The 72089-nt window shown below is 47.5% G+C and overlaps 1 protein-coding gene across 1 annotated transcript; it reads left to right on the forward strand.

Moving 5' to 3' along the window:
* The first annotated feature begins 7426 nt into the window (after positions 1–7426).
* Positions 7427–47132, forward strand: KY (kyphoscoliosis peptidase). The gene is made up of 11 exons (XM_080934579.1): positions 7427–7606; positions 10451–10513; positions 14112–14174; positions 23022–23096; positions 25258–25320; positions 27283–27365; positions 28618–28726; positions 29832–29949; positions 39010–39198; positions 40371–40561; positions 42828–47132. The coding sequence occupies exons 1-11, from the start codon at positions 7471–7473 to the stop codon at positions 43721–43723; spliced, it is 1986 nt and encodes a 661-aa protein (XP_080790705.1). The 5' UTR covers positions 7427–7470; the 3' UTR covers positions 43724–47132.
* Positions 47133–72089: the final 24957 nt, after the last annotated feature.

The following is a 72089-nucleotide window of genomic DNA, read 5'->3' on the forward strand; positions in this document are numbered from 1 at the left end:
CAGGGCTGAAGAGGTGATCTCTCTGCAGGCTTTCATGTGCTACTGGATATCTCTCTTGGCACAGTCCAAGCTATTTTGGAAATGGTGGTGAGAGATGAATTGATTTTCATCATCTCCATCCCCAGGAAAAGGCCCAGAGTGTCACAGAGCAGGACGCCTATAGTCAAAGTACTTGAGGGTTGGACCAGAATGCTTCCAACATTTGCCTGTGAATAATGTGTGCAACAAGACATAGCTTTAACAAGTTATGGACAGATCAAAAAATGCAGAAAGCTAATTAAGGGGTCACGGGAAATTAGGCTGAAATGGAAAATGTCGAATGGCAGCCTGGGGAGGCAAATGCCAGAAAGGCTGAGAATGGAGATTGTGGGGGAAAAAATGACTTATGCTTTGGCTCTTGGCAGCAGCTGGGGTGGGGGTGTGTGAACAGGACTAAGCAGCTCTCTGAATGGAGCTCTCCCCAAATCTGTGCTCCAGAATGTTCTGCCAGGAGCCAAAGAAGGTGTCTTTAGAGACACTTGTCCTCACTTAACCTTCCTCTCCTCTGGGCCCTGAAGGTCTGCAAGAACAGCGCAGAGGAAGGAGCAACTGCTCAGCGGGGCTCAGCAGTTTCTCCGGGCTAGAGCCAGACGTGCCAGCTTGCTGGAAGCCTTCATTCTGTCCAATTTGGCTCAAACATTTATTGAGCACCTCCTGTGTACAACAGCCATAGGCAACAAACAGCACACAGGGAAAGCAGAGGGCCGAGGCGCAAGGGAGACAAAAACCTGGTCCTCAAGGAGTTTAAAGGTATCAGAGGTTTAGAGAGGACTTGATCAGAGTTTACAGTAAGATACGGAAGTCTGTGTGTAGAAGGAAGAGTGTTCCGCCTTCCAGTTAGAGATTAGATGTCTGTACCATTGCAGTAGAAACCCAAAAGGAAGGCTATGAGCATTAGCACACACTTGTAAAAGTTAGGCAGGGTTGGGGTGGGGAGTGGCTCAGCTGATAACCTGCCAACCTTACAGTAGATGACCTAAGCTCAATCCTCAGGACCTTTGTAGAGAAGCTAAGCAAGGTGCTGGGGTGTGTAATCCCTGCGCTGAAGAGACAGTGCTGAGGGAAAGAAGGAAAGAAAGAAAAGAAAAAGATTGTCCTCTGACCTCCACATGCTTGCCCACAGACAAAGGTATACACACATGTACCTGCATATAAACACACACACACACACACACACATACACACACACACACACACACACACACAGAGAGAGAGAGAGAGAGAGAGAGAGAGAGAGAGAGAGAGAGAGAGATCTCAGAGATATTAAAAGTTCAACTAGAAATGTGTCCTGTGCATGAATTAATCTAATGCTAAGGGCTTATATAATGACAGCATTCGATCGGAGTGACAGGTGACCAGAGGTGGACATACAAGGCTAGTGAGTTTGTAAGTAGACACAATCTTTTTTGGAAAGTCATTTGACATTGTATATATCTCAAGCCTTAAAATAGTCATAACCTTTTGAGTCAGTGATCCCACTTCCAGGAATCTATTCTAAGGAAATAACCAGCTATGTGGCCAAAGGTGTAGGCACACAAACATCCACTGTGGCATTGCCCTGGGGAGAGATAATATGAAACAAGTTGAACTCCTAATGCTGGGCAAAGGGGAAGCAGGTGTCATCACTGATTGGCCTTTTAAATTAGTTTTGAGGAGGTACACTGCCTGGGTCCCCCAAAAAGGGAAAATCATGATACCAGATATCAACCTGTACACGATACCACCCTACTGTTATTTTTAAGGGGCTAATACTTAATTTATTATATGTAACTACAATCGCAGAGGAAATGCTAAATACAATAGCAGAACAATTAAAAGTGGCCATGCCCAAATGACAGGGTTTGGGTGATACAGTTTCTCTCTTGTCTGGTCTTCTGAATTTTCAGTACTGGTCATGAGTTTGGCAGAACTCACAGGCTTTTGTTTGCTGGAAGATCACCATAACCAACCATCCAGTTGGTTGAATTGCTCTGAAGACTTGGTCTGGTCACCTTCCCTGTATCCCCTTGCTCCCTATTGCCCTTCCCTAATGCATCCATGGAGAAAAGCATGCTACACCTGCAGGTTCCCTGCTAAAAGCTTTCTCTGTACCATCTGATGCCTGACATGTATTTCTGTGGGGAAGAGAGAACTTCACCTCTTGGAAACCCAAGGGAAGGGAAAGGGTTCAAACTAAAAGCCCCAGAGAGCTCCTTTTTCTAAGGACAAACAGCGTGTGAGGTAGGACATAGGGAAACACTCCTCTCAGGTGGGAATCTACAGCAAGGAGCAAGTTCCTCCCCACCCACCCCCTACCTCAGCTCCAAAACAGCAGCCCCAACTCAGGGCCTGGAACTCAGCAAACAACTGACAAGTCCACCTTCGAGGAAAGGCTGGGGAGAGCTGAGGCTGATGGCTGGACCATGCCTGTGCACCAGATTGGGAAGAGGACACTGACTACAAAGCAACAGTCATGCGCTATCTGTCTAGAGCACTGTGGTCTGAGAAACACACTACTAAGTGATTTCACCGTGGCATGAGCATCTCACACTGTATTCAAAAAGCCTAGCTGGAGCAGGCACAACGGGGCTTCAAAACACTTTCATTTTCTGACCTCTTTTCATCCCCCCAAAAAAGTTTTATTCAATCACAGGTATCTAGGTATATAAATAATACAAACTGATCATTTACATTCATTGCCACGTGTATAACTTTTGCCATTTGTTGAAGATGAGATCATGGCTTCACTTAAACAGGAAGGACCAAATGACAAAAGAACATTTAGGGTCACTGTGGAAATTGTTGGAAAATTTAACCTAACCCCAAACCAAAATTCATCGGATCATTTTTTTTTAAACACAATGCACATTAGCAACTTGAGAAGCAATTTTTAAAATAAAATATTCTGACAAAATACACTGGAAAGGTAAGTAATTTGATATTAATATCCTGGTGGATAATAGTATGAAAATATTTTTAAAGTTCTTATTTTCTATAAATAAACTGTTATGTTTCTATATGTGCTGAAAATTCTGTGTGACCAGTGAAATGCTGCAGTTCATAATGTACAGTTTTCTAATGCCATAACTATTGTCTTGAATCAGAGCCATGATATCTGGGGCAGCATTAGTTGGTGCCTTGTGAGCATGCACAGTGCATGTTGTGTGTTCAGAACCAAGGCTGCAGTGATGTCCCACAATGCATTGAGGGTGAGCACTATTAGAAATACTCAGACTGATTACACATTGATTTTGAGTTAATTTGGGGTCATTGTACATTTAGAAACTCGTGTTATTGCCAAGTAATTTTTTACAACTCACACATTTATGGGCTCCCAGCCCAGTGAAGAAGCTTTGGTGTAGCCTGCTACCCATTCCCTCTATGTGATATCAATAAGCAGACATGCAAATATTTGGTAAACTCCGAGGTAGAGGCAGATAAGTAGGTACATACATAAAGTAGCCTATAGTCTCTGGGTCACGATAAACAAACATGAGATTGAGTCAAACACAAGAGAAAGTGACACGATCAAAAAAATGCAATAATGGAGCAAGAATTCATGTTCTTTATAAAAGTGTTTACATTAGCGTATAAGAAATAAGACAGCATTATGGCATTTTCAAACAAAGTCAGATTTGCTTTATATCAAACTTTTTTTTATAAATATTAGTATACGCTAACAAGAAAAGTATAGCATCAATACATGAACAAGTAACACAGTCACTTACAATGATCAATTATGTACTTTGTATAAATATATTGCTATGGTTGCTGGCAGGTAACAGGTTTGCCTTCAACACATCGACAAAACCATGTGTGTGCTGTGTGGTGTCATGGTTGTAATGGTAACCATATCCCTGTGACAGAAGGAGTTTCCAGCTCCACCATAACCTTGTGAAACCTCCCTTGCACATGTGGGCCATCCTTCTAGGGAAACATTTCCTATACTGTGCATTTGGACTGTTCTTTGTCATTTAAATTCTGAAGTTTCCGGTTCACTGGAAATTAAATCATTGAGGATTTACCCCCAAATGGAAGTAGCCTCTGTGTTGCCTGACCTTAGACAAGAGTAGAGTACAGATTCATTAGTGAGGTCAGAATAAAACCTTTGAAGGCCATTATTCAACATAGTGTGAGGATGGAGGGGCTACCTCTTAGAAGAAAACCTAAAAGCAGAAAGGCCAGGGGCATTTGAACCTAAGAGATGGTGCGGGCTGCATAGGTGCATATGAGGCTGGTCCAAAGTATGAAGTGAAGGCTGTTGTTTGTTTGTTTGTTTTGTCTTGAAGGTCCAACTGGAGACAGACTTTGAACAGATGGAGTAGACCTCTGCCTAAAGGCTGTCTCAGTATCCTCAACCTTCTCTTCAGCTCCCTCCCTCCCCCTCCCTGACTGACCCATTCTAAAGTCCTCGGCCACCTCCACTTCTCTATGGGGTCCCTCTCTCTGTCCAGGACCAGGCCATCAGAAGAAGGAACACAACTGAGTCAACCCAGTCATGGGATGGGATTTGAGCAGGAAAAGAAAAGAAAGGACCATTTTAGTCTTTCCTCCAAGCTCTAGGCAGGGAGCAGCTTTGCAGGCCACAGGAGCTGGGTCTTGGCACTAAGGACCATGAGGAGAACAAGTCCAAGTGCCTGGCTGTAACAGAATTCAGAGTCAAGGTGACCCTAATTCAGGAGTTTGCTCCAAAGCAAGACTCTCAGTGCAGTTCGGAAACATTTGTTGACATCTAGATACATTCTAAGTCATTGGATCAGGAAGGAGGTACCCCCGGGGTTCTAGTAGGATACTGCTAAGTATCTTACGATACATAGAATGGCTTCCTACAGCAAAGACATCTCCAGCCCAAATTTCCAGTCACAAGAATGGGAAGCAAGCACTTCTGCAGAGACTTGGATTTCACCCACAGACAGCAGGACACACACACACACACACACACACACACACACACACACACACACACACCACTGTCTGCCTCTACCTCTGACTGACATACTTCAGCTAACCATGTTTCCCAGAAATAGCTCTGAGAAGGGGCATTAAGCTGAGTCCTTAAGAATGTCACTTTGTAGCACGACAGCAGGGTAGTCATGTTACCCTAAGGAAAAGGGAGGTAACCTCTCTGTGTGTTATACCACGGCCTTCTAGCAGCAAGGGGAGCTGTTAAGAGGGTCTGCTATCAGACGGCATGCCTATTAGTTATCTTTCTTGTCTCTGGTACAAAGTACCTGACAGAGGTAATCTGGAGAAAGGAGGATTGGTTTCACCTCCGTTTCATGGCCAGTTCCTGAACACAGAGAGGGGCCTCATACAGAAGTTGAGGTGGCTGAGGACAGTAGTATGGATCAGTCTGGAAGGGGGAGGGGTAGCCTCAAGAGAAGGTTAAGGATACTGAGCCTTTAGGCAGAGGATCCATCTGCCCAAAGCTTGTCTGCAGTTGAATACTCAAGCATAGCGAAGTCCAAAGGGGTAGACGTAGCTTCTGCCGGTGACTCTGAGGGTGTGGTAGCTTGCTTACGTCTCAGTGGCCAGCCAGGATACAGAGCTAGTTCCCACTAGGGACCCAACTAGACCCTTCTTCCTGAAGGTTCTACAACCTCCTCAGATAACACCAACTGGGGGCCAGGTCTCTTAACAACATTTCCCATCCAAACCATAACACTGTCTCTTGACGGACTTCGGCCAGTGGTCCTCAATCTTCCTATTGCTGTGACCCTTTAGTAACAATCCTCCTGTTAGAAACAATTCATTGTGTGGAGGTGAACCCCCAGCCATAAAATTACTTTTGTTGCTACTTGACAAAATGTAATTTTGCTACTGTTACGAACTGTTATGTAAACATCTGAAAAGCAGGATGTCTGATATGTGGTCCCTGTGAACCAGTCCTTTGACTCCCCACTCAAGGCGTCTTGAACCACAGGTTGAGAACCACTGACTTAGGACACACTGGGTATAGGGATGAGTACAGGTCCTCAGGGTTGCTTCAACCACCTCCAAGACCCAGAATGTTTGCATAATCCAGTCCTTTCTTTCCCAGCCAGTGTTTGTGGCGTGTGTATGTTGACACACATACAGTCAGGAAATAGGACTCACGTTAACAGAATGAAACCTGCCTTGTCTGCCATCTATCTCCCCTGTCCATCAAGAGACTCAGCTGGCCAGCAATACCAGAGCAACGTTATTAGAAGCCAATGACAGACACCCAGTTAGAGAAGACATTGTGGCCACCCGATGCTGAGAAAATGGAGGAAAATGGTCCAAGGTCAGATGGCCAGCAATCCGTGGCACCTGCAGCTGGAACATAGCTTGTATCATAGTGGCTGTTTCAGGGACAAGGTGGAGAGCTCTCAGGAGCCATGTACCTAAGTGGAATCACAGAGCCAGGCTTCCATGCAGAGGTGGAACCTGTTACCTGTGTAAATACAAATTATAGAATTGCCTCCCATCTGGTGGAACCATAGTGCCAAAGGCTCCAGGGCAGAAGCCATGTAAACACTCCTTAGACCTACAGCCAAATGCCCTGTCGCTGTTGGCTGGGTAGAACAGGCCTGGCTAAAAATAGAAGTGGCTCTAAGGTCCAGCTCTCTGACAGCAGCGGCAGCTCCCAGCTCCCCAGGCGCTCTCCCTCTCTCTCTCTCTCTCTCTCTCTCTCTCTCTCTCTCTCTCTCTCTCTCTCTCTCTCTCTCTCCCCCTCCCTCCATCCCTCCCTCCCTCCCCCCTCTCCCCCCATCCTTTCCCCCGCCCCCCCAGGTAAGAACTAGTCTTCCTGAAGTAATGGAGACCTCCACCTCAGGAAAAATAATATTTTAGTGTGAAGCCAGTAGATATGACCAAAGGTCTGAGACAGTCATCAATGGGAGTTGGGGGCCTTACCATAATGCCTCAATCTATGAGAAGAATTGTCAACTTTCATAACCCAACCAAGGGAACAAAGAAGTCAAGGCTAAAGATGTGGCCAACATCTGCACACCCTGCAATTCAACCTTCTCCTTGCCTTCCTTTTCCAAAACTAAACCAGCCCTGATTCAAGGTTTCAGGGTTGGCCCGGGACTTCTCTTAGGAGATAGACGGTGGCGATGAGGCAGCACCCAGCCCAGCAACAGGAAAACTTTTGCTGGAGCCTAATACCTGCACTTCCGTTGCACAGGGAGGAAGGGTCATAAACCCTGCAAAGTGCATCCTGGGTGCAGTTCAGGGCCGGGCCCGGGGCAGTTCCTTTCAAAGGTGACTTAGAGGCACTTCAAGAGGGTAGCGCCCTCCCGGGCGGGTCCTAAATAGTGATTTTGGCAGAGTCAGCGAAACTGCGCCCAGCGGACCTGGCGGCGGGGCAGCGCCCTCTCCCGCGCCCTCGCCCTCTCCCGCGCCAGGCAGCGGCACGCACGGGGCCATTTGCAGCCTAGTCAGCCTTGCGAGCAGCCGCTGCGCGTGGACCGGGAGGGAGGCGGCACCATGGAGCTGAAGAAGGACAGCAACGCTGTGGCCATCGACATGCTGCTCATCGTGCACTCGGAGAAGCGGCGCGCGGCGCAAGCCACGCACTTGGACTCCCAGGCGGACCCGGGCACGCTGCTGCAAAACCGAGGAGGTAACACCCGCCTGGTCCGGGTCCTCAGGATCCCTGGGCACCTCGGCCACCAAGCCCCGAGGTCTACCCGCCCGGGGGGCGCCTAAGCAGTACCCCAGTCCCCTACGAGGCCAACCCAACCCTCTCCCGGACCACTGCTTGTGCCCAGGCGCCACAGCACCTGCGTTCCTTGGCAACGCACAGCGCGCACTGGTTGCCCCAGGCCTGTTTTCTCCCGCTGTTCTCTGAAGGGTGCAAAAGGAGTAGAAAACTGCTCCCCAGAAAGAAGCCTGGGCCTTAGGCTGATCACTGGTAGCAGAGGCCTAGTCCCCAGGCAGTATGCAGCACACCATAAGGCACCAGGGATCCCAGAGGATCCTTGTATTGAGTCAGACTTTGAGATAACTTCGAGCCTCAGTTTCCCCCTTCTTAAGCCTCTCTTCCATCCTCCAGCAGATGTAAGGACTGAATGGTGAAGGGAACCTGGGCTGGGGTGTGGTAGAGTCGTGTTTGAAGACTCCTGACCGTGCTTGAATGTAGCTTCAATTTTACTTGTTCTTCAGACTTGGGAAAACAAAAACTGACAAGTGATTGCTTATAGGATGATTGTGGAAAGCAGGATCTGCCTCTATTCTACACACACACACACACACACACACACAAACATGTACACACGTGTGTGTGTGTGCGCGCACACACATACACCTTTATACAAGTTGTATAAAGGGTGCTGAACAGAGGTCAGAAAATTGCCACGGAAAAATGAAGGGGCCTCATGACGCTGCTCTTGGAGGAAGTCTCTGAGGCTGACTTAATGGTCTAACTCCCGCACCCCGTTTTTAGCAGAGATGCCTAACCGCATGCAGAGAAAGATGAGTGTTGCCTTTCGCCGTCTTTCCAGCTCCCATGTTTCTTTGGGACTCCCTCCTGCTGCTCTATCTGTCCCCCCAGAACCTCCGTGCACACGAGGCACCCACAAGGTTCTATAGACAACCTTGACCCACCGGCCACAGGCGCTGGAGCTGTGACACAGATCCTGGGGAGCTGGAAGAGAGGCGGTTACTCGGGGAGAAAGAACTGAGAGTATTCTCCGCAGTTAGAATTTGGGAGGGAGTGTGGGGATGAGAACTGTTGAGGTTAAGAGATTCTGTAGGTCTTCATGATGCTCCTGAGAGAAGGGATTAGACCCTCTCAGGGTCTTTGAAGGAGAAAGAAAATGTCCTCTGCTTCTTGATGGGAATGAGATGGCGCCTGTCGCATGTAACACAATCCAGAAGACCGCTCCCCTAGTGTAGTGGGTGAGGCCCAGTTCCAAGTCAGCCCAGTAGTCCCCACCAGTCAGAGTCCCTTTGCTTCTAACACCAGAGAGGATAAAGGGAGGAGCCCTGAAGTGTTGGGTATCAAAACTGCCCTCAAGGTCCCCAAAACCTACCCAAAATGTCCGTGACTCCACACGGACATGCATACTTCAGCCCTGACTTGGGGGTAAAGCACCCCTACTTGAAAGGCTTGATATTTTCCATAAACATTTTCCCAGTGAAGGTTTCTTGAAGATGCTGGGCAATTGGGAGAACTGTGTCCCCTATTCTGCACCGACGTGGAAAAGGAGGCCAGTGTAGCGTCTCCGAGATCTGTGGGCCACGGAAACCCCAGGCTGTACCGACCCACGTGTAGCCACACTTCAGGACACAGCTTGAAGGAAAAAACACTAAGTCCAACTACTTGTTCGAATATCTCACACAGATGCATCACAGCCAAAATCGCCCTGCAGACTTCCAAGTCTCTTCCTGTCACCTGCAAGCGAGTTCTCCCCCTAAGGAGCAGCTAGCAGAAGGCCTTAAATGACCCCCCCCCCATACCATCAGAGAAGACTAAAGCTCAATTGTTGTCATGATTCGGACACTGTGGCCTCACATAGGAAAGGAGTCAGAAGGACAGGTTACTAAGGCAAGGAGTGTCACCAGGGATGTAAGCTGCAGGGCTGGCCTAGTCTCTCTTCTTTGCTCTAAGAATCCAGCATTTTCCCAGCCATTTACATAGTCCAGCACTTCCCACAAAGCAGACCACGGAGAGCAACGGACTTTGCAGAAAAGATCGGGGAAGGGGGAGGCTGAGGAAGACTTGGGGGCTTCTGAGCAAGTGAAAGGCTAGAGAGCTGGACCTGAGACCGAGCTTCCTGGGAGCACTGCTATCAAGTATGCCACAGAGCTGGCCTTATGGTGACACCTCTGCAGCCACCAAGAAACTGCAGGCATGCATCAGTTCTGCGCTAGGAACTCGACCTCTCAACTATCACTTCCAGCCACTGCCAGGGAGGGAGCTTCCCTTCCCTTCTGCGTTTCGTCATTAGCAGAATGACACACAAGGTGCATCTGATGGGCCATGCTGAGACCTACCCAGGCCCATACTCACGCTGCAAGGGATGGTGGGAAAGTAGGCAACTGTCACTCTCTACTCCCATAGGAACAGGCAGTCTTGGCCCATGCTCCCTTTAAGGCTCCCCGAACACAGAAATGGACGGGCAAAGCAGATAGAAAACTCTCAGAAAATAATACTTTCATACTTACATGTTAGAGATGTAGAAATGGGGCATCTGGATAGCAAAGGTTCCCTCTGGAAAGTCCTGATAGCCAATCCCACCATCACTAAAATCTACCATTTTCAATATATATTATGTTTTTAGTTTAAGGGTTGCACTGTTTCCTCAAACATGTCTTGTTCAAAGGCAGCCTACCTCAGATCCTGAAGGAACCGGTTCCCACCAGCCTTGTTTGGCACACGTGGGTCTGTAAATGGAACAGTGGTGCATGGCAGTTGCCCTGGGGCTCTCTCCACAGTCTCACACCCAATCCTTCTTCCTCACAGGATTCCAAGGTGTCAGAAACGGAATCCGGAAGTGGCAGGAACTGGAGGAAAACGGCTTTCAGGGTAAATCTCTTTTTCTTTCTATTTTCTGTTCTGTCTCTGTGATTCAAAACCCTGGGGGGAAAATGACTGGAAGAGTTGGGTTGTGCTCATTGGGAAACTGGCCCTAACATCTAACCAGTGAGCAAACATGGCTGCCTGTGTCTCGGCCAGGCCTCTAAGGCCTCTGTGAGCTTAGGAAGCTTTCCCTGGTGTGGGGGCTCCTGCTTTTCTGGAAGCTGCAAATGAGAAATGATGCCGTGAACTTAGCACCGTTTGCTGGCTGGGCTACAGAAGAGGGTTTGGCTTCACTTGGGTTATTGAGGGTTGTGTGTGTTCCCACCAGAGGCAGGGATGCTGACATCACAAAGACGACACACCTTTAAAATGTTTTGGGGTTCTTGTTGTCGTTTTGGTTTTTTTCTGGTCAGACTAGAATAGTGGCGTGTCTTAAATCAGTATTACCTGAGGCCTGGGTAGAGCCAGTCAAAGGTTCTATAGTCCCTCTTACCCTGAGCTCCGAAATAGTTAGAAATTCATCTCCAAAGCCTCTTCTCTCTGGTTCCAGGCAGTGCTCTTTTCTGATGGCCCAGAACCTTTGTGGAACACAGGAGATGGGCCAAATGTAGTGGGTTTTGCTTTGTTTCATGTTCCTCATTGATTACCGCAGCTTCCGGGGGGGGGGGGATATTGCCACTAATACACACAGTGGGGGGGGAAATATCGCCACTAATACACACAGTGGGAACACGGAACTCTACTAGGAATCTGACCTACCAGAATGTTGTTAAGGAGTTCCATGAGACGACATCCGTGTAAACCATGGCATCAGAAGCCTGACCCTCCACAAGAGCACAACTGGGGCAGAGTGAAGAACTCTGGCTTCGCCGGCCTTCAGACAGTAGCAAAAAGGAAAAGCAAACTAGGAAATGCAAACTCCTCTGTGTGCCTATCCATCCAACAGCACTCTGTAGCGCTAGCTTGGTGCCAGGCAAAAGTTTAAGCGTTAGAGACTAAACAGTTAACAGACAAGTCAAGAACCATATCCTTGTAGGGCTATGTTCAAATGATTGCTATTTCCCTGTCCCTTACTTCATTCATGGCAAAGAGCCATCTTCAAGATGGGAACACACCCATTAAAGAAGTCATCCTTTTGTGTCCTGGATAGCGGACCCATGTAAAGTCTTTCTTACCTGGGGCTGAGCTATAGGGAAAATCTGACTCACTTGGGATGGCAAAGGTTGATTCATTGTGGCTAGCAAAGTGATACTCTGGGCCAATAAGAAGCCTAAGAATGTGACTCCAGAAAATCCAGCCATGGGAATGGCCACTCAGAGCATGCGTGCTGCGTGCTAAGTGTGTGAGCAGGTGAGTGAGTAGCGTGAGGCGTTGTGGATACAAAAAGAATATCATTTCTGTTGCTCTTCTCTCTTGCCTTGTGTGAACCATCTGTCAAGCATTGATGACCGCTCAGAAAACACTGGAGTATTTCCACTTTGAGCATCTTCAAGGTTGGATGGGAGATTAGTGAAAAACTTCACAAAACAGAAAGCAATACAGTAGCTCTCAAGATGACTATTAAAAAAAAAAAACAAAAAAAACAAAACAAAACAAACAAACAAAAAAAAAAACCTCTGAGGCTCTTAGTCTCTGTCCACAGAAGGTGATTTCAATGGCCCTTTTAAAAATCTAATGATTGAAGATTTGGTATAAGTCCGGCTACAGAGAATGTCTGTGGAAACCCTAAATCCAGGAAACATGGTGGTTCCGCCATCCTGCCAACACATGTAGTTTTAACGTAAGACTTTGTCTACTTTTTAAATGGCATACATGTATGAAGGAATATAATGACTTCTTTCTGAGTTTTTTGATGCCAAGATCCAGGACACTCACATCGCAGATGATTTCATCACATTTGTGCCTTGTTGGTGCCCAAGTCACCCAGTCCTGGTAACCAACAGGCTGTCCAGCCCGGACAGTTGGAGAAACTTCATCTCAGAAGGAAGTGGCCCGGTGGCATGTGCTGACAGAGTGTGCACAAATGGAATTGAGTGTGGTGTTGATCCAAAAGGGCACATTTGTCCTCTTGATGCAACTCGGTACACTCCTTGGGCTTGGGTGTTGGCAAGAGGGAGGGTGGGGAGCCTGAAACACTCCAAACTTTTGGAAGCAGCAGGTGTTTGGGCTGAACCACCCCTCTCCCATAGCTTGCCCAGCAACGGGCTTCCCCTGCTGTGATTGGCTGCTCTCCTCGGTCCTGGCTGAAGTCTGCCTAGCAGCACGATGTCTGGTGCCCTACAGCTAGAGAGAAACCACTTGTGCAGCCCTGGCTATAAATACCCCCCAGGAGCTCTGCCAGCCAATCATCCTCCTTGAGGATTCCCTTCCCAGCTCCTGTTTCCTCATGGAGGTACAGCCAGCTGTGCCCACAGAAGGCAGCCTCCCTGTCTTCGCCTGAGTGGCCTGGAGCTCCAGCCCAAGCATGCCACATCACCCCATGTTGGCACACAATGACAGTGGATCTGGCCTTGGCTAGCCAACTGTGTTCTGGAAGCCCTGGGGGGGGGGGGCTGACTCAGCCTGTTCATAGGAAAATACTAGAATGTGTGGGTTCCCCCAAGGCAAACCTCTGCTGGGTGGATCCCAAGTCTAGCCCAGCTGAGGGCCTCACCCACCAACCTTGACCAGCTTCTGCTAGGAGTAAGCATGGGAGACACAGAGTTACCTATGTGGTTGGCTCCACTGTTCCAGACAGCAACCCTAGGGATGTGCTGGTTCCCAGGCTAAACCACTGTTTCCCCTAAAGCAAAGCTCACTCTAGGTCATGGGGAGATGATGAATTGTACAGGGAAATGTGGTAAGGGAACTTCCATCTGACACAATCATAGCCCTTTCTCAGACTCTTCCTACATCCGTGAAGACAAGGTTCAGAGCCTGGTTCAGTAAAGATAATCCACAGTCACAGAGTAGCCATCAAGTAGGGTTGAATTCATGTCTAGGAAGGGCATGGAAGATAGTGATGCCCTGTAGCAAGAACTAGGCATCTATTTCCAGCATCCTGACTCCACTGGGCTATAAGGACATGTAAATATCACCAACAGGTACAGAGACGTCAAACTTGTGAAGTGCCCTGTAATGTTAGCAGAACTAAGCCAGACTGAGTATCTTCCCATCTCCAAGGCTAGACTCAGAGGCAGGTAGCTGACCCTGTGCTCCTCAGAGGAAGGAAAGAAAGCTGAGCTAAGAGTTTGGAAACCCAAGAGTTCAAGTACCTTGTTGGAACCTCCCAATCCAAGCCATCAGTCAGGCGTCTGTGTGTGAGAAAATATTGTGGAAATTGTAGCACAAAGTCCAGAGCAGTGGTTCTATAGACCACTAGAATGAATCCCTGCCTGTATAGGCTTCTGTTGGGAGGCAGAAGGGGTGGAGCGCGTGTGGACTCCCATGAGTAAGGTTATGCTGGTCTAGAGGTGTGCACGCCACGGCAATAGATGTGCTCAGCCCCTGCCAGCATACAGTTATCTCAGGTGCACCCAAGCTCCCTCCATCCCCCTCCCAGGGAACATTACACCATGGTCACAGTGGTTGGTCACTTGCCACCTTCTTCGTCTTTCTTAAACAGGAAACTTGCCAGAGAAGCAGTGCCTTCAGCAACCTCAGGTCATCACTTCCTATGACAACCAAGGTAAGAGACAAATCACTAATGGCCATCTCTCCTGGGGCTATGTGCCTGTCTCTGCTGCCCAAGCCAGTGAGCCCAGGATATGGAGATCACAGGCAGCAGGGAGTACCCCCACCCCCGCACTGTGGTCCATGAAGGCTGGAGCAGCCTTCTGTCTCCCAGCATCCCAGAGGAAGAACTGAGAAACTATATGGTCCAAGTCTGTCCTTTCCCTCCAGTCAAGAAATGAAGCCCTTGGATTACAGAGTCCCACTGAGTGCAAAACACGTGGCTGGAACTCTGCCAACCCCTATACACACTAAAGTATTAAAGTAACCGCAACTGGGTGACAGTCTCACTGCTTTGCAGATGAGGAGACCAAGGCTTGAGACCAGTTAAGCAGCAAGAGTCAGGGCCAGCTCTCTGGTACCTTACCTCAACCCGCAGCAAGGTCTCAGTTGCTAACCTTCACAAGGCTGGGCTTCTGCAGCTCCCTGGAAACTGATGTCCTGCTAGCTCATAGCATCCAAGTCCTCCCGCACCCCTAACTCATAAAGGTTCCTTGACCTCGCTTTTGAAGCTGAACCTGACAGAACATCCCACTTAGTGTTGAGTTTTCTGCAGCAAGGTGGAACAGCCTGGCCCTTTCTGGGGAGCCCTAATTTTCCCAGAAGTGCTTTGGGTACTTGGAAATGGAAGCCAAGGGCACTCTCTGGTGGCCAGGCTGATTCTGCAGTTGTCTAGATCTGAGACTACCACAAGGTAGAACTGAGGTTCCCACTAAGGCTGGGGGTGAACCTACTTAAAGGACTCCAGCATCTACCATGGCTCCTCATCAGATGCCCAGGGTTCTCAGACTCAACCTAGAGAGTTGGCTGCCATTGCTGATACCATACATGCAAGAGAACTATGCCACGGCACCCAAGGGGCACGGGTTTGCCCCTTCCTGAAGCACAAGCATCACTGTGGGCCAGGCTGCTTCTCTGCCACCGACTTGGCTATACAAGGCCCTCATCAGAGATAACCTCGCTGATGTAGAAAGATCAGGAATGGGCTGCCCTTCTCCCAACATGGCGAACAAAACAAAGACCCCTGCATGTGGAACTGAGTCCTATCAAGAGGAAAAGACTGAAGGGGAAATTAAGGCAGGGGTTTAAATTAGCTTCCTGTAGCTTTTTGGCTAGAAAGAGGAGGAAGATTTTGCCTTAAGCTTCTGGGACTGAGAAGTCCAAAGTCAGCTCCGCTGGGTAAAAGGCAGGTGTCAGCAGGCTGCAGCCTTCAGTGCCTTGGGAGGGAATCCATTTCTTGCCTCCTTCTGATTCTACAGGCTCCTTGGCTTTATGGCTGTGTCATTCCAGTGACTGCTTCTATTAGCACATTACCTCCTCCCCCTTTAGGTAGGCAGTTCTCTCTCTGTCTCCCTCTTAGAAAGTTATATGTGGTCACATTTAAGGCCCAACCAGATAGCCCAGAATAATCACTCTGAGATCTGTAGATAAGGCACCATCTGGGAAATCTCCCTCACAGTCAGAGATGCTGTATGGATAGCCTGAAAATGTATTATTCCGCTCACAACAAGGAGCCGTTGTAAACAGAATAGAGGAGGCTGAAGGCGTAGCTTAGTGGTTTGACTAGCGTGTGTGAGACTCTTTAATCTGATCTCTAGCCTCCCCCACCCCCAGACAAAAAGAACAGGTGAGCAGCAACTGAGACAGAATGTCTGTGTAAGAAAACAGGGGGTGGAAGAAACACAAGGGCATCTGGGGAGAGATTTCAACTGGGAGCCACGACAGGAAGGCAGGCATCTGGGGGGGTGTAGAAAGTCTGTGTCTGTGGCCATGGGCAGAGCAAAAAGTAGGAATCAAGGCAGAGAGGACTTGTGGCAGGACCCACAGTCCTGTGTATAGGCTGCCTTCAGGGTGCTGGCTTCTGGTCAGAGTATGGATAGGAGACATCAGATGGCTTTAGACACAATGCCTCTAATATAGGGGGAATAAACAGAACAGAGGGTGATCAGAAGCAAAGAGGACTCCCCTGGAGGAGGTATCATGATATCCAATGGCAAGAGGGTTTTCCATGTTGTGGATCTGGGCTAGAAGGAGAAAGGGGGTTGAGGAGACAAGACTGGAGGACAAACGGCGGGAAGCCAGAGGTAATACAACAGGTACTGACTGGGGAACGGGGGAAGGATTGGACATCTTTCTGTGGAGACCTGATGTTCGGGAAGCAGCAGGGACGTCACCATTGTGTGCTGATTTTCCTACTCATCAGCAAGCCTGGAACTCCTCAGGCTCTGTTCTGGGGACCCTGTCAGCTCCAGCATCACTTTCTTGGGAAGTAGAGTCATAGCATGGATCAGAGGCAGAACACAAGGTGTGTGCCAGACATCGAGCTAAGTACCTTTCATGGCTCCTCAACTCCCTCAGCTACATTCTATGAAAGGTTTCCTTTCTCTGTTTCTCTCTCTCTCTCTCTCTCTCTCTCTCTCTCTCTCTCTCTCTCTCTCTCTGCCTCTCTCTCTCTCTGCCTCTCTCTCTCTCTCTGCCTCTCTGTCTCTCTGTTTCTGTCTGTCTCTGTCTGTCTCTGTCTCTGTCTCTCTGTCTCTATCTCTCTCTGTTTCTCTCTCTGCCTCTCTGTCTCTCTGTCTCTGTCTGTCTCTGTCTCTCTGTCTCTATCTCTCTCTGTTTCTCTCTGTCTCTGTCTCTCTGTCTCTATCTCTCTCTGTTTCTCTCTGTCTCTGTCTCTCTGTCTCCATCTCTCTCTGTTTCTCTCTGTCTCTGTCTCTATATGTCTCTGTCTCTCTTTCTCTCTCTTTCCCATACACACACACACACACACACACACACACACACACACACACACACACTGAAATCTGCTTTATGGATGGAACAATGACACTGAGGCACAGGGGCATCTAAGCAGTTTGCTTGAAGTTATGCAACCAAACAGAACAAGTCAGACCCAAGAACTGAACACGTCTTTGTACCCGTCAGAGCCAAGTGGGCTTAATTTCTGTGCCACACTTCCCCACACAGGATAGGAAACCTATCTAACAAAGCTGCTTTGAGTACAACCTCCCTGCCCACCCCGGCAAAACGTCCAAGGCTCCAGGAGGAGCTTGTTCAGAATGGTTCAGCTTTCCCCATCTCCTCAGCAACTTGCTTGGTAGTAGACTTTATACAGCAGGTGATAAAAGCATCTTGTAATGCAAAGGGGCCTTGGAAGATGGATCTGCTGTGGACTTGTGATTTGGGTGTCAGGAGAAAGATCACTAGGAGGCAAGGTGACTTCTGACCCTCAGGGCTGTGGCTACGAAGTCAGTTCTGAAATCACAGCCATTACGCTTGTCCCCAGCTTTTGGAGCTGACTGCTTCCGGACTACTACATCCTGGAAGCATAGAGCACGCATCTTTTAAAATCTAGCCAGGCATAGTTCACTTGAGAGTACTTTTAAAACGACAAATGTTTAACTAAGATTTTTTTTCCGACTTTAAGCGTTACAGAAAAGGATGTCCAGGCTGTAAGTGGATTAGCATGTACAGAGACTTTTTAAGTCAATGGTGCTGAGTATCTTGCATAAATCCTGGGACTCCTCTGCATGCACACCTGTCTCCCCCTCCCCCATCCTCCATGCATGCATTCACACCCACGCGCTCATGCTTGCCTGGCAGTCTTTGTTAGTTGGTTAATGCTCCTGGCAGCCACTTCCAATCAGTCAGAGTTAATGAACAACACAAACCCCACTTGCTGTGCCCACATTAGGTATTCTGAGTAAATTGGGCTGTTAGACAAACACATATTGAAACCTGGAGCCATTAGGAGAGGTGTCATGTGGGAGGTGTCACTTGTCTGGATAAAAGTCCAGCCTAGGACAGTGCCCGAATAGACGGGGGACCCTGTATGCACCTCTGCTTTTGAGAGAGAAAGGAAGGAGAGTCATTGGGGTTTAGAAAAGGTCCAAACTGAAAGCCGCTTCATTGGGATAGCAAGAAACAATCCCTAAAATGCTTTTACTAAGTGGCCAAGGCTGCTGTTTCAGAAGTTTTATTCAGCAAATTAATTGAGGGAGTTGTATTATAAGGGAGGCCAGCCAGAAGACCTGGAGCCCCAAGGTCTCTTATCTTTGACTATCAAGGTCGGTGTGATTGGCAGCTGCTTGGGACTTAGCTCTGACTTTAATTTTGCCTGGGATGCTTCGCGATAAGAACTAGGTCAGGTTAATATTTTTATTTTTTAAAAAATCTCAGTTTTATTTGATCTAAAAGTGAGCTTGGTGCACTATCTGCCTCTCTCGTGAATGCTGTCCATCTTGACACAGGGTGATGGCCACGGGCCATTCCTGGGGGACAGAGAAGTCTCTCAGATGGTCTCTGAATTCAGTCTCTTGGAGGAACACAAAAGTCCAGAATCAGGGTGAGAGTTTGACTGTGTTCAGAATAAAACAGCAGCACAGCCTAAGGACAGCCCGGTCCTTAGATAGAGTGGAAGACTGAAAGGAGGAGAGGGGGTCCAAATGACATCAGGAGGAGCTGGTGGATGACAGCCCCCCCTAAACATGAGGCCACCTCCCTGTTAGCCCCAGAAGGACCACAACAGTGGTTTGTTTTTCAGTCCTACCGCTCTTCACAAGGAACATGGTTGGAGGCGGGCAGCTGATGTACCTAAGTAGGAGAAATGTGCGGGGGTGGGGAGCCCACGAGCTGTTCGCCTTCATGGCTCCTTTAAGGCTACAGTCGGTTCAGCCCAGCAGTCTCTAAACAACAACAACAGCTACACTGGGTCGTACAGACCCCTTTGATGTGGGTTATAACCCACAACAGAGAGAGCATGCAGGGGAACCTCTCACAGTTCATCTTTTGCAAAGCATCTTGTGGTTACACACCACTTCGGAAAACACCTCAGAAAGAGTTGCACAAGAAAGGGAAGATGCCAAGTTAACCAGGGCCACGGAGGGAATATGCTGTGGATGACGGTGGCGTCCGATCTTCTGACAAGAATGGACTCATGCCCCGAATTCTGAAATCCTCAGCATCTTCATCCCAGGATCACAAGGCTGGTGATGTCACTGGCAGTGAATGTGCTAGATTCTATACTTTCCAGGTAAATGATGGGCTAGACAGATGGCTCAGAGGTTAAAAGCATTTGCTGCACAATCTCAAGGACTAAAGTTCAGATCTCGGCACCCACATGACAAAGCAGGCATTCTCGCAAATGTCTTTAATCCAGCTCAGAGGCTGGCAGAGACTGAAGGCTTTTGAGACTTGCTGGCTTCCAGCCTAGCTAAACCACAGGCCTCAGATTCAGAGAGACACCCTGCCTCAAAGAAATAGGCAGAGGGTGGGTAATAGAGATCACCTTCTGCATGAACCCCACACACACAATACACGTACACCCTTAACTAATTGATTAGTTAATTAAATATCTAAAATGTATGTTAAGCCTTTTGGTCTGGAGACAACACATTCTATCTCTGGTCTCATTAACATGCAAGGCAAGTTTTAAAAGCATATAAGAAAATCAATAATATTTTTCTAAAAGAAAATAATTGTAGTATATTTTGACAAAGGATTAATAAAAAGGGACTCTTTCTTACAAAATCATCAAGGGAAACATAATAAATCAGTAAATAATAATAATAATAATAATAATAATCAACACACAAAACAATTTTAAATAGCAAATAAAATATTTTTTAAAACACACTAAAAACTTGTTTAAATACACAAAACAATAAGGCATCCTTCACTAAAAAAAAAAAAAAATGTAAAAGATTTATGAAAGCAGGTGCCAGTGAGCTTAGCAGGCATGTGTGTGTTATCCACCACCACAGGACTCAGCTGCTAGCGGCTTCCAAGCCTGCAGTTCTGCTGGACAATCGCTGTCCACGCCATACCCAGCTGATCTCGGCTCTTAGCTGGGCTAGTGCTGGCTGTCAGCTGCTGAGCTGGCTGGAGACCAGATGGTTTCAGATAGCCTCACCTGAGCAGCCCTGCTCTGCGTCCCGTGGTCTCTCACCCACAGGCTGGTGCACACGCAGCACAGTACTGTGGCAGGGAAGCCAAGAGTGTATGTAAGCAGCATGGCAAAGTCTCTCCAGGGCTGAACTCAGACCTTGAATAACAGCACAGCTTCTGCTCCATGCTAATCAGCCATACTAACTCGTGAGGTCTGCCCACGTTCAAGGGTGAAACAGAACACTTTTCACTAGGAAGAAGTGTGGGCAGTCAGCCAGGGCAAGAATGAGAGAAAAGGGTATTCTCCACCCCTGACCCCATTGGTGGAATTGTAAACCAATGGAAAAAAAGCCTAAGAAAGTTGCCCGGTATTACAAGAAAAAAAAAAAAAAAAAAAAGGCCTTACAAAATCCTCATTCCCTTCCGTAAGTGTTTAAGAATTCACTCACAGAACTGATTGGAAAGTGTTAAAGATGTCCCCTGTACTCTAATGCTTACCACACCGTCACTTACCTTAGCAAATGGGGACTGCAGAGTATCCAACGCACACAGCAAGTCACAGTGAGTACTCTGAACATGTGACATGAATGTGTGTTCCATTACCTCCCAGGACTGGGGAACGCTCTCCATAGCACCACAGAAGCCATGACAGCCGGCGGCGCACAGCTGCTGACTTTGTTTTTTATTAATCCCTCCAGTCGCTGAGAGCCGATATCTCTGACTAATACTGTATACTTGTCTATTCCTCTTTATAATTCTGAGAGCTTAATTTCAGATATCTTAAACCTCTGTGTTCAGGTCACACAAAGATTTGACATTGTCACATCTTCTTGATAAGCTGACTTTTCTTCACTATTATATTATATTATATTTCTCTATCTCTGGTATTTTCCTTTGCTGGGTGGGTATGTTACTGAGCAAATTGTCTTAGTCTCGCCGGACCTGAAAAATGTTTTTATTTCATTCTCATGTAGAATTTGTATTGAACAGAGACATTTGATTTCTTTCAGAGTCTTTTAAAGATTCCCCATCTTTCCCACCCAGTTTCTGATGAGAAATATGTAACAACCCAATACATAAAGCAGCTCTTATCCTGAGTGTTTTCAGGGACATTCTATCTCAGTGATGTGATTACATCATGTCTGGACTTGGGTCTTCTTTTATTTATTATGCATAATATAAATATAAATTATATATAATATAAATTTATATTTATAAAAACATATTATTATGTTTGGAACACACTAAACTTGAGTCCATACATGTATGCCTTTTCCCACATTTGAGTAGTTTGTTATTTCCTCAGCTACTTTTCTGCCCACATGATTTTTCTTCTTGCCAGAGACATGAACAGTGGGCTTCTAAATGTGGTTGTGTGATCCCCGAAGCATTGTTGGCTTTTCTCATTGTCCAGATTGAACCCGTTCTCAGACTCCTCCCTCTGTTGAGGAGAATGTTGCGGCCCATCTTCTGTTTCAGTGTTAAAACCTTCACTCGGTTCTTTCCATCTTCTGGTTCTTTGCTGACTTTTGTGTCTTTTGATTTATTTTGACATGATTGGCCTTTAGTTTTGGAGCATGGCTAATGTGCCATTTTATCATATCATCTTTGAGTTAAATGTGGGTTGTCATGGTTGGTATCTTTCTTCTCAAACTGAAATCTTCCCGGGCACTCTAGCTGAGTAATTCTGAGTAGTGACCTTTGTGGGGGCCCATCTGCTTGTGTGCACCATGAAGTGAACAGTTCAGACTGAGGACATTGTTCTTCCCCCAGAGTTTGGTCTTCAGATTGTAGTATATAGTGCATGGGGTGGGACCTGTAGTGTGCAGCTGAGAGGTGACCATGGGGAACTTATAGGTAACTTTAGGGAATTACACTTTGTCACACACTTCCTGTTACTCTGGCCAAAAAAAAAAAAAAAAAGCTGGAGTTCTAGTCTTTTCACTCTGTTGGATACTTTTTACACCTGTGTCTGGAGACAATCATCAGGAGAGATGAGGGAGGGAGGGAAGGAGGGAGGGAAGAAGAGAGGGAGGGAGGGAGGAAGGGAGGAAGGGAAGGATAAAAGAAGGGAGGGGGAAGGAAGGAGAGAAGGAGGGAGGGAAGGAGGGAAGGAGGGAGATAGAGGGAGAAAGGATGGAGAAAAGGAGGAGGGAAGTAGGGAGAGAGGAAGGGAGAGAGGGAGAGAGGGAAAAGGGAAGAAGGGAGGGAGGAAGGGAGAGAGAGAAGAGGGAAGGAGGGGGATGGAAGAAGGGAGAGAGGGAGGAGGGAAGGAGGGAGGGATGGAGGAAGGGAGAGAGGGAGGGAGAGAGATAGAGGGAGAAAGGATGGAGAGAGAGAGGAAGAAAGGAGAAGGGAGAGAATACATATACCACACATGCCTCACAGCTATCCACATACTTGCTTCTGGGCTGAATCATGGAAATATAGAATAAAGAAGAAACAGAGCAGAGGATGGCCTGACTCCCTGAGACAATTAGGGGTCCCCATTCTCACCCTTCAAGTAGAACTTGTCCTTTTTTGCTTGAGTACTCTTTTACATCCATTCTTTACCTCTGGGATGGGATGCCTTTGACCACAGTGTTGCCAGAGTAGGAAGGAGAAGGGTAGATTGGTGTGGTTGTAGCCTGGTCCTTGCCACCCCCAACGTCTGTTATTTTCTATCACTGACCTTACAGGATCTGCAAGGGGGGAGGGGTTCCTATGCATTCTATTCAGGCTGGTGGCTGGGCTGTACCAGATGGGGTAGAGAGAGTGCTAGTGTTTGTTGTTTGGGTTAGTCTGAAAAACATGAATTATCTACATATTCAACAGAAAGATCTAAATTGAAGCATGTTCTGCCATTTGAACATCTGTCACGAGATAGAGTGACCTTCCTGACAGCATTTGGCTAAGAACGTCACCTCCCCCTTTGCAGGTACTCAGCTGACTGTGGAAATCCACCCCCAAGACACCATGCCCCAGCTGCTCAAGAAGTTCTCTTTGGCTAAACGTACGTACATTCGCAGGGCTGTTCAGATAGAGGGCAGGCAAGGGCAGGTGGGTGAGCCAGATTCCAGCCTGGACATCTTCTGAGACCATCAGAGAAGGGCTTGAGCCTCCAACCTGGGAAAAGGCAGATACACTACTGTTCTACACATGCCCGTTGTATACACCGGCCCATCGTTTTCATTCCCATTCTGGTTGCTGTGACCCCCCTGATGAAAATCAACCTGAGAGAGGAAAGATTTAGTTTGGCTCATGGTTTGGGGAGATGCAGTATACTGTGACAGAGAATGTTTGGCAGCAGGAGGTTCCATGATGGCAGGAGTGTGCAGCCGGGCTCATCACTTCCCCCATGGGGATGATCAAACAGGAATCAGAAAACAAACAGGAAGTAGAATTGGGCTTTAGAGACACAAGACCTGCCCACCCAGTTACCCACTTCCTCCAGAGAGGCATCACCTCCTAAAGGTTGTACATCCCTCCAAAACAGCATTAATATCCAGGGTCTGACACACATAAGTCTATGGGAGCATTTCACAGTCAAGTATGACACCCGGATGCCGGTTCTTGTGTCTCTGTGATGAGGTCCAGGTGATAGTACATATAACTTAGTAGTTCATTTGCTCACTCACCAGACTGTCACTACCAGCGTTTTAAGATGCCATCTGTGGGCTGCCAAAATCTGTGGCACACACAGTGCTAAGTACTTCCCGTGCCTGAACTTTGTGACTTTTATGCATATGCTGGTGTTTACCCCATATTTTCTCAAGTCAGCAAAGTGAGGCTCAGAAAAGGAGAAATGGCTATTCAAGAAAGGTACTCAGCCAAAAGATAAAACCAGGTCCAACCCTGAAGCCTCCAGTTTTAGCTATAATATGTGGTGGCTGTCAGTATATGTAGGCAGGCAAGATCCTAACTGCAATGACTCTCTGTCCCTGCTCTACCTTCACCCTGGCCTGCCTCTTGGCTGATGAGGATCTCATAAGAGGCAAAAGAGGCTCAAGTCCCTCCCACTATGTTCTCTCAATGATGCAAAACCATCCAAGGCGATCCTTGCAGCCCTCAGCAGCCGGAGCCCCAGGAAGGCAGTGTTGTGTGGCTCTGCGCTCCACAGTGAGGTTTCACTTAACCTTCTTTTAGATTTTTTTTTATCATAGAGGAAAATAAATAAGACACCACTGTAGGATTGTTATAAACTCCCAGTAAACACTAGCTACTCAGAGCCCTGTCATTCCATCTGAAGATGTAGGCGGAAGAAAAATAAGTTCCAAGGGAAAACAGAACCTATTTCTGGGAATGGAAAACACCTTCTCAGCTTTCAGTTCCTATATTTACAGCCCAAAGTGGCTCAAGGGGCATAAGCCACCTGCTTGGTGAGCCCACCCTCAGTTCCGAATGGTTTCATTAGACACCACGTCTTCCTGACCTGGCTTGGGGCCAACAGCAAAAGCTCCTTTGCTTCTTTCCCAGGGACTCCCCTGTTGGTCACCATTCACAGCATAGGGCCAGCCACCTACTCCAAGAGCTACATGACCTTCTGGGTCCCAAGGTCCGTACACATTACCTTTTGTGCCTCTATTTTTGTTCTTAGTCGGTTCTTGTCCTGGGAAGACATAGAGCTGCCTACACATACTGACAACTGTCCCATATCATAGCTAGAACCAGAGGCTTTGGAGTTGGACCTGGGTCTTTATCTCTTGGCCAGATAACTTTCTTGGACAGTCATTTCTCCTTTCTGACCCTCACTTTGCTGACTTGGAAAACACAGGGCGAATACAGGTCAAAAGGCTGAGGCACAGGAAGTATTAAAAGAAACTGGTTTGTACCTGTAGCATCTGAAGCTATGTTCTGAGATGGTAGAAGACAGAGGAGGGTTGACCGACAGCTCCATTGGGGTCTGCTGCAGGGTATCAAGCCTTGAGATCACAGCATGTTCTGACACAGGCTCAAGACCATAGGAAAGACCATCTCTTTCCCGTCATTTGTTCCCTGTTTCCAGATCTCCTCATGGAAGGTCTAGTCACGGTGCATGGTGGGTGGGGCTGGGAACAAGGAGTCTTGTAGGGCAAGCATGAACAGGAAGAGCAACTAGAACTGCTACCTATAGACTTGTCAGTGCTTGCTTTGCTGTTCCTTCTGAGGTATCTCTGACCTTTGGGATATTACAGGTTTACAAGGTGATAAAAATGGAAACATGAGACCCAGGCAGCCCGGAGGGAAAGATGCCCATGGTAAGTCCCAGGCCTTCTCTGAGGCCTCTTGAGAAAGCAGTGAGTTGGACTCATGGTCCAGTGTCCAGCCAATTGGTACTGGCTGGCTGGGACATCAGGAGTCTGAGACTATCTGTGGATCTGGGAGACGGAGTGTCATGATTGACTAGTAGTGTCTGCCACAAACATGGGTAATGAGGGAAAATTCTTATGCTATCCCAGTGCTGAAGATTAACCCTTCTGGTTACAAAGCAGTCTACTGCAGGAGACTATAGTGGACTTGGGATGCAGGACATTGATGCTCACTTAGAGCTGGGAATGTATCTCAGTTAGTTGTGTGCCTATCTAGTTTGCATGAAGCTTTGGGTTCAGTCCTCAGAACCAGATCAACTGGGTATCCTGACATACTCCTATAATCCTGGCATGCAGGAGATGGAGGCAGGAGGATCAAAATTACAAGGTCACCCTCTGAGATATATATGCCTGAACTGGAGACCCTATCTTAAATTTAAAAAAAAAAAAAAAAAAAAGAGTAAAACTTAGATGGGGGACTTGGAATATAGCTCAGTGACAGAACACTTACCCACCAGGTGCAAGGCTCAATCCCCACTGTGACAAATTAATTAATTAATTAATTAATTAATTAATTAATTAATTAATTAAATGGAGTGTCAAATGTTTATAAGGTAGGGAGCATGTGGGTAGCAGGTTAAGGCAGAAAAAGAAACACTAAATGAGATGATATGAGGTGATCGATGGTCTAGATTGGAATCCTGCCTTGTCTTCTCTAAGTCTCAATTTCCCCCTTGGTAGGCCACATGCTACCTATGGCTCCATGCACACCTGCCTGTTTTATTTGGCCTTAAAATCAGAATAAGTTAATTAATGCTCCTGGTGTTTTAAGTATCTTCATATAAAAATCACACTCTCCTATTTGATTCTTATATAATCTGTACGGAAGGTAGATTTAATGAGGCATAAATCATCATGAGTATTTTGAATATAAAATATCAAATATTATAAAAATGGAACCAGGAAAGGGGGAACTAATAAAATAGAAATTTTAACACCATTTTAGAAATGAAGGCAAGGAAGAGCTAAGCTAAGTGGAAGCCTATGTGGTGTGAAAACCCACCTGATACCCACTTGTCACTCTGGTACTCTTATCGGACAGTGATGGGAGGCAGGCTGAGGGAGCTATGAGATGTGAGGCACTCAACAGGAACTGGCCAGTTATCCTCCTTCTGGTGAGGGTAGCTGATGTATAGCTGCCTTTGGACCACACTAGATGGTTACATCTGTATTAAGATATCCCAGTTCCAACTCTGTGGATAAATGAGAGCCAGGATGATGTCACCAGATCTGCCTCCCATCACTGACTGGGGCACTCCTGTATCCAGTGGGAAAACCTAGACAGACACTGGCCATAAACCAGTATCAGCCTCCTGTTTTCTCTCTTCCTTTCTATCCCTGTGGCTGACTCAAAGTCTGGGTCTTCTACTCAGAGCCTCCTATGGGAGCCAGATGGCCAACTCTGCCAGGCTTTCTTTTACCCAGCATGCCTTGAGGTATCTTATACCAAGCACTTGGCCATGGGCCTCCCCCTGATTGAGAATACCAGGGGCCAGCAACACTGCTTAGATACTTCTTATAGAAAGTTTAAAAAAAAAAAAAAAAACTAAAACGAATTATCAGGGGTGGAGAAGTGGATTATATCATTCCTTTAGTAATTGTCTGGGCATAATTGTGTTTTTAGTGCTGAATCTCCAGAGTCTTCAAAATAATCTCAAGTTCTTCCCTGTGGATCTTCAAGATGACCAAAGGGGTAGTCCCAGTTCCCAGACCACTTTGTCCAAAGAAAGGTTTTTAGGAGGTACAGCTCTTGGAAGGAGTGTGTCGGTGTAAGAGGGGTTAAAGGAGCCACGGACCCTCCAAGTGACTTTTAGGGATCCCCATACTGACCTGGTTTCCCTGTGCTAACAGCCTACCCCTGGGACAGATCCAGTTTGAAATCCATGCCCCTGGACCTCCGGCACTTTGAGAAACTGGATGCATCTGCCTCACAGGTATTTGAACTGACCCCCTGGCTAAGGTCCTCAAAGGTAACTTGGAATTTCCCCAAGTCAGGATTAAAAAAGCCGACCTCCAGCCCTCCCTTGAACATACCTGAGTAAACCAGATGGATAGTGTATGACCCTCTGTTCACAGTGTACCTTTGTTACTTTGTTAATTTGTTACGGCTGTGATCAAATAACTGACGGGAAGGCGAGTGATGGAGGGAGAGTTTGTTTTGGCTTACAGTTTGAGGAGGGACTGTGCCTAGTGGCAGAGAAAGTATTGGCAGGGGGAGCGGGCAGTGGCTAGACAAACTGCAACCCTAGGCAGGAAGAGAACAGACAGGAAATGGAACTGGCTATAAAACCTCAAGGCTTGACCTCCAGTGACCTACTCCTTCCAGCAAGGCTCTGCCTCCTGAAGGCGCCACAACCTTCTAAAAGAATACCATCATCTGGGGACCAAGGGTTTAGACACACATGCCTGTGGGGGACATCACATTTAAACACCACCAGTGTGGGTGAGAAACAGAAGGCCCAAGGGTTGCGTTCAACCCATAGGTGGTACTTTTCTCTTGCGATGATAAAACACAGTGACCCAAAGCACGTTGGAGGAAATAGGGTTTATTTCATCCTGTAACTTGTAGTCTCTCTTCCAGGGATGTGGAGGCAGGAACTCAAAGCAGGAAGCCTAGGATGGAAAGTGATGCAAAGGCCATGGAAACATTGCTTACTGGCTTGCTCCTCAGGGCTTGCTCAGCTTTCTTTCCTGTAGTACTCAGGGCCACCAGCCCAGAGGTGACACTGCCCACAGAAAGCTGGGTCCTCCCACACCACCCATCAATTAAGTTAATGCACCAAAAGCTTCTCCATAGGCCAATCTGGTGTGGTGGTATTTTCTTCAATCGAGGTTTCTTCTTCCCAAATGACCCTAGCTTCTGGCAAGTTGACATAAAACTAGCCCACATAGATCAGGTTTAGCAAATCTTAACCATGGCCAAAGGCTGCTGTAACTATTCAGATGCCCGCCTGGCTGGCCCCAGATGGAAAGAGCCAAGCTGAGACAGCTCTAGGGCCTGGGATTTAAACTGGCCAGCACACATGCCCTGTCCAACTCCCCTACCCCCACACTATTTACCCGCAGAAAGCCTCTGCCCTCCTGGGCCCTGCTCCAGCTGTGGGGAAGAATAGCTGGCCATGGTTCGTAGGTGTTACACTCCCATCCTCCCCAATGCCCAATAGAGTCTGATCTTTCTGCTCCCAGGTGACAGTCAAGAGTGGTCTGAATGAGCTGGTGAGTGACTTGCTCCAGGAAGCCCACAGTGATCTGGAAAGGGTCAGAGCCATCTGGATCTGGATCTGCCACCATATAGGTATGCCACTAGGGGGTGGCTCTTGGGAACCCTGGATGCCCCTTCTCCAGATCTCTGCTTCTGTTACCTCATCAGAGTGAGGAGTTAGGTCAGAGAGAAGTGCCTGAAGTAACCAAAGTCTAACCAAGGAAAGTAAAAATACCACCCTCCTAACCTGGGCCTTCACCAAGAAGCTGCCCTCCCTGGGTCCAGGATTCCTAGCAATCTCACTCTACCAAGATGAGAACCTGGGATAGGCCAAGAGGGGTGGCCACAGGCTGAGGAGGGCACAGCTGTATGAAAAACAGTAGCAACGCCAGAAGGTCCTAAGACAAGTGCCAGCAAGGGCAGGCGTTCATCTCCCTGTCTCCTCCTGTGCCACCGATGTCCTCACTCACTGGTTACCTCCTACTCCCAGGGTTCTCAGAGCCATCTCGGGGACCTGGGCATGAGCAGTTGCCCACCACTCTCCGCGAGACAGTTTTGGGAATCTCACCAGGGTCCTGACAAGCCACAGAGCGGGCTTGCCAAAGGCCTGCTGCCCCTTGCTGAAGCCTGCAAATGGGGGAGACAGTGGCCCACTGAGTAGTGGGGTGGACCCTCAGTCCTTTGATGTGAAGAAGAGTCAGTGTCCCACCTGGATTCTCCCAAGGATCATCTGTGCTCCAGGTGCAACTTAGAAAATGTACTCACCCACGGTCTGAAGCTGAGGGAGGCTGCCTCTTCCACTACACCACCAGCAGCTTCTTCTCCCTCTTAGATAAGGTTTCATTAGGTAGCCCTGGCTGGCCTGGAACTCTCTATGTAGAGCAAGCTGGCCTCGAACTCACAGAAAGCCGTCTGCCAACCTCTGCCTTCTGAGTGGCCGGAGTAAAGGCCAGCACCATAGGGGCCAGGTGGTCCTCTCCACATGGCCTCCGTGTCCCTTTGGCAGCCTATACAAAAGGTGACCGCAGATGTCTAGGTTGGGGTCCTGTTTCTGTTCATGCCACCATTTCCTCCTGAGCACAGCTGGGGGGAGGGGTGAAAGCCATGATATTGGTTCTGTGGCTTTCCCTTCCTCTCCGGGCCATCCTCTTTCACCTGGGAGTCCCGTGTGCTCACAGCCACCTCCTCTGTCCTCCAGAGTACGACGTTGAGGCTGCCCAGGAGAAGGACCGCCAGGCCTTCAAACCCACTGACATCCTGAGGACCCAGAAGACTAACTGTGATGGTTATGCTGGCCTCTTTGAAAGGATGTGCAGGTATGAAAGACAGCCTGTGATAAGCTAGAGTCCCCAGGCTGTCACCGACTGTGACCTTCCTTCTCTTCCCATCCCTCTGTGCCCCTGCCCCCACGCCAGGTCTGAGCTCCGAGTTTGCAAACTCTGCTTGGGAATCCAAGTGAGTCCTGAAAAGGTCAATTTCTCCCTTTTTAACACCAGCGTAATTGACTTTGGACCATCTGCTGGGCTTCGCCATGCATTAACATAATGGCAGATGAATGCGCAAAGATAATTTGGTTATAAAAGGCCCCTTTTCTGCCTTCTCCCTTCACTGTGCAGCTGAAGGTTAAAAGAATGGCAGGCCTGGAAGCAACAGTGGCTGCTGAGGCCAAGGGGACTGTGAAAGGCTGTCCTTTGAGGAGGGGGAGGAGCCATGGCTGGAAAGATCCATTGGTAGGAAAGCTCAGTAACCAACCAGGTGACGGTTCTCTGTGTCTTTGAGCCCCATTCTCAGAGCTATGGCCCAGATGCAGGCCTACGTGGAAATAACATCTAGACGGTCTCAAGTCAGGAGGAGCCATACTGATCTCTAGAGCTCCCCTTTCTGAGGTCTCCTGGGTTCTCCTAGGGAACAACCAGGAAGCCCTGGGGGAATCACCAGAAAGGGAGTGATTGGTTATGTCTCTGAAAAGCTGTGAGTGGGTCTTAGATACCCCGTGTCTATATATCAAGACTGCAGGTGGCAGTTGTCAAACCAAATCTAGTAATAGATGATCCACAGGCAAGCAGTTGTCATGGCTTAGTGTTATGCTGCTGGCCCCCTGTGGCCTTGTGTGCACTTATGTGCACCTTGTCTTGAGATGCACACAGCCCACTCTTAGCCTGAGACCCAGAGCCTCCCTACTCTATATTACCACTTCCAGGGATGGGCAAATACTTGGTTCTGGGTTCCTCTAGCCTTCCTGCCCAGCTCCCTGTTCCATTTCCCATCTCTGGGACTCTAACCTCAGAGATAACCTAGACAGGATCTATTCTGGCTGGCCCATTCTTCTCCTCCATGTTCCCAGTGGAATTCTCAGCCCCAGAGTCAGATGCCCTGTTGCCTTGGGGCCTCCCTGTCCCTTTGGTTCCTGATGTCTTCTAAAGTCCTCCAAAGCCTGACCTCAGCCACCTGTTGACTCTGCACCTTGAAGCAACACCCAGGCTTCTGCTTCCCGTGTGTGCACAGCCCTTCCTGGGACTTCTCTAGGCCCCACCCCAGAACCTCTTTTCCATCCTTTCAACGTCCAACCTTGTCTAGTAACTTGTGTGTTATAGTAGGTTTTCATCCCATAGCTCTTTATTGCAGGTGATGCTGAGGAATCCAACCCAGAGCCTTTCCCAGGAAAAACAAATAATCTCTCAGAGTGTAGCTATGTAGCTCAGGTTGGCTTTGAATTCACTGTGTGGTCAAGGCTGGCCTATGTGCTGGGATTATAGGTGTGCAGCAACTGTTCTGCTAATAATTTTTTAACTCTATTACATTCAGTTAGTTAGTAGTGAGTTAGTTATGCCTCTGTCTCTCTGGGGGTGAGGAGACATATACATGTCATAGCATCCATGTGACGGTCAGAGGTCAACTTTCAAAAGTCAGCTCTCTCTTTGTAACATGAGGGAACTGAACTCAGGTCACCGGGCTCAGTGGCAAGTGCTTTTACCCTCTGAGCTATCTTGTCAGCCCACTGATAACGTTTTTTAATTAAAAAAAAAAAAAAAAAAAAAAAATGCTCACTGACCATAATGTGCCAAATGTACAAAACAATTAAAAAGAACTAATTGGCTCTGACTCTCCCCACGTGACAACCACAAAAGTGGCACCCATGTCCCTTCCCTGGCTTGTTCTCGGCACACTTCTCCATGTCCTTTCTTCCTGTGTCTTACTCCCCTCTTCTTCTCTGCCTCGCTGAGAACATCTGACCCAGATTCTTCTACACAGTAGGCCCTCAATAGACATTTACACACAGTAGGCCTTCAGCAGGTTCCATTCCAGAATTCACCATTCCAGAATGGTGAGAAGTAGCAGGAAGGATATGCCTGGCAGACTTGTGTGCTTTCTTTTAAAGAACAGACCACCGCTGCGTTGTCAGCGAAAGCCCGGCGTCTTTCAGAACGTGGCTGTTTTCATAGGAATGTGTAAATTTGAAAACACTTAGATTCCTTTTTTTTTTTTCTTAATTGATTCATTTTTTCACCATCTCATACACATATGATGCACTTTGAATGTATTCCCCTTGGTCCTCTCACCTCCTCCCCCCCCCCACTGAACCCCTTCTTCCCAACAGACTCCCCCACTCCTACTCTCATGTCTTTGGGGGCCACTGTGCTTTATTAGGGCTGCCTGCAGGAATAGGAGTTAGTTAAACAGGGGCACCTTACCTGAGAAACTTGACTCTCCCCTAGCAACCATTAACTGCCTAGAGCTTCCCAGAAAGGGGTGGGGCCTCATGAGCCCCTCCCCCACCCTGATGGACTCCTCAGCACAGGACTCCTGCAGGTAGAAACAGCTGCTGGGAGAGTCTTAGCATCTCTGTGTGTCTCCCGAGCCTCCTCGCTCACTGTGATGTGTCACCAGTACAGCCAGAAAGACCAGGGCCCCCACCCTTAACTGGCCACTTAGGAGTTTTGTTCATTTTGCTAAGGTAGCAACCTTTGCAAGCCTCGGTTTCTTCCTGTGTACTTTAGGGACTGTATGGCCTTCATGTCAGAACAGAATGGTTGAAAAGGAGAAGCGTGTCATGTGGAGTGGTTGCTCGGCTGACTTCGGAAATGCCTTTTTTTTTTTTAATTTGCCCCATCTTTCATAAGTATAGGAGCATTTTTGCAGAACTTTCCTACTGACTCTGCCAGCCCACCCACATAGATCCAGAAAACTGACACTTGCCTCGATTGAAACTGTCAGCCCTCTGACGTGGTCCAGATACTTAACAATGACCACATCCTGCCCTGCAGCTCATCATTAAAATACACCCCAACATTTTACATCAGTTAAAGTTAGTCTCAACCTAGCAGTGACCAAGCACAAGATTTCTTGCACTGCCTTGGGACACTTAACAATAGCCCAGAGATTCTGTGAACTTCCTTAAGTGTTACCTTAAAGAGCAGTAGCTCATTCATGCGTGGCCTCCCTAAAACCCCTCGCCCCTGGAATAATTGCCAGTCATTTGGTAAATTCATTAGCTGATTCCCTAATAATGGCAGACACTTGCTGACTTAAGTCTTTGCATTGCCAGGGTGGCCTCTGAGAAAGAGCCGTCCTCGGAAGCCCTGACTAATATTCTGCTTCCTTGCCATGGCCTCATTAAAGACTGATTTAATAAAGCAGTTTGGTAAGGACTTAGATATGTTCAGGCATTATTCGTTTCCCCCTTGTCTTTCCTAAGTTTCCGACGTGGTGTGTTTTGATACTTCTTTCCTCCCCTGTGTAATTGCTGGTCCAGTTTCTTTCTGACTTTCTATCACTGGGCAGTAAGTCTGTCTTTCGCCTCGATTGCCCACAACCTTAATTGATTCTGCCTAATCGCCTTGCAGGGGCCAAGGTTAATTCCCCAGACTCCTGCCACTGAGTCAGCCTGCAGTAAATTCTCTCCCCACTGTAATCACGGCCCCAAGAACACCAGCTAGCAGACTTTCCAGAGATTTGAGATAACCAGGGGTTTATTACCAGTCTGAGGCTTTGATGCTGAGCATGCTGGCTGTCACCAAGCCTAGGTCAGCTGCAATTCTGCCCATCCATCTTTGAGTGTCATGAAGAGCAAGGACAAGAGGCGTGCCTGCTTGGTTAGCTGCTGCTGGTCACTATAACCATAGGGAGATGCAGATTCACCAGGAGCTAGATAGTCTTTTTTTTTTTTTTCTTCATTTTCAGCAGGATTGGAGGCTGAACCCAGAGTCATATATATGCTAGCCAGCAAAGAACTCTTATCAGTGGGCTGCATCCCCTCCCCCAGAGCCGGCTTAAATAATTTAACTATTGCCAGCGCTGGCTTTGTCACGCAAGGCCTCTGAAAGGGACACCTAAACTCCCCCTCCCTTATAGATACATTGAAGGAGGATGCAAGGTAGAATTCTATCACTGAGCATTCTTAATTCCATTGTATACCCCCGACAGACTTACAAATGAAAACAGAATGTTGGTCCTGGAATAATTCGAAAGCTCTCAGACTGTGTCTCAGAATCACTGTACCCCAGGATTGCTTTAGTTTAGCTGGCTGTGTATCCCCAAGTCAGATAGCCTTTCTCTCTGAACCACAGTTAGACGGAAAACCTCTGAGATCATGGCTCACGAAACCAGTGGTGGGCAGGTGTGTAACAAGGACAGAGAGATACCTAAATTTGTCAGAAATCAAGTCCACGGGTTGAGAGAGACACCATTGCTTACATACACCCTGCTTAGAAATCACACTCTTTTTAACCAGGTAATGAAAGAAAAGAACGTTTCATTTACCATGGTCAAAGGCTGCTGTGTGCAGAGTGCCCCTGCCTGCCCAGCCCCTCACCCACACGGTCAGCTGCTCACAGACTATAGCTGTAGCACACTGCTCTGGGGCAGGGCCTGGACCATATCTGTATCAATCAACCATCATGGTCTGGACCCGTCAACTCCTCATTCAGTACCCTGAGGACATACTACAGCAAGCTATGGGGGTACACCACAGCAAACTGGTACACTCAAATCTTTGGTAAGTGACAAGGAAATGCACTCATGGAAGGGAACGTAGCTTCAGAAGCCAGCTGAGGTCACTAGGTAATGCGGTCTTCCATTTGCCTATCCCTCTGCACAGTTATCAGGCAAGTGGAAGGCCCAGTGTTCTTCCAAAGCCTCAGAGCAACGGTTGGGTCCCTGAGCCCCAAGCCCTGGCTGAGGATGGGCTGCAAGCTTTCTCCTGATGTTCTAGATGTCTCCGAAGGCTTGCTCATGAGTCCTGCATGCGAGCTGGCTTAGCTTCAGATACACATCCTCCCCGTGCTGGTACACCAACTGTGGTACTGTCAGGACTCTTAGATGGAAAAGCAGGATTCTGCAGCTTAAGGTTGTTAAATAGACAGACAGCCTTGGGCTGTGTTTGGGGCTGGCTAGTCAAGGTTCACAGAAGGTGGAGACATCTCAGCTGAGCTACTACCTTCTTGAACACTTTCCCCAGCTCCTGCCCCAGAGATCTCAGTGCTTTGAGCCTCATCTTAGAACAATCTCTGTGTGGTTTGTTGTATGTCATGTGCTGCCTCCCCCCACCCCACCCCACCCCCATACCCACTCCTGTGCTTGGCACAGCATTTTGTGTGGTCAGAGCTTTTTCAAGGACATGAAAGGGTCACGGATCATGATCTGATCGGAAGCCAGAGTCTGGATAGATAGTTCTACAATCACTGATTTATGCCTGTGGAATTATTTAATTCATATATAAACCTATGGATTATTGACAACACTTTATTTTGTGACTTCTGTCCAATTCATCTTACACATAGCGGCCAGATAATAAAACACCCCCATGCTGTTCATTCACCAGCAACGGGTAAACTTACAGCTGACTTCAATTTGCATCTCAGTTCTTCCGCAGACATCCCCCACGGCCCTTTCTCCTTCTCCTTGGTCTGTCAGAGGGGAACGAGCCCCTGGAGATCGCTCAGTGCCAACCATCCTTTTCAGCCCATAATGATCTTGGCAAGGTCACTGCAGGTGATTGTTAGAGGTAGCAGCAGAGTCCTGATTTCCTGGCTGCACTCTATGGCCACCCATTCCAGCTTGAAGCAGTACAGATACATGTCCCTTGTCCTTTCTTCCTCCTGTGGCCCTTTCCTGAGCTGGACCCACTCACTGTTTAAAACAAGCTTCCTTCTCCCAAGAGGAGGAGACACAGTCTGCCTACGAGAGTCCAGTTCTCTCCATCACCCAGAGGTGATTGTGGATGCTAAATGCTTCTTCCTCTTCCCTTGATCCTGATGCTCTGAGCAGAAGGCAAGCACCAGACAACAATCCAGACCCCAGGGCACCACCCACCACTTGTCCTTCCTGTGAAGTGAGCCATTTGCAGACACGAAAGTTCCCGGGACTTCCCTTTACCCTCCACACCAGATTAAAGTTTATATACACAGTAGTTTTGAGCAACACTAGGAAATAATTACTGAAGAATATAACGGTGTGTTTAGCTTTCCCCAATCCTAAAAGTAACACATAATCATATTTTAAAATGTTGTTGCGCTCCCTCCCCCTTCCCAACCCTCACCCTTAATCCCCCCCCCCCCACACTTCTTGTTACACTACTGGAGACTGAGTCTTAGCTTTCATTTTGCCCCTTATCTACAGCCCCTTCCAAAAAAAAAAAAAAACCTTAAGATGCAGAGAAATTTAAAGAAACAAACCCACCCATAATCCCATTTCCAAGAGATCAAGAATCTCTTCCCACCCATCCCGGCTCTCATTCTTCATGCATACTTATATTTACTCTCAGAGAGACTCTCAGTGGTGGCTTCCTGCCCCAGGAAGACCTTCTGTTCTGGGACTCATTTTGGACTCTCATCAGCAAAAAGTCCTGCCACCAGGGTCTAGCTACTCTTGGCGTCGATCAACGGGATGTCCCCAAGTGCTCCTGAAATAATTTTACAGGGCCCAGCTGCTCTAATCTCATGAGAGTCCCTAGGAAACCCCGGAGGCCCAACACCTCTTTGACACTGTGTACAGAAGGGCAGGTACCTGTTGCAGTAAAAGTCAATTGGTGATTTCTTCCTCACCCTTGATCATATAGTTCCCAAATAAAAGACACAAAGCCTTTATATTTATATTAAGCTTTAAAAGCATTAGAGCTGGGCAGATATCAACCCTCTGAGCTATTTTGTCTGCTTCCCTGTCACTAACCCTGAGATATGCCTTGTCTTGCTCTGCTTGGGCCACTCCTACTCCAACTGGCCGGCCCTCAAGGCCATGCGCTCATGATCTGCTTACCGCATGCTGTTTTCTTCCTTCTTCTCTCCCCTCCTCTATTCATGGTCTCTGCCTCAGACCCCAAGCCCAGAACCAAATTCTGCCTACCTCTTCCGCCCAGCTACAGGTATCTTTATTGACCAATCGGAGATAACTTAGAGAGCAATGTAACACAGCATCAGTGGTGTATATGAGGATTTCCTCATCTCTGGAGGCAACCAGACCTTTGGGTGGGGGTGCCGAATTTAGCATTAAAATACATAGCAACGGACCAAAGCTCAACAGGGAACACCAAATGCTATCCCCTGTAAGGAGTCTTAGTGTGAGTGACCTTGGCGGGGCTCTGCAGGGAGGGGAGGGCTGCAGCAGATGTGGTGGTGTGGCATCAGTATCTGCATGTGAAGCAATGTGAAAAACGAGAAGCTCTTCTTTTTCATGCTACCATATCTGCCCCAGTGACACAACAAATGACATATAAGTCGTAGATCAGCAATATTCAATGTGGTGTTCCACTAAATACTACCTAATTGCTCATCTTTGTGGAGAAACCTCTCCCTAGCCTCATAGCAAATGCATGATGTCCTTGCCCCATTAGTCCAAGACCCTGTCATTTAATGGAACTGGAAATTCGGACCCGATGCATCCCGAGGATGACAAGGCCCTGCTACCTGATACAGGCATCAGAAAGACACTCAGGGTCAGCCCTGTGTAGAGGGTGAGACAAATGGGGTTCAAATGGGGTTCTGTTGAAGAATCACTTTGGCATCCAGGACTCTGTAGACTTGTGAATTTATTATACCAGTTTTCACAAATGCAAGAAAAGTGTTGGGGCAGAGCAACTCAGCACCAGGGCCAGCAGCTCTCCCCATGAGTCAGACTGGTACTGTCCATTTGTCAATGGCCATGTTGGGAGGAGCTGCTGAGGGGTAGGGCAGTGGATGTGGCGAAGGCAGGGCCTTCAGGTGAATTTGCTGATTCAATCTTGGAGTGTTGGTCACAGCCAGACCTGGTTTTATGCGGCCTCCAAAAGTGACTGGCCCCCATCCCTGACAGTCTACCTTTCCCCATGGGATACTTGCTTTGCTGGGTGCCATGGGAATGCCCTGTCAAAAAGACCCCAAAGCCAAGATCAACCAGTCAATGCTTCCCCTCCTCTTGGAGCAGGTAGAGGCTTCAAAATGGTGGCTGTATTAGTTGGGGTTATAGTTACTGTGATCATACACCATGACCAAAGCAACTTGGGGAGGAAAGAGTTTATTCAGCTTATGTTTCCACATCATAGTTTATCATCAAAGGAAGTCAGGACAGGAAGTCAAACAGGATAGGAAACTGGAGGCAGAAGCTGGTGCAGAGACCATGGAGGAGTGCTGTTTACTGGCTTGCTCCTTATGGCTTGCTCAGCCTGCTTTTTGATAGAGCTCAAGATCACTAGCCTAGGGGTGTCTCCACCCACAGTAGCCTGGGCCCTCTCCCTATTAGTCATTAATTAAGAAAATGCACTATATTCTTTCCTACAGCCCAATCTTACGGAAGCATTTTCTCAATGAAGGCTCCCTCCTCTGATGACTCTAGCTTGTATCAAGGTGATGCCAAACTAGCCAATGCCCAGGCCCAGTCAGTGAGAGATATTCATGCACCATGGTGCTTTCTGTTCCTTCCTCATGAAGTCCAGAACTGATGGTCATGTAGCCTGGCAGCCAGTGCGTTCGCCTAGGTTAGTTCTGGACACACCCATTTACCTATCTTCCCAGTCTCATGCAGTGGAGACCAGCCAGGAATCAGATCTCAGCTACCTCCTGCCTTCACCGCCAGCACCCTCCCAAGGTATGCTGGATTCCCAGCTTCTGGATACAGCTCTTCCTTGTTGGTTTTCTTCCAAGAACATCTCAGTCTCCCTGCTCTCTACATTCCTCAAGGCCGTTCTTACTCTTGTCCTGATTTTTTTATCCAAAGGAACTGTGTGCATCGGATCATGTCAAGCAGGCCCTGGGGAGACACTTCAGAAGTGAGCTGAAGAGTCTCGAGGGAGTAGCAAACAACAGGGATGCAGGCAGTCTGCACAGGCAGGGCCCGCCAGCACTGTGGATTTCTGTTCACACACCCCAGCCCTCAAGACACTTCTCAGACCTATGTCTCGTCCCCAGGGTTGCTGGTGTGCAGTGTGTCACCGTGCCTGGCTACTCCAAGGGCTTCGGCTACCAGACCGGCCAAAGCTTCTCTGGGGAGTTTGACCACGCCTGGAATGCTGTATACCTTGAGGGTCGTTGGCACCTGGTAGACAGCACCTGGGGCAGTGGCCTAGTGGACACCACCACCTCCAAATTCACCTTCCTGTAAGTACGAGGCTCTGTTTTGCCAGTGTCTTATCTGTGTGTGGGGTGGGGACAAAGTTGAAGAAGGGGGGCAAATTTCCTATCTAGTGAAAGGGAAGGGCCAAGTGGGAGGGAGGGAAGGCTGGACAGCCTTGCCTAACAATACTCACCTTATCTAAGGCTGGTTCCAGATCACTCGCAAGGAGCTGAATTTTCTTGTCACCTCACCCTTCTGTGATGAGTCCTGGCATCTAAACCCAGGATCCCCTCCAGTTTGCCCAACCCACACATGAGGAGGGACGGGGCTAAGGAGTCCCACTGCCAGCAGCTATTGTGCCTAGATGTTCCATCTTCTCCATTTCTTGTTCTCTGAAGGAAGAGAAGGATGTGGTTGGCAGAGAGGAGAGCTGTAGGTAGAGCTGAGCCACCTGGGTCCTCATGGTACAATCTGGGCCATGACCATCCTATAAAACTTGGCCAACCCTGAACTTGACCTACAACCAAGCATGATATTTTTATGGGTTGTAATGTCCCTCAGCAGCCTTGGTCCCCCTTTATTTGGGCCACTGACTGTTCCCCTCTGATGTGTTCAAGTGAAGCCTTGGCCCTCCACAGTTACCCTACACACAGCTGACTCTCAACGGTATCCCCCTTAGGTGGAGCAAAGACTCCCAAGCCCAGGCTGCCTCCTTTTTCTTCTCTTTGTCTCTGGCCAGCCCTAAGGAGCTACAGAAGTTCCCCCACTGCATTCCCTGCCCCCAGGCACAGGGACAAGAAGGGTCCAGGGCAGCTAAAACACTGGCATCTTGCCTCCCTACCTCCCCACACAGCTGCTCCCCGAATCACACTTTTGGTCCTTTCAAACTACTCTTGGGCATTAAACACAGAGAGAGGCACCCTTTCTACCTCACCCCACTCATAACATCCTATGGCTCTGAGAGCAGGCCCTGAGTTCATGCTGTGGCCTTGTCTCAGAGGGGACCTCAGATCCTGTGTGGCCCCAGAGTCTGCACACAGCCACTGAAGAGTCTCCAGTGCGCATGTTAGGACCACAGATCACCCTGTTGTTGTCAGCAACACCCAATCCAGTGGTTGGGTCAGCTAGACAAAGCTCCCCTGTGAGACACCAGATGTGTGTGATAGTCAGGTCTTTTCTTACACATGGCTCCTAACCAGGTCTTCTTCTACTCCAGCTACAATGAATTCTACTTCCTCACCCACCCCGCCCTGTTCATTGAGGACCACTTCCCAGACAACAAAAACTGGCAACTGCTGAAGCCGCCCCAGTCTCTGAGGCAGTTTGAGAACAACATGTACCACAAGAGTGAATTCTACAACAAGGGCATGCTGAGTGCCCACCCAGAGATGTCCATGATCAGAACAGGTAAGGAGGGGCAGGTACATAAGGGTAGGGTATCGGTGATGGCTGAAGCTCCCTTCCCCCCTTGAGTGAGCTAAGAAAAGCAAACCACCAAGCTTAGCTATCTCCCATGGCCCGAGCTGACACTTGTCCCTTGACACACCATGGAAACCATGACAGCTGGGTGTTTGCACACTCTTGAGGGACAAGGCCTGATCCCAGAATCTTAGTCGTGGCCCTCAAAGGACTCTCTCTAAAGGACTGTTTCTCATGCCTCTCTGGGGATCCAGAGCCTGATCCTGCTCTTGGCATACCACAGCAGGGCTCAGGAAAACTGGCCAGCCCACTTCCCCCTTTTCATCAAAGCCCAACCTGTCAGCTACAGTGGCCTGAGGGATGATGGCCTTGGCTCCACCCCACACCATAAGCTAAGGCGGGGGTGGGGGCCACCAGGGGCCAGCTGAGGAGCAGGTGCTTCTTGTCCATTGCACTTCCCCATGGATTCTTGATCTGGAAGCAGAGCCTCTGTGGTCCCTGGTAAGTAACAGACTTGTGGCCGCTTCAGCTGTGGAAGCTCATTTCCTGCTCCTGAGTCTGACAGAGATCTGTGGTCTCTACTGTGAGACATTAAGCCACAAGAAAGACTCAAGCAGACCGCAACGCTATCATGATAGTATTGCTGAGTAGAGTTTGCCTTTTGTGGGGGGAGATGTAAAAGAATGTAAACACCAGATTTCCTAATTTCCACTAACCTAAAACTCAGTTCCATATTCATGGTGCATATTGTAAGAATATTTCTTGGTGCCTGTGGGTTGCCTTAAGAATAGAGATGGGAAAGAAGCAAGAGAGGAAGGTGGGGGTGGGGTGAAGAAGAAGAGAGGGCGCTAAGATTCTGGGAGGGTTAGTGGTTGCAGGAAGGAGAGAAGAGGCGGAGGTGATACAGGGGTGTGTCAAAGGCCTTTGGGGTTCCCAATAATTTACCTCTTCTGAGATGCTCAGCACACTTCTGCCAAATGCTCTCTAAGATGGGCACTAAGCTCTTCCCAAAGAGCCTGAAGCCCAGACAAAGGCAGAGTATAGAAAAAAAAAAAAAAAAGTGTTCCCAGGATTCGTTCAGAAAATGATGGGTTCTCTGGGAGAGGCCTCCAGCATTTCTCCAGCTTGTCCAGCTCATCTGAAGGGCTGAGGCAGATTCTCTGCAGCCAGGTCTTGAGGGTGAGTCCCCCACTATGTATGGGATGGAGGATTAATAGTGACCATGAACCAGACAGCCTTCGATGTTGCCTGTCACCATCCATGAGCAGGGCTGGAGGGGGGGGAGTGGGGTGGTCAGCTTCTAACAGAAGCCATGGCCGGGTCTCAGAGCAGACACTGCCCTGGGAAGCCAGGGACACCAGGATAGAAAAACCCGCTGCCTTTGTGAGCTGCAAAAGCCAGTGAAAAACAATGACCAAATCAAAGAATACAAAAGCAGGTGGGAGGGGCAGGAGAGGGGATGGGTGTGGTGATTCTCTGAGACCCATTCCAGAAATACAGCTATGGCACCCCTGTGTGAGAAGCAAGTGTTGGGGAGGTGAGACCAGGAAAATACCCTAGTAACACTTCTGGGCATGGACTCCCAGAGAAAAGCCCTTACTGGTGACAGTGTCCTATTCATATGACAGCTGTTGACACCATAATCATTACAGGGCATAATCATTACAAAAGTAATACTTAAGAGTTGGGCATACGGGAGGCTGGATCGCTCGGTGGTTAGAGAGTTTTGTGCTCATCCAGAGGACCTGGGTTCTGCTTCCAGTACCCACATCCTTTAGTCAGCTCACAGTCACCTGTAACACACACACACACACACACACACACACACACACACACACACACACGGGATTCACACAAAGACACACACATAAAAATAAATCTTTTTGTTGTTAAGACATAGAATTGAAGGAGATGGCACTCTTTCTATACATTTAACCCCTTCCCTGCTCTGCAAACAAGTGAAATGTCTAGGCAGGCTTCGTCTAATGTAAACCAAGTAGGATAACAGTAAAGGAAACAGACACACATGGTTTGCTCGCCCCCCCCCCCCACTTATCACAGTTCTCAGCTGTTTCAGAAATATTCACCCAAATGAGCCAGAAGAATAGCACGTTCAGGGCCATCACACTGGTAGAAATACTCACACCATGAACACGGATGCACACTGTAAGTCACACCTTCCCCCAGGTGGTTTAAGCTTTCACGAGCACACGCCAGATCCATCTCCCCCTAACCCTGACTTCCGTCTCCGCAGTGAACGGGAAAGCCACAGTTACCATCGAGAGCCGTGCCCCAACACTGTTCATGTTCATGCTCAACGGCAAGCAGGAGCACGGGCTCCTGAGCCTCAGGAAGAACGGGATGAAGCTGGAGGTATACCCTCCCGCCATGGGCACCCACAAGCTGCAGATCTTCGCCAAAGGCAACTCTGAAATCTACAGCTCGGTGCTGGAGTACACACTCAAATGCAACTACGTGGACTTCTCTGTCCGGCTGCCCACGGAGCTCCACCAGCCCGTGGGCCCCAGCTGGTTCTCAGAGCAGATGGGCATCACGAAGCCCTCCCACCCCGACCCCATCATCCACACCACCGATGGCCGCTGCTCCATCAGCTTCGGCGTGGAAGAGGGCATCAGTGTCCTGGCATCCCTCCACGGTGATGACGGCCCCATCACTGAGGAGACGCAGCGGCGCTACATCTTCCAGATGAACCGAGAGAAGAGGACCGAGCTGAAAGTCCAGCTGCCCCATGCCGGCAAGTTTGCCCTTAAGATCTTTGTGAAGAAGAGGCAAGAACAAGGTAACTTCGTCTTTGTCTTCAACTACCTCTTGTGCTGTGCCAACACCAAGGTGAACTGGCCTATGTTCCCGGAGAGCTTCGGCAACTGGGGACAGGACAATGAGTTGCTGGAGCCTCTCTCGGGTGTTCTTCCCGCCAACCGCAACATACCCTTCAAACTGAAGCTGCACGGTATCGCCAAAGCTCTGGTGAAAGGGCAGGACACGTGGCCCCTCACCCTTAACCCCGACGGCTACTGGGAGGGCAGCTGCAACACGGCTGGCTGCCAGGAAGTCTATGTCATGGTGCTAGAGAATGCTAACCACAACTTCTACAGCTACATCCTGAAATACAAAGTGAATGACCAGTGAGGGGTTGCACCCACAGCCTTCCAGGGCTACGGCCAGCCCTGCCCGGGGAGGACCCGAAAAAAGTGCAGAGAGCCCCAGGACACCACTGATCTGCATGAAATCACTTCCAGGCCTCTGCTTCAGTCCCGTCTGCCTCAGTCTCCCTGCTCTGCCATGGGCACTGAGGAATTCATGCTGCCGAATAGGTGTGGCTGTGGATGGAGGGACAGAGGCAAGAGCCCCCTGGGAGAAAAAGGTGCTATGTAAACCCAAGGTATTGTGAAGTGTACGCCCCCTGCCTGTGGTGCCTGCTTTTGTGTTAGTACTTTGTTGTAGAGCTGGGCGGGGAAGTGGAGGTATTTATTGCCTTTGCTGAAAACTTTCCACACAGGTGCCTAGAGAATTCTCCTTCCTGCCCTAGTGATGTTTGAGGCTGAATCTATTAGAGAGGTGTGTCCCTCCCCCCCCCCCAGTAACATGGTGTTTCCCTATTACTTCTGGACCCCAGGGAATGTTGGGTCTGCCCAACTTCCACATTCCTAGTGCCTCTATTAGCTACTTCGTGCTCCACATGAGCTTTCAAGGGGAAGGGTAGAAAACAAGCTAGCTGGCCCTCGGCCGACTGGAGGCTGTTCTCTCTCAATCCCTAGCATCTCTGAGATGTGATAAGGGCAGAAAAACAGCGTGGGCACACGTGGGTGTCCTGGCTGGGGACCGGGGATGGAGTAATTTTGGAAATCCAGCAACCCACATGTAAAGGTGAAGATCCCTGTTTCTATGTGCCTACCAGAGTTTAGCTGAGGGCCTGGAGATGCCCTTCTAAGCCATCATCGGGAGCCTCAAGTGACTACATAGCCTGTTGGGAGCCTGTTGATGACTATGAATGGAGACCTGGGCCCCGGGCAAGCAGATATATACCAGGGATGGTATATAATAACAAGATGCTGCTCCTCTCTTACCAGCCAAAGCAAGCTGAGGGGACCACCACCTGCCCCTAGAGAACATGTTTGTGCCTGTCTCTGGGAAAAGCCTTTTCGTAACCATTTTCCCTCCTGTCCATCTCTAAGATGACAACCCCTGCCCTGAGTTCAACCTTCCATTAGGAACAGTTGAGGTCTTCTTACTTGCTTGGGCCTGTCCTAAAAAGCCTAAGCTGCCTAGCTGGCCTTCAGCAGCACCTGAGGCTGGTGTTTCCATGGCAACAGCTGAGGGGGAAAGCAGGCTGCAGCAGGCAGGGAAGGCCCCCAGGAGAGCCCAAGGAGGGTCCTGCAAGTAGCACCCCAGTGCATGAATGTGCTCCAGGATGGTCCCCACCAAACTCTGGGTTCCAGGACTCTGCTCACCATACCCATCTCAGGACCCCCATCCCTCCCTGTTCTCTGAGGAATGTCCTTGGGCTCAGCTGCAGCAGCTACAGCCAGCCTGGGGTACTCACAGCCTCTGTAGTCAACTCTTTCCTCAGTAAGAGCTCATCAGACTCCTTCGGCAAGTGGCTGGCACCCCCCCCACCCCGCCTCCCGTGCTGGATGCTGGCACTGTAGAGGTGTACACAGAGGACTCAGCCATAGGCACCTACACCTCTGTAGGTGAAGTCAGCCAAGTGAAGCCTATTTGAAGACCTAGGATCCCAGAACTTCTGCCCTTTCCCACGGGTCCCCACTGCTATCCACCTGATACCAGACTGGGTAGCCTCACTTGTGATTGCCGTGGCTGCTAGGGGCTGAGCTGCCTTCGCTTGTGCCCATGGTCCTCTGGCAGCCTTGGCCCATCCATGTCTGGAAAAAGCACAAAAGCGGGGTGGGGTGAGGGTGGGGGTGTCTCCACCACGAGGCACAGGCACCACTACAAGAAAAAGGTGGAGTTTGCACTGCCTGGAAGCAGCCTTTCCTCACCCCCTTCACGAGCAGAAAGAAGTGTGCTCTGTTTTAACGAAATAGTAAGTGCTTTCTGCGATCCCTGCCACTCGCTAGACTCAGCCGCGACAGCCACTGCTAGCCCTGCAGAAAAATGATCCCCGTGTTTTTCAAAACTGCATAATTAAACCCTTCTGCAGCTCGCAGAGGTTGCTACCCCACAAAATGGGAGCTGTCCTCAGCACCAGAGACCCAGACCTGGCCTCTCCCGGTGGCCCAGGTCATCCACACGACCCGCCCTCCTTGTTTAACCAGGCAGCCCCTTTGTCGAGGTAGCTGTTGGTGCACTCGTTAAAACGCCTACATTTCTTTTTACTGAAGCAAAGATACATGAAACTGAATCCAATCTTCATGAATTTTTACACGCATGCTGCTCAGGCTGGAAATTTGGAGGTTGTGTTTTGAAGGCTTTTTATTCAAATCCCCCTCTTTGTCTGCTGGTCCACGAGTCCCATTGGTCGAGCAAATGGCACGAGCGCCCCCTGGCGGTCTCTGTGCGAAGTTGCCACCGCTGCAAACGCCCAAGCTGGATCTTTCTATGATGTTTGTTGGGGGGGGGGGGGGAATCACTAGGTGCTTTCTCATCCCTTGTGAACGGGTTATGCTGTCTACAGCATCCACATCGTGGATACGTCATCCTCGTCGTGGACATGCCAAGGTCACCATGGCCATGAAGATTGTGATAAGACCCTGCTGAGACTTCCTGGCCAGGAGTGGTGGGAAGACACCGTATGTGATTGTGAATTGAGCGTCTTACCAAGAAAGCCTTTCCTGAGACAGAAACCCTGGGCACAGGGATGCCTGGCTAGTGTCGCTGTGATCACACATTACTATTGCAATGACAGGCTGAAACTGATCAAACTCAGCATTTTGACAGACAGGCCCAAGGATGAGTGCCAGGGTGCAGGATGGGGCGTGGTGGGGCAAAAGGCTTCAATTAAGCTCTTTCAGCTTGCTTCAAACGTGCCACCAGCTCAGCTGGACTGTTCTCTGTCTGACTGTGAATATTTTTGAGTTCTCCATATGTTACATTGTCCCACCAGGACAGACTCCTCCAGCCTACAGAGATTAAAGAGACATAAATAGATTAACTGAAGCATGAAGGATTTGAGCTAGACATACAAAACCATTTCCTGTTGTGAAGCAGGAGGGACTCGTTGCCAATAAACTGCGAGATTCTCAAAGGACTTGAAAAGGAGAGACGTTACCCCAGTGGTCCGGTATTTTCTTTGCTGTGCTTACTGAAGTGCTCGGGTTCTCCCTCTACTAATTCTTGAACCGCACTGGTTGGCTGGCAGTAAACACCAGGTTAATGGTGTGACCACATAGCTCACTACTGTCAGGTTTCAAAGGCAGTTTATCTGAGGTCTGACGTCTCCTCTCATTTGGAGTAAGGAAAGCGGCAGAGGTGACTATTTCTCCTAACACGTGTGCTGAATTGTGTGGGCCACTGGCTGTTGAGGATGCTGTCCTCACACTGTTGCTGGGGTTCTTTTTCAATAAAATTTATATTTATTTTTATCCAACAATGTAATTATCGATCCATCCTTATCGCTGCTCTACAAGGGAGGGGGAGGGCAACACTTTCATGTTCAAAGGATGCTTTTAAAGACGAGATCAATGTCCCTGCCATTTGAACGTGATGGGGAGATGCAAATGGGATGTTGGGCAAACAGCTATTCCACATTAAAGAAAACATAATTAGGTCAGACTCAGCCCTCCGAGGCTCACGTGCCTTTGAAGAATCTGAAGACCATGCTTCTTTCATTGAATCTTGTTTAACTTGAATATTTTAAAGTCAGCCCAAATTTCCTCTTAGAGTGGGAGAAGAAAAAACGTGCCAAAATTTTTCCTGTCAGCCTACTTTTGTGGTTCTGAATATATAATATACGTTTCTTGATATTCACGCACACATGCACACACACACACACACACACACACACACACACACACACACACGAGAAACTTTCCAGGCTGCCTAAACTGATTACTCATAAATTAGACATTTAGGGGACTAAAGGGGAAAAAAATGAAAATCTAGACACCTCTGAGAAGCTGCTGTAACCATGGAAACCATTCTCATAGCTGTAGTGTGAAGGGCAAAAAGATTTGTGTTCCCAAATCTGGGCTTATGGAGTCCCTCGTTGCTAGATACACAAAACCGAAATGTGTTACACTTCATCCTTGGGGTGGGGGTTCACAGAGGACTGTGACCCACAGTCGAGGGAACTATGGAGAAGTCCCAACGAATTGTCTCTGGGTCTCTCATGCAGTAGGAGGACAAACTCTTAAATTATTGGGACCGGCTGCAAGTTCCCACCCGAGGGCTGGAAGAGCCTGAGCTCCGATGTTCCTTCCAGTCCAGAGACTTTGTGAAGCTGCGTCTTTGTGAACAGAGGATGACGGCCACCAGCCTGGACTTGTCAGTTAGGCAACATCTGAAGGGACCTGCTGTGTTAAGAGCTTGCTCCCTAAGCCCCAGGCATGCTACATTGCATGCGTCTTACTTTCCTGGGGCCAAGGGGATGCACGGACCCAGCAGGTGGACCACAGAGAAACAGCCACCCAGACAGAGGCCGGGTCTCTATAATCTGCAAACAAAAGTAAGGAAGACTAAGAGCCCCCTGGACAGCCCTCTCTCGGACACGCCCCTGGATGTCTCCATGGAGTCTTTCTTCCACCTCATCTTCAGACCTCAAGTCAGAAAAAAGTATTCCGAGACCAATCACATTCCCAAGGAAGATGCACAGGGGCGTCCTCGGGGAGATCTGGTCCATATGGAGGCTTCTCCAGTCTTGTCTCCTGTGCTTCTTCATCCATCCGTCCTGAGTGTTCAGGTCCCCACGCTCCCTCAGCGCCACTGCTTGGGCCTCTGTGTGCCAAGGTGAGACCTGCTTATGTCATTACTGTCCACAGTGACCTGATCTGAACATTGACCCCACTGAGCTGTGTGTTCAGATAAAATGCTTTTTCATGATCCTTCCCAAGGAAGTTCATTGTCTCTGGAGAAGGCACTGGTAGGCAAGATAAGCCTTCAAACAAAATTGATTTTACACTACAATCCTACCTCCTTGAACACACCTGATCCAGCTTGATCTCCGAAGCTAAGCAGGGCCAGACCTGGTTAATACTTGGATGGGAAACAAAGGCTTATTTTAATAGAGAATCAAGAGAGTGCCCAGTCACCTTCTTCTCCTCTAGAGATGGCATGCCAAGTGCTTCACTTCCAGGAAAGTGTAAAGAGGGCTCTTTAAAGAGGGACACAGAAGAGGGTCTGTAGAAAGGAGTCTCCCTGCAGTTGAGTAAACCGTAAGCAGCATCTTTAGATCACCCGCTGTCTCTCTGTGGTCCTCTTGGACCAGCAAGGCACTTGTGACCAGGTAGGCAGCACCTCAGACTGAGCTGGGACTCCACAGGAAGAGCAAAGGGCCCCTAGCGAGTCCTTAGGATGAGTAATAGGAGACCTCACAACCCACAAACCCTCATGCTACCCTGCTTCCCAACGTGCTGTTCCGTGTTGTACCAACACTCTTCCCTCCCTTCTCTCTCCTGGAAACGCCTTGTCTGGTCCTCATCCATCCTCCGAGTTCACACCACCTTCGTAACTCAGAACTCTGCATGATCCGGTGATGAGAAGGGATTGGAAGTTCATCACTGGGTTGCAATTTTTTTCCATAAAAGTTTACTGAAAATGTCTTTCATACAATATATTTCAATTATGTCTTCCCCTCCTCCCAGAGCTTTTCGCCCTCTCCATCCATTCCCCACCACGCCCTTTCTTTCTCTTATTTTAAAAAGCAAACAAGCCCCTCAGTGGTGATGCAAACCTTCAATCCTAGCACTCAGGAGGCAGAAGCAGATGGATCTGTGAGTTCCAGAATTTCTATGACATTGAGGCCAGTTCTAAGACAGCCATGGATACATGAAGAAATTCTGTCTCAAAAAAAGAATGAAAAAAAAATGAAGGAAGGAAGGAAAGAAATCAAACAAAACTGAAAAATAGAATTAAAAAAGAACGAAATACACACACACACAAACCCAATAAAAAATACAAAATCATAGAGCTAAAGAGATGGCTCAGCAGTCAAAAAAGCATTGTCTGCTCTTCCACAGGTCCTGAGTTCAATTCCCAGCAACCACATGGTAGCTCACAACCATCTATAATGGGATCTAATGCCCTCTTCTGGTGTGCATGAAGACAGAGCATGCATATATATTTTTTAAAACACACAAAATTGGAAACCATGATACATACACAAGCAGACTAGTAAGACTGAAAAGAAAATTACTTAAGTAAGATGAGACGACAAATCTACAAAAACACCATTGAGTTGCTTTACCTGGGCCACCTGCTGCTGGGCCTGGGGCCTCCATGTGTGGCTAATACACCCAGTGATAGTCCACTGGAGAAAATCAATTTTTCCTTTGCAAGTGGGTACCGACTGCAGAGAGTTTCTTGGTTAGGGATGGGAGCCCCAGTCCACTTTCCTCTTCTCAGGACTGAGAGTTCTTGGAACACATGCTTGGGTCCTGCTTCCGGTACACACTGGGTGCTTGATAAGTGCTAAGTGTTTCCTTGGGATGACTGAGAAGGGATGCAAACGGAGCTGCCAGCAGCCATTCCCAGAACATCTGTAGAGTGCCTCATTTTCCCAGGACTGGCCCCTGTGGTTTCATTCAGCAATGCCTGCCTCAGCCCGGATGGTGAGAAACAGGCCAAGATTCTCAGGGAAAGATCCCACCCAGGGAAGAGGAAACGACTGCCCTGGGGGTGGAGGAGACCGGGGGCTGGTTGCTAGTGACCTTCACAGACAAAAGAGACTCCTTTACCAAGACCAAGTACCTCAACTTAGTCTTGGGGCTCTCTCTAAGGGGGTGTATGCTTAGTCTGTGGAAGGTGGCTGAATGCAAGATTTTTAATGTGAAGGTGGGCTCGGGGCCTTCTCATCTGTGAAAGATTTGTGCAGTTGCTGTTCCCAAGTCTAACTGTGGCTTGGTCTGTTTAAAGGAGGTCTGGGACATGAGCTTGATGCTTCTGTTTGACCCAAAGTAACACAAACACACGAAAGACCCCAGAACAAACACACACAAACCTAGCTGCAGAAGACTCTCTGAGACCCAGGAGAACCTGTTATCTTATGGGAAAGCTGCAAAGTGGCAAGTTTTGCTAATTGGGACTAAAAGGCACAGTGTTTTCTGCTCGCAGATGAGGAGCGTGCCAGGCTGTCACAGAAGAACTCATTATCCCTCTCCCTGTCCCTACCCCCATCCCTATCTTCTCTCTGCACTTGTATGTGGTATACATTTCTGTATGCACATTCCCATGTATGGAAGTGTGTGTGTGTGTGTGTGTGTGTGTGTGTGTGTACGCGCGCGCGTGCATGTGGAGGCCCCCAAATGGACATCGAATGTCTTCTCCGGTCACTCTCCACTGTACTGAAGCAGGGTCTCTCAATTGAACCCAGAGCTCACTGATTAGCTATGGTTGAAAGGCTGTTTACCCTGAGCCTCCCTGATCCCAGTCCCCCCACTTCTGAGATTGCAGGCACCTACTCAGCTTTTACAAGGATCCTGGGCATTGAACTCTGGGCTTCAAGCTTGCACTTTATCCACTGGGCCATCTCCCCAGCCCTGCGTATTGATATTTTAAACAAAGTTGCTCTTGGTGTTGAGTGGAAAATAAATAGAAAGTTTGGTTGCTTTGGTGACTAAGAAGCAGTGAGGACATGAATGTAAGAAGGACACCTGGACGGGTCCGCAGAGACGTTCCTGCCTCTCTGGGGCTGAGGGGATGCAAGCACAGGAACAGAGTTTGACCCCCAGCATCCACGGGAAAGGCCAGGTGAGAGGACATGGGGTTAGTGACCCCAGTGCTGAGGATGGGTACCCTGGAGCTTACCAGCCCCAAGCCTAGGCCAGCAGACAAGCCTCAAGTCCCAGAGAGAGACTTTGTCTTAATAAAAAGGTAGATGATTAAGGTTGACTTCCTGGTACACACATGCACACATATTCACATGGGTAGGACACACATGCAAACACACACACACACACACACACACACACACACACCATTTCCTCTCTCAAGCCAACTATATAGACATGTGAGCATCACCAACTGAAGCCCTGGGCTTATGAGGAGTCTACAGTCCCCTCTGAACTCAGTAGGAAAGAGCCTCATAGTGACCAAAGCTCATAGACCCTGGGTGGGAGGGAGGTTTGCACATATTCACCAACCCTGACTAATAATCAAACAGGAGCCAAGACCAAAGGAGTGAAGGAAAGACTCAACTTCATGGGAAGAGGGAACTCTAGCTCCCACTAAGTCAGCCTATGGCTGAGAACCATCCAGAAACCAAACAAGGGGCCCCCGAGATGCTCTGGAGGGCTCTTCACACCCCCAGGCTCTGGGCAGGATTCACACAGCCTCCCATTTAGGGTTTCTCAGTCCAGAGAGAAATTGAAAAGTTCGAGGCAAATTCACCAGCAACTACACCTCTGATCAAATACTGTCCAGCATTCAGAGTGAGCGGTGATTGGTCATTTCTAAAAGGAAATAGTAGATTGCTGTGTGGTTTAAAGGGCTTTTGGTTGAAGAAGGTTATTGAATTACAACATCCTGAATAGTAATTTCCTTCTGGCTCCCAAATAAGTCAAGGAGAAGACGCACAGCCTCCACCTCTGCCACTCTCATGGGACCGTATCCCTTACGGGAACAGAGGGCTTGCCACCTGGCTCGTAGCACTTTTCAAGAGACAAATCAGGGCCTGGGCACCCGATCGATGGATCCCAGGGAGCCCTTCTTCTGGGGGAATTCACTTACCTTGAGCTTGGCTGACATTGCCAGATGGCTGCCCCCGTGTCACAAGGAATCAGGCATCATGTTGCCCTGGCTGTGCGGAGGGCCTGGGCAGTCACACCCCCTGGAGGGTGAGCAGAATTGCAGAGAAGCAGCCACAGCTGTGAGTGGCCAGAACCAGCTATGCCGTGTGACGGATGACAGCAGACAGGAGGGGAGAGGTGAAGGAAAGTGATCACACAGGGTTCGCTGTAAGCCCAGAACCACAGAGGTAGAGGATAACCTGGACTACACGGGCAAGTAGGTTAGACCCTGTCTCTGAAGAGGAGGAAGAAGGATGAAGAGAAAGAAAAAGTGGCCTCAAGATAGCAAATTGTCTATAGTGAACATTTTTGGCAATATATCTTTATGCATGCGAATACCAAAGAAACCTGAAAACTTATGCTGACCATTTTATTACATTATACAAGATGAACTGAAGGGGCCAGCGATCTAGCTCAGTGGGTAAAAGAGCTTGCAGCCCAAGCCTGATGGAATCCCGATGACCTGCGACTAATTCCCAGGAGGCACACGGTAGAAAGAGAGAACCAACTTCTGATAGCTATCTTTTAACCTACACATCCACGTCATGGCGTGCACACCTGTGCTCACACACATCACAAACACACGCGACAGTAATAGCAGTGGGTAAATACAAATTTTAATCGGAATGAAGCCATTGCCCTGGAGGCACTTGGAGGCCACTCACACTGCTCCATGGCCTCGGCTGGCCCATCCTGGTGCGCGCCTGTGTGGGTCCCATTCGCCCTTTGCGCACAGCGTCAGGGGAATCAGATCACACTCCACCCCTCCCCCACCAAGGAACACCGGGAGCAAATCAGTGTTAACCTGCTGTGGGAGGGAATCTCCTCGGACTGTAAAAGCTCCACTTGACTTTTTTTAAAAGCTCAGCAAGAATGTAAAAGTCCATTTTGAAAAGATGCCAATGATCGCCTTTCCAGGAAGACGGCCTCTTAGCTACCGGTCTCGCCTCACTGAAAGCCTCCTTGTGCCATCAGGAGCCATTAACAGATGATTGAAGCCTCAGGTTTCCCTCTATAAACATTGATTTAACTCCGTGCAGTTTTAGGTTCCTCCGTAGCCAGCACTGGCCGGCCTGGACCGTGGCTCGGGTTCTGTTTGCCAGCAGGCAGGAATGCACGAAGGTGAAAGGTACGCACCTCAAAGTTCATTCTTCTGCCCCTGATACCAGCCCAGCCAGCTCCCACCTGGCCTGGCAAGAGCCACATCCTCCCTAGATGTTTCCTTGTCAGTGAGGTGAGAAAAATCATTTGCACCTTCTCAGGAGGATGGTGTGTGTCAAGAACTCAAAAACCAACCAGCAAATCCCTAACGTAGTGAGCATGCGCTCTCTAAAAGTGAGGGTTTCTACTGCTGGGATGAAACACTAAGACCAGAACCGAGTTGGGGAGGAAAGGATTTATTTGGCTTATGCTTCCACATCATGGAAGGAAGTCAGGACAGGGCAGGAACCTGAAGGCAGGAACTGAAGCAGAGGCCATGGAAGAGTGCTGCTTATTGCCTTTCTCCCCATGGCTTGCTCAGCCTGCTCTCTTGTAGGACACAAAACCACCATCCCAGGGTTGGCCCCAGCTACAAAGAGCTGGGGCCTCCCCTTAAGAAAATACCCTCTAGGCTTGCCTGCAGCCCAATCTTATAGAGGCATTTTCTTATTTGACGTTGCCTCCTCTCAGATGACTACAGCTTGTGTCAAGTTGACATAAAAATATGCAGCAGAGTTGACTCCTTGTCATCTTGACGCTCAAACGCATCAGCGGTAAGCCACAGCCTTGCCTTTCTCATCTGTCCCCATGATCTTACATTTAAAACATGATATTCAAGAGGTCCTGGACTCCACCCACAGCCACCACAGGCACCTCCAGGACAGCAGTGCCGTCACAAGGAACAACCAGCTGCTTGGCACTGACTGGCTCCTTGGTGACATTTTCATGTCTTTACTGCCAACTTAGCTTCTTCAATGTCCCCCACTCACTTTCCAGACCCCTGTCCTCATCAGACACCAGTGGAAAGATAAGCATTGGCTAGCCAGGGTAATGCGTCCCAACCACACCGTGACCTGCTGCTGCTACTGCGGCTCCCCAGGGTGAGGGTTGTCACCCTGGATCTGAAAATGGCCTGCAGCTGCCATGCCAAAGGGAAAGACTGGGCTGGGAGGGACTACCTGCTGCTACCAAGGTCCTGGGTGTTGCCTCTTTTCAGCAGTGAGAATAAAGCACTCCTTAGCCAGTTTTTTTTTTTTTTTTTTTAATCTAGTTTCCTTAAAAATCCAAAATCTCTTTCAAACATTTGAAATCTCTCAACTATGGGCTCCTGTAAAAACCCCAATTGAGGTAAATACTTTTTTAAATCAAGAGGGAAGATCCAGGACACAGTCACAAATCTTAAAAAAGCAAAACCACACTCCAACAGTGTAAATAACTCAGTGTTCAATATCTGGAATTCACTCACCATCTTCTGGGCTCCTCCAAAGGGCTTGGGTCACTTCTCCAGCCCCATCTTCTGCAGTGCACACAGCTTGTCTTCTCGGCTCAGGCCAGCCCCCCCCCACCCCCCGCTGTCCTTAGTGATCACCCCATGACACTGGCATCTCCAAAATGTTGGGTCTCTAGTTGCAACTGGACTTCACTTTCACCAGTAGCCTCTCCTAGGCTTTCTTCAGGAACTCCAACCCTGCCACGCAGCACCAAGCCTTGGCTGCTGTCCATCACCCCTTTATATGTTCAAAACCAGTACCACCTGGGTGGCTCTTACATTACCAAATTTGGCTTCTGGTACAAGGTGCAACCTAGGACACCTCTGGAACACAGCTTCTGTGTGCTGGCTCTGAGAAAACACTTCCAAGATTTCACCTTGGTGTTGCTGCTCCCTTCTTAACCACAACTGATTCTTCAGCCCCAGCTGATCAACGTCCATAATCCCAGCAAAGCAAAGCTTGCACTTTAGTGGGTCTGGTATCTTTTTAAGCACTGTTCATTTCCTCAGCCCAAGCTGACCAAAACCACAAACTCTTAAGTCAAATGGCCCACTGGAGTCATTTCTTCTCTCTGAAGCATCACAAGCCAGGCCTCCGTCGTCTGCATGGCTCTCAACGTTCTTCCAAGCTCCTACAGAACAGTTCACCAGGCTCTCAATGCTCCATGGCCTTTCTAGCTGAAAGTCCCAAAGTCTTTTCACAATCTTCCCAAAAACATGGTCATGTCTGTCCCTGTAACGCCCCGCCATAACTTGTCGTAGGGTTTCTAATGCTAATGATGCAGCACCATGACCAAACGCAAGTTGGAAAGCAAAGGACTCATTCAACTTATGCTTCCACACTGCAGCTTGTGATCACAGGAAGTCAGGACAGGAACTCAAGTAGGGCAGGAATCTGGAGGCAGGAGCTGATCCAGATGCCACAGAGAAGGGCTGCTTATTGGCTTGCTCCTCCTCATGGTTTACCTCAGCCTGCTGTCTTATAGAGCCCAGAACCACCAACCCAGGGATGGCTCCACCCACAATGGGCTGGGCCCTCCACCATCAATCACTGATTAAGAAAATGTCCTATAGGCTTGCCTGCAGCTGCAGGCTCTTATGGAGGTATTTTTTGGGGGGATGCAGCGGAACTTTATTGATGGTATTTAGGAGAGTAGGGAGGGCTCCCTAGACCCCTCCTGTTATTGTGGGGGTCTAATGGAAATTGTGAGGGAGATGCTCAGTGTTGGGGGCCGAGTTCAGATGGGGACTCCTCAGCAACTGAGGGCCTTTCTCTTGTTCTCAGTGTCCTTGCTGTGGGGTGGGTGGTCCAGGGTTTCTTACTCCTTAGAGGCCATGTAGGCCATGAGGTCCACCACCCTGTTGCTGTAGCTGTATTCATTGTCATACCTGGAAATGAGCTTCACAAAGTTGTCATTGAGAACAATGCCAGCTCCAGCATCAAAGGAGGAAGAGTGGGAGTTGCTGTTGAAGTCACAGGAGACAACCTGGTCCTCAGTGTAGCCCAGGATGCCCTTTAGTGGGCCCTCAGATGCCTGCTTCACCACCTTCTTGATGTCATCACACTTGGCAGGCTTCTCCAGGCAGCATGTCAGATCCACAACAGATACATTGGGGGTAGGAACATGGAAAGCCGTGCCAGTGAGCTTCCTGTTCAGCTCTGGGATGACATTGCCCACAGCCTTGGCAGCACCACTGGATGCAGGGATGATGTTTTGGGCTGCCCCAGGGCCATCACACCACATCTTTTCAGAGGGGCCATCCACAGTCTTCTGAGTGGCAGTAATGGCGTGGACTGTGGTCATGAGCCCTTCCATGATGCCAAAGTTGTCATGGATGACCTTAGTCCAGGTTATGGGGGTGGTGGGGGATGCATTGATGACAATCTTGAGTGAGTCATCATATTTCTCATGGTTCATACCCATCACAAACATGGGGGCATCGTCTGAAGGGGCAGAGATGATGACCCTTTTGGCCCCACCCTTCAAGTGGGCCCTGGCCTTCTCCATGATGGTGAAGATGCCAGTAGACTCCATGACATACTCAGCACCAGCATCACCTCATTTGATGTTAGCGGGATCTCACTCCTAGATGATGGTGATGGGCTTCCCATTGATGACAAGCTTCTCATTCTCAGCCTTGACTGTGCCATTGAATTTGCCATGGGTAGAGTCATACTGGAATATATAGATCATGTAGCTGAGGTCAAGGAAGGGGTCTTGATGGCAACAATGTCCACTTTGCCAGATCCAGAGCTGATGGCAGCCCTGGAAACCAGGAGCCAAATATGGCCAAATCAGTTCACACTGACCTTCACCATCTCGTCTAAAGGACGAGGCTAGCACTGCACGAGAAGATGCAGCTGTTTCTGGAACAGGGAGGAGCAGAGCAAGGTATTTTTTAAATTGGAATTACCTCCTCTCAGACATCTTTAGCTTGTGTCAAGTCGACATGAAACTATCCAGCACACATAAGTACTCAGTGCATGTCAGACTGTTCTGTGATGACATATAGTTGTCATGTGAGAGCTAACAAGATAGCTGATCAGATCCTATCCCCAGGACCTGCAGAGTTAAGAGAAGACCAATTCCTATATGTTGTCCTCTGAATGTCCTCTACATCATGCACATGTTCTCACACATAGACATACAGATGTACACACATGCACTACATGAATACCTACAATAAATTCTTTAAATAATTTAATTTTAAATACTTCCTAAGGTCCCTAGTCCCACACAGCACTCAGAGGTCAGGAAGATAGCTCACTTGGTAAACAGCTTTCAGTGCAAGCCAGAAGACCTCACAAGGACCCATGTAAAAAGTTGGATGTGGCAGCCATCTATAACTCTAGTGCTAGAGAGATGGAAACAGAAGGTTCTGCGAGGCTCATTGGCTAGCACACTCAAACACCACTCACACACATACTCAAGGACACTTACATTCAAACACACACTCAACCCCTCATAGTTTGTTTTTGTTTTTGTTTTTAATGGTATTTGGAATTGTTATTCTTTGGTTTTCCTAACATTCAAATGATAGAAGCCAGAGGCTGGAGTGGTAGCTCAGTTGGTTTATAAAATACTTTCCCTGAAGCATGAAGACCTGAGTTCAATCCCAGAGCACCGACAGTAGGGGAGGAGGTGGAGCTGAGAGCAATTGTACATACTTATAATGGAAGCAAGGAGAGGTGGAGGCAGGCAGATGCCTGGGGCTTACTGGTCGGCCAGCCTAACCTAATCAGAGAGTCAATGAGAGTCACACACACACACACACACACACACACACACACACACACACACACAAGCAAGGTGGCCAATGTCTGAGGAATGATAGGCAGGGTTGACTTCTGGCTTTCACAGGCTTTCACCAACACACACACACACACACACACACACACACACACACACACACACACACACACCATACCCCAAAAGTGGACACTATATACATAAATATTATCCTCCAACAAAAATGTGGCAGAAAGCTGGTGTGGGACACTCAGATTGAGACAGAAGAAGGCATGACAGCTTCCTCCTCATTTTCTCTCATATTTTTCCCTAGGCAAGTGAGCACCTTGTTGGAGAGCCTGTCAAGCAACCTTGTGAGAAGGCTCCTGGGGTCAGGAACTGGGACCTTCTGCCAGGAAGCATTTCACACACCCTAGATGCAACCTCCTCCTTAGAGACAATGGCTCTAGAGCCTCTCGGTGGCACCTCATGAAGGATACTGAGCCAGAGTCACTGACTTTATCTGTTGCTCAATTCCTGGCCCATGAAAATCACAAGGTGAAAATCTGTGACCTATTAAGAGACATCACTTTTCTGATGGAGGGCTACACCCAGCAAGGGTCATGGACTATGAGAGAGCCTCTGAAAGGAGGGATTCCCGAAATTTCTGGGACACTGGCAATGAGAAATCTGAAGAAAAGGGGTGTTGGGGGCAGGAAGATGTCAGAGAGCTGTGTCACCACCACATTGAAAGGGGTCCTCAATGAGGCTTCCTGATACAGGGGACAACACTGAGAGGGTATGGAGTGCTGTTGAATTCAGAGGATGCTTTGTGCTAATTCCGCAAGGAAAATATGTTCCGGAAACTGAACATCAATATTTACATTATAACAATCCAAATGCTGTATACTGATGTGTTAGACAATGTTTGGACATCTGGTAGTCTTGCACCACCCCACCCTACCACCCCATCTCATTTCTGAGGGTACACATCTCTCCTTGGAAACACTTAGTAGGTCACAGAAGAGTCTGATCTATGGCATATTATCTGTTTCTGGATGTATATTGCTATAGTTTAGATGCTCTGGTACACGGTCTCACCTTTATGTTCATTTCCTCATTGTTTCTAGTCTGTAAAATGCATTTATTGTTATGCATGAATTTTTATATCCAGTGAGGCATTCCTAAATTGCCTTATCAACTGTTCACAGTTCAATAAGGAGGCCCCGTTGGGCTTTTTGTACACAGAATCCCACTGCCTGTGGATAACTTTTTTTCCCTCCTCTCTTATTCTATCCTTTGTCTCTCTCTCCCCCTTGTCTGACTGTTCTGGGTAGATGTGATGAAGACAGTAGGTGTCTGCTCCATGTTTTCTACCTCAGCATGTGTTCAATACTTGTCCTGATTAGGGTGAGGCAATGCAAAACTTGTATGTCTAGAATAAACACAGCCTGGTCTCAGTATATTACCCTTCCCATATTAACATGGTTTGGTTTGGTTTTGAGAAAGGGTCTCACTTTGTAGTTTTGGCTGATTTGAAAATCACTATGTAAACCAGGCTGAACTTGAGCTTGCAGTAATTCTCCTGCCTCTGCCTCTCAAGTACTAGGAGTTCAGTCATGGGCCTCCATGCCTGTCTTGTATCAAAGGATCTGACTTGTTGATGAAACTCTTAGAATTTTTAGTTCTACACTCACAAGAAAGACTGGCTTTCCCTTTCCCATTTGAGATGCCCTTGTTAGACTCCGTGGAGGTTGTGGTAACCTTAAAAGCAACTAAAGAATTTCTGGAGAGCTGGTGCAGGCTTCTTTCCTCTTTAAATGTTTGAAAGCATTTGTTAGTGAAGCCACTGAAACCTGTGGTTTTTTTTTTTTTTTTTTTTTTTTTTTTTTTTTTTTTTTTTTTTTTGGTGGGAAGATTTTCAATTAAAAATCAATGTCTTTAAATTTTGAGTTCTGTTTCTCTGTGTCTCTGTTTTGATATGCTGTGGTTTTGAAGACTCACCCCTTGGACTTAAACTGTTCCATTCATTGGCATTGGGTTCTTTAGACCTATTTGTTAGTGTCCATAGAATCAGTCTCAATCTGATTTTTTGTTGTTTTTCTTCTAAGCTATTGCTGATTTGTGCCTCCCCCCACCCCCCCCCCCACACACACAATCTGCTCTTCAGTAGACAATAGTCCCACAAATAAACACTGGGTGTGGATTATTGCTACCAAATGCTGGCTTACATTCCTTCTGGGATAAGCCCAAGAGTTCTTGATGGCATTCCTATAGGTGGGCCATAGGACAGTCTACACTCACAAGAAAATGTAAACATTTTTCATTTTAGTGTCTTAGGGTTTTCTTTGCTTTTGACTTCCCTAACCCTAACCCTAACCCTAATTTTAACCCTAATCCTAACCAACCACAAAGGCACCCATAACCCTGGAGATAGAGCCAGGCAACCTAGGGGGAAAAAAAGGTGAAAGTCACCAGCTCTTACCCTAACAGGCTTTAAATTGATCCTGAGGAGCACACACTGAGGTCTCCATTCCCAAATGGGGAGACCCCTGCATGCAGAAAATTTAACTGAAAATGCTTTTGCATACAATTTCAGTCTAGGGTCTTCACTCGGCTGTTCTGGTTTTGAGACAGGATCTGGCCAATTACCTAGGCTGGTCTCAAGCTTACAGTCCTCCAGCTTCCCAGGTGATGATGGGATTTTACACACTGATCCACAGTATGCCACAAACCAGCTTTAATTTAGCTTTCTGATGAATGCTGAATTATTTCCACAGAGGATATTCTACTCCATTTTCCCACCAGCCGTGTGTAGGGTTGCTTTTCTTGCTGAATCATCACTGGGACTTATTGCTGTGTTCTTGATGGCAGCCTCTAACTGGGGTCAGCTTGAATACCAATGTAGTTTAGCACTTCCCTAATGACTGCAGATATTAAACATTTGCCCATATCTATGAGTACACTTATATGCATAAATAATAAATACATGTACATACATTATATACTAGGCTTTTGTGCATCTTTTAGGAAGTTATCTGTTCAGGTCTTATCTTATACATAATGGATCATTCTATTCTGTTTTCATGACAGTTTTTGAGTTCTTGGTAAATTCTGGATGTTAATCTTCTGTCAGATGAATATCTAACAGGGATTTTGCTCCATCTTTCATGTCCTCTCTGCCCTGCTGTTCCCTCTGCTGAGCAGAGCTTTTAACTCTGGTAAGCTCTCCCTTAACATTGCTTCTTACTCACTCTTGAGCTTTCAGGGTCCCATTCGGTCAAGTTGGTGCCTGTAATTATACAGATAAGTTTCCCGAGTTTTCTTCTAGTAGTTTCAATATTTTCAAAACTTACATTTAGGTCTTGGGTTAAACCTGAGAATCACAAGGAGAAGAGACCAAATCTACAATTGTCCAATTAAAGCACAATGTATGTTGGAGTGCACATTCACACACAAGTCTGGTGAGCTGGATGTCTCACCCTAAGTTAAGATTTGAGAGACCTTTCTAGGAACCTTTATAGGAGCAATAGGGCGTTCACAGAGGCAAGAGAGGTGACCATCATACAGTGTTAGAAAGATATAATCAAAGGGAAGGAACAGATAAGGATTAAGTATGTGAATGGGGTTGTAAGTTTAGTGTAGGTTGAAGAACATGTTTTGCAGTTTACATCAGATCTATGAAACAGGACCTTAGTCTTAATTACAAATAGAAACCTTAACCTGCAAGGACTAAACACAGGACAATAAAGAACTTATTCTTAAATGTATTAACTGCGAAACACAACCCTTAATCTGCAAGGTATAGTTTTCCTGTTTTGGCCTTCTACTAACTCTCAAGGTTATTGTTTCTGTTTCTGTCTCACACTTGGATCTGTTTTCAGTTGGGTTCTGGGTAGGGTAAGAGCTACGGGTGTGATATCAATCATCTGAATGTGGATGTCCAGTTTTATAGTACCTTTGTTGAACAGGTCATCTTCCCTGCCCGACATGGATTTTTTAGAACCTTTGTCACAGATTAGATGGCTGTAGATATGTGGGTTTATTTCTGGACCCTCTGTTCTATTTCAGCGGTCTGCACGCTGGCTTTGTGTGCTGGTGCCATGCTGGTTTTGTTGCCGTGGCTCTACACTGTAGAGTCCACAGTATTGTTATACCTAAGCCTTGCTCTGGTTGCTTAGAACTGCCTTGGCTGTTTGTGACCTCCTGTGCTTTCCTAAGACTCCAGAGAACACTTTCTATCCTGTGAAGAATGGCGTTGGTACTTCGAATGGGGATTATATTGATGCTGGAGACTGCTTTTAGGAATATGGCCATCTAACACTGCTAATTCTGCTGGGCCCATTTGCATGGGTGATCAATCGCTCCAACTTCCAGTGTCCACTTCCTCCCTCAGTATTTCTTAGCTGTATTACAGAGGTTGTTCACTCGGGTTGTGTTTAGGCTTATTCCCAGCTCTTTTCTTGTTTGTTGCTTGGCTCTTTTTAGGCTATTCCTAATAGAATTGTCTTCTTGATTTCTTTCTCCAGCAGTTCATTTTTGATGTCTAGAGATGCTACTGGTTGATCGATTGATGACTGATTGACTCTTTTCACATTCATTTTAAGGGTGGGTATGTGTTGTAGGTAGGCATGTGTAAGCCAGAGATCAACCTCAGATCTATTTTTTTTCTCCTCCTCCTCTTTCTTCTCTTCTGACACAGCATCATTCTGGCTGACTTGGAACTTGCTCTGTAGACAAGGTTGGCCTTGAACTCACAAAGATCCTCCTGCCTCTGGGGAAACAGGATTAAAAGTGTGAGCAACTAAATCCAGCCTATCAGCTATCTTTTCTTTGGAGCCCTCAACCTTCCTTTCTCAGACAGGATCTCTCATTGAAGCCTGGGGCTTACAGATTAGTCTACACTGGCTGGCCAGCTATCCATCAAAGCCATCCTGTCTCCATTTCCCCGGTGCTTGGATTACAAATATGAGACCACCACACCTTGCTTTTTATATATGTAGGGTGACTGTGTATTAATGCTTTCTGACTTTGACAGATCTCAGAGATATCTAGTGAAGTCTTTAGGGTCTTCTAAGCAAGTGACTATATCATCTACAGACTGGTCATTTCTTTATTTATATCTCTCTTATTTTTTTTTTCCACTTACTCTAGCTGAAATTTCAAGTTCTACACAGAGTGTGGTGATCCTTATCCTTATGCCCTAAAGTGGGCGTCCTTATCCTCTTTCAAATTTAAGAGTAAATTGCTTCAAATTTTCTCTGTTCAGTCAGATGTTGGCTATAGATTTGTAGGATGCAGATTTTAGTATGTCGAGTTATGATCTACCTATTTGTGTAGGACTTCTATTGTGAAAGATGTTAAATTTTGTCAAAGACTTTCCTGTATCCTTTGGGATGATCACATGATTTTGTCCTTAACCTCTTCTTCAAAGAACTACCTCTGATGCATCTTATGTGTTCTGCTCCACCGTATCTCATTTTTATTGATTTTTGAACTGTACTAGTCAGTATCCATGTGTTCTATAGACTCTTTCCTCTCCTTTGATGGGTGATTCCTAGCTCCGCTCCATCATGATCTGTTATAGAAATGATTCCAGGCAGGGGAGCATCAGTGGAAGGGGAGGGGTGCAAGTGACTCCAGATGAAGACTTACGTTCAGATATTCAGCTTTAAATGGAACATCTCTAGCATTGCCTGTTAGCAATCAGGTATTTCCATCAGCCTGCCCTCGGGGGCCTTAGTGACACAGCCTCACCTGCCACTCCCCAGACCTCTTTCCCCTCCCTTCCCACTCTGTTCCATTTATGCATGTCCTCCTCTCTCCCTCTCCCTCTCTGTCATGTCTCCCTCATGTCCCTACTTTGAGACTTCCTCCCCTAATAAACTCTGACACTAGATCTGTTGGATGGTGTGATTTCTTAGTTGCACACCTTGGCATGGGCCTGCCTAAGATGCTCCCCACCCTTCCACACTTTATCCTATCACCACCTCCAAAGCCCAGGGCATGCAACAGAGAGATGGCTCAGGAAGACTGTAAGAGCCTTGGGATGAGAAGGAGCACTATGAAACGCTGTCTTCTGGACACCATATAGCTGTTATGTCATAAGCCCATAAAGAGCAGAATTTATCTACACCCTCCGTGACAACATAACACATACATGAGGGAGGGACTATAGGCAACTAGTAGTTATTGGAGGAGAAGACATGGTCTTCACTGGTGTGTCCGCTAGTGAATTGTTCTAAACTTAGGTAAATGACCACCGCCACCCATGTTGATGCTGGCAACTCTAGTTGAATGCATTAAAAGAGGGCATGGAGATAGAAGTCAGACTTGCTGAGGGCTTCAGGAAGCCGTGGGCGATAAGAGGATTATGTGGGGATTTTAATCAAAATACAAAATATATGTGTGAAATAGTGAAGTTTTCAAAAACTATTTTAAGTACTTAGGGTTGCTTTTATCTTTGCTAAATTTTACTTTATAACATATAGTATTGATTAGGAGTAATTTATGTGAGTAGTTCAACAGACTGTGTCTCATTTGTTGTATGAAATGACTTATAGCTGTCTGTCCATTTGACCTCCCACTGTAGGTGGTACTTCAACCCTGACTTGTCGACTTTTGGGATATTGGAGTTATCCATCATTATTTTACATCATGCCCAGTAGTGCTTATGAAATTGAGTGTGTGTGTGTGTGTGTGTGTTTGTGTGTGTGGTGTGTGTGTGTGTGTGTGTGTGTGTGTGTGTGTGTGTGTGTAAAACAAGGCCTGTCATTGGATGAGAAGGAAGGATAGGCAGGAACAAAGTTTTAGAAAGAGAGGGAGGAGTGAGAACTGAGGGGAGGAGTTAGCAGCAACATAGAGGCAGATGCAGACATTCCTCTCTGTGCATCTCTGCATAGACACAGGTTTCTATGGATATTTTTATAAGGGATGGGTGTGTACCGGATGGTTTATACTTGTTTAGGAGGGCAAACTGTATCATATCAATTGAGTCAGAGTTTATTGTGTGGTGTTTTCCTTCACACAGTGACTCAAGTGAGTTCAAGAGAAGGTACAGTGGCGGGATGCACCAAGCCTGCCATGGAATTGGGATGTGTGGGCCTGGAGTGGTAACAACCCACCAAGAAAATTGTGAGAGGTTGGCCACCAATTAATATTAGTTCTATATGGCCCCAGTGGTGGAACTAATGCCAAGGAGCAATGTGGCAGGGTACCAAACTGGAACAGCTTGCAGATCTTCTAGGTCAGAGAGTACAGGAACCATTGTGGCGTGGTACCAGTCACACCCTTTTAATATTTACTGCAACAAGTTTAAACCAGCATCACAGCTTCTCTGGCAAGGGATAACATCCAAAGACCTTCTAGGTCTATGTGATGATCTGGCTGGAATACAGAGTGGCCCTGGATTACAGTGTGATCTGGCTGGAATGCAGACATGCCCTTAGTACACACCTTTAATCTCAAACAATGATGTCTAATTGAGGGGCAGACTAAGTGACAAATCAGATTTGATAGAATGAGTCAGAGATAGGATACAACCAACTCTCACGAAAACAGACAAGAAAGGAAGACTATTTAAGAGCAGGGGAGGAAGAGAGAGACGTAGAGATCATTCCTGAGTTCATGAAGTTCAGAGCAGGTCAGCAGAAGCAATTGAAGTTAGAAAATAAGAAAGAGCCAGAAGATCAGAACAAATTGCCTGAGTTAGTTTGAAGCCACCCAGAGCAATTCAGTGAGAAGCTGAGAGACAAGCCAGATTGAATCAGTCAGCCTAGAGGAGTTTGAGCCAAAACAGCAGAGTTGAACTAGCCAGCCAAAGTTCAGAAAGCTAGAAAGGGTGAGCTTATTCAACATTAAGCCTGAGACAACAATGACATCTAGTGAGTAAAACTTTATTTTATAGTTTAGAATATTCTGATGCTCTTCTTTCACCCTATTTACCCCAGGCTCTTGATGGTTTGATCCCTCCCTGATTCTTGATAATCTGCTCTTTCTAGTGGGAGTTCTCCTTTACTGAAATCTCTTACATCTAACTTCTCTCTGTGCAGTGGATTAAGTATCTTATACTCAGTTAACTAAATTATCTTATACTTAAATCATATACTGGCCATGGTCATGATCTCTTTTAGTGTATGCCAATCTTTGATAGTCTTTATTTCTCAAATTGATCCTGAAGAATGGCTTCTCTGGACACACTGATCTAAGTTAGCAGTTGTTTTTTCTAAGGCCTTAAAGAGATTATTCCACACATTCCCATTGGATCTTTAGACTCTAAAGTTCAGAGTGTATGCTGCTGAAAATACCCACTTGTTTCCAGACAGAATCATGAAGAACATCCCCAGTGGCCAGCACTCCCCCAAGCAAGTTGTATCCAGTGTAGCTGGAAAGAGAATGCAAACTCAAGCCCACTTTACCTCCCACTTCCAGTGGAGAACATGATCATAAAAAGAATAAGCACTTACTGTCAGCATTTGTCCCTTCCAGTAGAGGCTGAGACCACAGATCTTGGCTAAGGAATACAATAGGTTGCATCTTCTCATGTCCTATTCATAGCTAGATCAAAGCCTTCAGTTCAGCTCTACTGTGTGCTTTTGCAAGGACCTCACCACTGTGGTCCACTCTTTGTTTAAGGGAAGGTACTAGCGGCTCTTTTGCAACCTTTAGACTATACTGATCAGCTGTTTTGGCTCCCCTGTCATTTTAACCAAACTATGAGGAGGATGTAAGTTCCAAGGAACAGAAAAGGAGCCAGAATCAGTCAACCCATATTCTAATGGGTTAGACATTGTGGGACTCACTAAGATGGTCACATCCTGCTTCTCCTTAGTGGTCTTCTGGCAGTTGAGACTCTCAAGCCATGTGACACAGGCCGCCAAGTGGTGGGTATCACTTGAGTCTCTCCATAATTCCCCTAGACATAGTGGTATGTCTGCCAACAACTACTTCATGGCTTACACATACCACAGGGAACATACTTATCATAGCTCCAATAGCCAGAATATGGGTTGCTCTGGATGCTACACACACCGAGGTAGTGTCTCTAGACAAACAGAGGTCCTCAGATAGTATCATGGAGGGGCTATGTCCAAGCTCTGAGCCTGGAGCCAGCTACCTTTCCCTAGTGAAAACCAAACTGCCAAGCACCCTGGTATGGCATTTCCCCTTGTACTCCTCCAAGCAGAGCAGCCTTACAGGTCCACTGGCATTTGCCAAGCCTATAGAATCATGGCTGGCAACTGGGATGTGGCATTTTATGTTCAGAATGGTGAAAGTGTCCTTTTTTGGACCTCAGTCAAAGAGTCAGCAGCCTTGTCATCATTGAAACTGTACAGTTAGACTTAACTTTGCCAATAAATTTAAATTGCTAATATTTCATAAATGGCTTTTGTATTTTACATTCATGGAAATTTCTCATAATGCCTTTGTCAGTCTGAACTATTCTTTCAAAAATCAAAAATGATTCTTTCATGTCTGAAGTACTTCATTATGGTTCCTATTTTTGTGTGTTTTTAAAAGGAGTTTTGAAATATAAAATACAGACCATGGCATCTACTTTTTGTGTGGTCATTCTACAATGCAGTTTTAGCACAAGCCTCTTACCCTGTAAAACCTCCCCGGACCCAGCTCTTACTCCAGGCAACGACTGCTTTACAGATTTATTCTCCAGATATTTTCTACATAGACTCCTGTTATCCATGGCTCACGGCTTCTGCTGCTTAGTATTTTTTTTCTTTGTTTTTTTTTTTTTAAGAATATCCATGCTATAAAATGAAACAATAGTTTGCTACTCCACATTGCATTATAATATTGTCCTGGTTGAATATAATATGCATTTAACTCACCAGTTGATGGATACTTAGATACTCAGGCCGTCTCTAGGTTTGGGCTATTATGAATGCAGTTATAGACATTCAAAAGCTTTATACATGTTTACATACATACATACATACATACATACATACATACATACACATACATACATATATGGAGAGAGAAAAAAATACATGTTCCCATCTTAATTTGCAGGTCACTCGAAGTGGAATGGCTGTATTGAGTACATAAAGAGCCTTTGCACCTCCTTAACAAGAAAGCAAGCAGCCCAATTAAAAACTGCACAGAAGTTTTAAATATGCATTGCATCAAAGAAAATAGAGCATGAAAATAGCTAACCCTGTAAACCTGTGCTCAATATCTTTAGTCATTAGCCAAATGCAAATTGATACCACAAAGCGTATTAGTTTTCCGCCACTGTAACAAAATACCTAAGATGAACAATCATAAGGGGAAAGAGTTTGACTGCATGGTATCAGGGTTCCAACGTGTGGTAGTTCGGCTATGTCACTTTGAGACTGTGATGAGACAGATTTGGTAAGGTAGCAAAGGAGGAAAAAAAGAAGCAAAATGGGGGGGAGGGTTAAGGTCTCATTATACCCCTCAAGAGCTTATAGCCATGACACAAGTCCCTGCAACTAGCCTGCACCTCATGAAGGTTCCACTGCCCTCTAACAACACCGCAGACTGGGACCCAAGCTTTTGACACCTGGGCCCTTGTAAACATTTCTGATCCAAAGGTTGGCAATGAGTTACCATGCTACGCACATTAGGAGGACTGTTTAGTGAGGACAGGGTTAAACTGGAACCCTCAAATGTGGGCAAGTAAAAATGGCTTAGCCATTTTTGAAAACAGCTTGGTATTTGAAAAAGCCAAACACAAACCTGGCAATTCAACACGTCGCTCTCAGGAAAGTACAGGAACGAGATCTGTTTGAACCAAACACAACCCCAGTGCCCAGGAGTGACCCTGGCAGGTGCTCATTTGCTGACTGCAGGTTTCACATGTGGTGTAGCTGTCATTACCTCTGATGACACACAGAGCTCTCCAGATTGTGGCTCTGACACATAGCTGCCTTCATCGCCACAGCAGATGCTTCTGAAGACAGAAGAGAACTTAGAAAGGCCACAAACAAATTTATGTTAATCTTTTATCCTTTGTGGGTTTAAGCATCTATGATTGAATGGTGACATTTCTTAAGTCCAGGGAAAGACAGGACATGTCTGTGCCTCTATCTTAAAGAAAGAATCGTTATCTAACTCAAAGGAACAAAGTCCCTGCTCTCCCCCCACCCCGCCAGTTTCATAACTGCAGTTTATGGGGTAGGGCTCACGTATGTGGGTTTGTGTGCATGTGCACATGCATGTGGACACCGGAAGGCAATGACATGTCTTCCTCGGTATTTCTCCACATTATTTTCGAGACAGTTACATTGTGCCTAGAGCCCACTGCTTTGGCTAAATTAGATGGCCAGTGTGCTCCAGGAACACATCCAGCCCCCAGTGCTAGGATTACAGGCATGCACCATAACAGCTGCCTTTTTCTGTGGCTGCTGGGGACCTACTCGGGTCCTCCTGCTTGCATAGTAAGCACTTTGCCAACCGAGCCATCTCCTTAACCCCTAGCATTTTGAGTTTGCTTTGGTTTTGAGACGGAACCTTACTAAATAGCTCAGGTTGGCCTTCAACTACTGCCTCCACCTCCCAAGTAGTAGGGTTTCAAACATGTGCCATGGCTGGTTGCCTTAGCTCCTAAAGGAGGTCACTGTGTTGTGAAATAAGCCCTATTCTCTCTGGAGAACTGAGTGAGCATGTGGCAAATGGCTAGGTCCTGTGGCTTTGGTGTCCCCCCAAAGCACTGTAAGCAAAAGAAATGGCCTTCCCTGCTGTCTCTATTCTGTTTCCTGGGGCTCTTACCTGTGGTGCAGCTTATGGTCACAAACCATCCTTAATGCTATATTCAGACTATACAAGCAGAGAGTGAAGACCTTAACTACTTAGTCTTTAACTGGTACCAACATTTAAAAATAGGGAAGTTTGGCTTAAATTCTGACTGGCCATCTCTTGCTGGGAAGCTTGTGAACATCTCCACGGGGAACCCAACTGTGCTTGTTACCATTTGGTTGATCTGACTCTGTGGGGCATCCCATACAAGTCCCTCTGAAGGTCTCCCCGAACCATGCAGCTGGTCAGCTGTCTGATCTGATGATTCCTACAGCTGCTGTCTCTGCAGGGTTTCATTCTCGGCTCCCCAGGTCTCCTATTCAGCATCTCACACAGTCTGGGTCAGGCTTGATGAGTTAGAACCACAGTATGCATTCTGAACATGAAGAGTCTGCCCACGGGCATACAGCTGCTAAGTGGTGAGCTGGCTTTGAGCCTCTGCCCTCAACCTCTGCTCTCAGATCCATTTCACTGGGCCTGAGCCCTGAGCCTGGGGGCTGTCCTCAAGTGTTGGTGACATAAACTACTGAGGACTCAGGTGTATCGTTAGTCCTGCCATGCACACTTGTTAGAGGTTCTAGGACTTGGAGAGGATCTGGCCTCCACATCACCAGTGTTGGCATCTTCAGAAGTACTTATCTTCCAAGATGAGGGCTCTGTTTCATTAATATTTGAAGGAACAATTAATAAATGGATGGACTGTCATCTAGGCAGCTCTCATACAGACAGACATTGATCAAAATAGATTCAACCACAGAAATGTTTTAGCTGAGGCATAAAGAAAGAGGGAGGTTGGCCAACCAAGCCAGAACCCAGGCCATGGTCTTGTCATCACAGTTCTGTCTTCAATTAGCCGCTCACTGAAGGAAAAGTTGTCTGTAAAAAGCCTAAATACTTAAACAGCCTCTAGTGGATCATCCAGAGAAGTAACTGAAGAATACCTGTGGTGCTTTGAATGAGAAATGTCCCCCCACAGGCTTGGGTATTTGAATGCTTGGTCCCCATCTGTTTGCTGTGCTGGGCAGTTTTTATCACCTGACACAAATCAACTGAGAAGACAGGCCCTCAACTAAGAAATCGCCTCTATCAGAAAGGCCCGAGGGCATCCCTGTGGGATTTTGATTAATGGTTAATGGAGGAGAAATCAGACCACTGTGGGCAGTAGTGTCACCCTTGGGCGGCTTGCCCAGGGTTGTATAAAGAGGGTGGCTGAGCAGGAAAAGTGAGCTAGTGAGCAGCACCCCTCCATGGTCTCTGCTTCATTTCCTTCTTCCAGGTTCCTGCCCTGAGTTCCTGCCTCGGTTCTTCTCAGTGGTGAACTGTAACCTGGATTCAGAAGTAAACCCTTTGCTCCAACAGTGGTTTTCAGGTAGTGTTTCATTACAACAACAGAGAAGCAAATTAGGACAGTGGCACTGTGCGGAGATAGTGGAACCTCTAGGACAGATTTGCTGGAGGAAGTGTCACTGGGGTCGGGCTTTGAGCGTTTATAGCCTTGCCCTACTCACAGGTCACTCTCTCTCTGCCTCCTACATGCGGTTAGAGATATGACTCTACTATTGCCATGCCTCCCCCGCCATTATGGGATCTCCTTCAGAAACTGTAAGTCAAAATAAACTAACCTATAAGTCACTTCTTATCCCGGTGTTTTATCACAATGAAAAGTACCTAACCCAAATTCCACATGTGCTGCAGTCTAAACATGGTTTGTCTCCTTGAAACTCAATTGAGGGTCACAGGGAGAGCTCCGTGTACAAAGTGCTTTCCACTCAAGCAAGAGGACCTGGGCTCTGATCCCCAGCTTCCCTGTAAAAAGGTGGGTGCTACACCACATATCTGTAACCCCAACACTGGGTAGACTGAGACAAAAAGATAGTGTTTTCTGGCCAGCCAGTCTAATAAAAATAGAAGTCTCTTGGTTGAAAGACCCTGTCTCAAAAATAAGGTGGAAGATGGTAAAGGCACCCAGTGCCAACCTCTTGCCTCCAGACATCCACAATATATACACATATGTACAGTGTACACACACACCAAAGTCATGTTGAATTCTATCATTAGTGGTTGTGCTATTTTGAATATGCTTGGTCCAGGGAGTGGCACTATTTGAGGGCATGGCC

The sequence above is a fragment of the Micromys minutus genome (assembly GCF_963924665.1).
Source record: "Micromys minutus genome assembly, chromosome: 21".
In the NCBI taxonomy this organism is placed as follows: domain Eukaryota; kingdom Metazoa; phylum Chordata; class Mammalia; order Rodentia; family Muridae; genus Micromys; species Micromys minutus.

Bases quoted from the DNA above. Each gene is read 5' to 3' on its own strand.
- KY (XM_080934579.1), top strand. From the start codon at position 7,471: ATGGAGCTGAAGAAGGACAGCAACGCTGTGGCCATCGACATGCTGCTC. The intron at 23,097-25,257 runs GTACGTACATTC...GGGATATTACAG, and splicing joins GAAGTTCTCTTTGGCTAAAC to GTTTACAAGGTGATAAAAAT. The intron at 27,366-28,617 runs GTATTTGAACTG...TTCTGCTCCCAG, and splicing joins TGGATGCATCTGCCTCACAG to GTGACAGTCAAGAGTGGTCT.